At 35.3% G+C, this 72,089-nt stretch overlaps 2 protein-coding genes, 2 long non-coding RNA genes and 1 pseudogene across 4 annotated transcripts; 1 reads left to right on the top strand and 4 right to left on the bottom strand.

Annotated features, from left to right (window-relative positions):
• Position 1: 1 nt before the first annotated feature.
• LOC121203231 (uncharacterized) lies at positions 2-655 on the bottom strand. The gene is made up of 2 exons (XR_005929873.1): positions 396-655; positions 2-300 (listed from the first exon to the last, which is right to left on the bottom strand). It is a non-coding gene; the product is annotated as an uncharacterized lncRNA (long non-coding RNA).
• A 3-nt stretch (positions 656-658) lies between these two features.
• LOC107956238 (dynamin-related protein 5A-like) lies at positions 659-6,221 on the bottom strand (annotated as a pseudogene).
• A 2,956-nt stretch (positions 6,222-9,177) lies between these two features.
• LOC121231812 (uncharacterized) lies at positions 9,178-10,435 on the bottom strand. Its single transcript, XM_041116570.1, has 2 exons — positions 9,811-10,435; positions 9,178-9,603 (listed from the first exon to the last, which is right to left on the bottom strand). The coding sequence occupies exons 1-2, from the start codon at positions 10,433-10,435 to the stop codon at positions 9,278-9,280; spliced, it is 951 nt and encodes a 316-aa protein (XP_040972504.1). The 3' UTR covers positions 9,178-9,277.
• Positions 9,178-11,191, bottom strand: LOC121231813 (uncharacterized). The gene is made up of 2 exons (XM_041116571.1): positions 11,056-11,191; positions 9,178-10,975 (listed from the first exon to the last, which is right to left on the bottom strand). The coding sequence occupies exons 1-2, from the start codon at positions 11,077-11,079 to the stop codon at positions 10,487-10,489; spliced, it is 513 nt and encodes a 170-aa protein (XP_040972505.1). The 5' UTR covers positions 11,080-11,191; the 3' UTR covers positions 9,178-10,486.
• A 43,019-nt stretch (positions 11,192-54,210) lies between these two features.
• LOC121231811 (uncharacterized) lies at positions 54,211-56,257 on the top strand. Its single transcript, XR_005929872.1, has 2 exons — positions 54,211-55,413; positions 55,502-56,257. It is a non-coding gene; the product is annotated as an uncharacterized lncRNA (long non-coding RNA).
• Positions 56,258-72,089: the final 15,832 nt, after the last annotated feature.

Below are 72,089 nucleotides of genomic sequence, written 5' to 3'. Positions count from 1 at the left end.
ATAAGCGATAAAGTGGCAAAACATTTGCATATTATACAGCTTTAAAGAAACTCAGAATACACAACAAATGATGTTTGCATTCTAAATTATGGTAAAAAATATATTGCTTTAACGAAAATACAACAAAACAGATCCCAATACCATGCCCCATAGATCTAAATTTACCCACTCTTACTTCGACCAAGCGACCGTATCGATTTCAGCTTGTGCACTCCTTTATAATTCCAGTCTCTTCGCAAGAGCGGATCGGCGTTCCATGATTGTTGGATCCTCATTCAGTAATGCCGATAATCGTTTTTGCTACAAAAGAAATTTCTCAGAAATCATTCACTGATCATCTATTTCACCAAAATAAGTAACAGACGGTAAGTTGGTTAAGAGAGGACATTTCTCACCTCCAGTTTACCCAATTCCGTGTAGAAAAAGTCAAGCAAGCTTCTTTTAGCTTCACGGACTTGACAATAAACAATGGACTTTGGAATCGAGTGGCGCAAAGTAGCGCAGACCATATTTACGTAAGACAAAACTGTACTTCCTGCTCATACATTGTTAGAAACCCATTATCAGAAATAAAATACATTGAATAATAGTATCCTTCGATTAAGTTTCAAACAATTGAGATCCATCATCAACTTTTTGTGTATATGAACCTACTAATTCTCCTCGGGTAGGAGTCATTGTATCGGTCAAATATTGATTGTGTAGCACTGCCACCCTTATCCACATCTTGAGGAAGCTTTCGGAAGAACTCAACTGTAAGGTAACAACATTCCATATCGACCAGTTGAAGTGTTGCTTTTTTGCTCTGATCCCTCATTCTTTCAAGAGACTCGATCGCAGCATTTCCCACCTCTACTCTGAGTGCAGGATATTGCTTTAACTCCTGAAAACCAAACCATGTTGACTCTTATAAACCTTGAAGAATACTAAACTCAATGTCAAGAGATAGAAAAATAACAGGCAAAATTTCTTTGGTACATGAACAATATAAGCAAAGATGGGAACATACCGGAGTTTCACTCATAGCCTTGTGAACCAGATCCTTCAGAATGGAATGAGTCTGAAAAATGTAACAAATGAAATCAATCTAATTTGAAGCATCAGTCTATGACCAACATGATCCCTAGTAAACCGAGACCTTAATAGCAGTTAAAAATTATCAACATTTTTTATGTAAGACAGCTAAATAGTAAAGGATAGCAAGAATCTTGATACTTGAAAGAAAAAAAATGTTTTTTAAGAATCACAACTGAACTGATGCTGAAAGAAAAAGAAAACTAGATAATCTTGGCATGCCAAATTGAATATGACAGATATAGCATTTTTTCTAAAATTTACTTTCATACCGCATCAACAGCAGCCTCAGCTGGACCTCTGATAGTAACTAAAGTAGATTCAATCAAACGACAGTATCCTTGTTCGGGAGCTATTAAATGTGGTTGATAGCCATCAGCTTCCATCAGCTTCAGTAATGAGCTTCCTAATATTCTCCATTAATAGTTGCCTGTCAAATTGCAACCTTTTCAAAGCAGTAGGAAGTTGGTTGTTGAAAACATTGTAAACCTTATCACCACCAGTACGCCTGTGAACAATATTGAAAGTCAAGACAAAATCTCTAACAAAATTAGCAAAATTGAATGATGTTAAAGATAGGTGTATTAAGGAAGGTAAAACAAGACGTGATACATACACCCCATCCAAATGTTCTCTGAAATTTTGATAAAAAAGACAGCAAATCTCCATAATTGTGCACAACTTCCCCTGTATAAGCATCTCAATCATCAGTAATTCCTAAAGAGCTGATAACTAATAATCAACTGCAAGTGGAATAGCCAAAGAATTCCAAAATCCACACACAAGAGCACACTTACACCCGCATCAGCTGCAATAGGATTTCCAAGGCGACTCAATTCGGTTTCAAGTTCAGCAATTGTTTTATTAATAAGGGACTGAATGCCAGGGATTTTAGACTTGATAACAGTTTCCAAATGCTGAGACATTAACCAGTATGACAAAGTTAATACAACTTAAGAAAAGATAGTATTAAACCCAGTATCATCTTGTCCTTTACAAGAAAGTATAGGATAAAAAGTACAAAAAAAAGGAAAAAAAAGAAATAAACGCCCTATAGATTACCTTTAAAAGCATCTTAGCAAGATGCTCAGAACCCATTCTATGAGCAAGATGCCTATATTCAGGCGTAGTAGAAAAATACTCACGCTCTCTACGTCGAGCAGCAATCATATCAACATTCTTGTTAATATTTGCTTGTGAGCGATTCACGACACCAACCCAAGGGAATTTCAGCCGATAAGATTTGCCTTCCAATATGTAAGTCAAAGGAAACATGAATCAGAACATGATAACGCCTAAGATGAATTGGAACACTGGAGATTTGCTTGGTTCGGCCAGTTTATCTATCCGTCTCATCTTGAATCTCCTTCCTGATGGCAAAGGGGAACAGAAGAGGCAAAGGGTAAAACAGGGAGGGTAAAGTGAAGCAGCACCTAAACTGAGCAAAAGGGACGGATTAGAAATCGGTGGATTTCACCGATTAGGGCAGTAATGGATTACACCCGTAATAGCATTACCATGAACCAAACAACGGAATAAAGGGCGCTTAAGTGGGGCCCATCGATCATGGTGTAAGATCTCAGAGTAGGCACAATAAGATTAGAGGAGGTTAATTTAATTTGGTTCTCTTTTATTTTCGTTGCCCCTTCCTAATAATATTTCTTTTCCTTAATTGTGTCGTGTCCTATCTCATAATAAAAATCTTAAATATTTTTAACATCCAAATATAAATATATATTTTTATTATCTATTAAATAAATAAATGTTTATTATTGTTACACCATGTAAGCTAGCCTAACGAAGCAAGAATAACAAGAAATGCTAAATGAAAAGATAATACCGAAATACTGAATTGTTTGTTTATTGAATTTTCCTTAGTCTTTTGTACACATGTAGATAGAGTTTATATCCTGTTAATGAATGACTAATTCCATTAACCTCTGCTAAACAACTCTGCTAACCAACTTGCTAACTCTGTTACTAACAACTAACAGTTTACCTATAACATTCTCCTATCTTCCCAAAAGGTAAGACTCGAAGTGAAGAACGAAATCGAGTAAACAAAGAGACAGACAATGGTTTGGTAAAAATGTTAGCAACTTGATCACAAGCTGGTACCTCACCAACAACAAGCGAACCATCAACGACCTTTTTATGTATAAAGAACAAATCAAGTTCTACATGTTTGAACTTAGAGTGGAGAACCGGATTGGCAGCAACGACAACGACACTAGAATTGTCACACCAAATAGTGGGGAATCAACAGATTGAATCCGTAACTCTGTGAGCAGTGAAACTATCCACATAATATCACTAGTGGTGGCAGCAAGACTTGATACTCCGCTTCTGCTGTTGATTGAGACACAACGTGTTGTTTTTCAAACTCCATGATATGGGTGTATCACCAAAATAGACACAAAACCCTGTCGTAGATTGACAATCGTCAAAATCCAATCCCCAATTCGCATCAGTATAGCCAACAAGAGACAACTGATCGGATGGGAAAACAACTAATCCATAATCAATAGTTCCGCATAAATATCGCAAAATTTGTTTCAAAGCCACCAAATGAATTGAAGTCGGTGCATTCATAAATTGACACACCCGATTCACCGCATATGCAATATCTGACCGAGTTAGAACAATGTACTGAAGAGCACCCGCGAAACTCCGATACTCTGTAGGATCAGTAAGGTGCTCGCCCTCATCTTTAGACAATGTAGATGAACTGACCATTGGAGTATGAACACTCTTTGCATTGGTCAGGGAACTCTTATCAAGAAGATCTTTGATGTACTTATGCTGACATAAGTGTAAACTTCCAGTGGCAGATTTAGTGACTTTAATACCCAAGAAGTAGTGAAGATCCCCCATGTCCTTTAGGGAGAACTCACTATGTAACAGCTGAACAAAACTATTTATACTGTCAGTCACACTCATTGTAACAATAATGTCATCCACATAAACCAAAACATAGAGTATGGATTCAACCGTGATATGAACAAACAAGGATGCATCAGACTTGGACGTGAGAAATACAATAGAAACAAGAAACTCCTTTAGCTTAGTAAACTAGGCCCGTGGAGCTTGACTCAGCCCATACAAAGCTTTTGTTAGATGACACACCAACTGTTCCCATTTGGATCGGTCTGAACATAACCTAGGGGTTGCTGCATGAAGGCTTCACTAGTGAGATAACCATTTAAAAAGGCATTATTAACATCTACCTGACAAAGTTGCCACCCATGAGAAACAACAATCGTTAATATGGTTCAAATTGTCGCAGGTTTGACCACTGGCTAAACGTCTCCTTAAAATCACATCCAGGAACCTGGAAGCACCCTTTCGCCACAAATATAGCCTCTCGTCGAGCAATTGTACCATCAGGGTTTTTTTATCTGAAAGAGCCACTTGCACCTTATCACTTTCAGACCACGGGGTAGAGGAACAAGTTTCCAGGTGGAATTAGCTATGAGCGCATCAAACTTTGCTTGAACAGCACACTTCCATTCTTAATCAGCTAATGCCTCATCAACTGTACGTGGTTCATAATCATGAATCTCAGCCGTAAGAACCTTGGGTTTAAAGATCCCAGCCTTAGACCTAGTTACCATATGATTAGTGTTACCTGTCGAAACAGGTGGAGAAACCGAGGGATCTGAAGTAGGTCCCTGAGCATAACAACAACCGCTATCTGAAGTACTCAAGAGACGAGGAGATGTCTCGAACTGACCCCTAAGAGATGTCTCTAGTGGACAGAGGAGTTGTGAGCACCTGACGGTGAAGGAACAGAAGTAGAGCAAGGCTGAGATGGTACATTATTGACTGTTCCCACCCTTGTAACATCAAAATACTGAGCACTAGTCGTAACCAGAGGAACATATGTGGAAACTATTGGGCTATTATCGACGGACACACCAGGAGGCGAAGCGAACAAAAATCGTCGTTAATCAAAAACAACATGTCAAGACACAATGACCTTACCATCTGGTGTCAGGCAGTAATACTCTTTATGTTGGGAGTTGTATCCCAAAAACGTGCACGACTGAGAGCGAAAATCCAATTTATGATGTGTAAACAGACGAAATACGGAAAGCAGTAGCATCCAAAAACTCGCAAGTGATCATATGTAGGTTCATGATTATGAAGAACTTGACAAGGAGACTGCCCTTTCAAGACTTAAGTAGGTAGCCGATTGATAAGATGGACGGTAGTACAGAAGGCATACCCCCGGTAATCTATAGGTAGGTTAACTTGAGCCAAAAGAGTGAGACCAGTCTCAACAACGTGTCTGTGTTTTCTCTCAGCTACTAAAGAGCTGATAACTAATAATCAACTGCAAGTGGAATAGCCAAAGAATTCCAAAATCCACACACAAGAGCACACTTACACCCGCATCAGCTGCAATAGGATTTCCAAGGCGACTCAATTCGGTTTCAAGTTCAGCAATTGTTTTATTAATAAGGGACTGAATGCCAGGGATTTTAGACTTGATAACAGTTTCCAAATGCTGAGACATTAACCAGTATGACAAAGTTAATACAACTTAAGAAAAGATAGTATTAAACCCAGTATCATCTTGTCCTTTACAAGAAAGTATAGGATAAAAAGTACAAAAAAAAGGAAAAAAAAGAAATAAACGCCCTATAGATTACCTTTAAAAGCATCTTAGCAAGATGCTCAGAACCCATTCTATGAGCAAGATGCCTATATTCAGGCGTAGTAGAAAAATACTCACGCTCTCTACGTCGAGCAGCAATCATATCAACATTCTTGTTAATATTTGCTTGTGAGCGATTCACGACACCAACCCAAGGGAATTTCAGCCGATAAGATTTGCCTTCCAATATGTAAGTCAAAGGAAACATGAATCAGAACATGATAACGCCTAAGATGAATTGGAACACTGGAGATTTGCTTGGTTCGGCCAGTTTCTCTATCCGTCTCATCTTGAATCTCCTTCCTGATGGCAAAGGGGAACAGAAGAGGCAAAGGGTAAAACAGGGAGGGTAAAGTGAAGCAGCACCTAAACTGAGCAAAAGGGACGGATTAGAAATCGGTGGATTTCACCGATTAGGGCAGTAATGGATTACACCCGTAATAGCATTACCATGAACCAAACAACGGAATAAAGGGCGCTTAAGTGGGGCCCATCGATCATGGTGTAAGATCTCAGAGTAGGCACAATAAGATTAGAGGAGGTTAATTTAATTTGGTTCTCTTTTATTTTCGTTGCCCCTTCCTAATAATATTTCTTTTCCTTAATTGTGTCGTGTCCTATCTCATAATAAAAATCTTAAATATTTTTAACATCCAAATATAAATATATATTTTTATTATCTATTAAATAAATAAATGTTTATTATTGTTACACCATGTAAGCGAGCCTAACGAAGCAAGAATAACAAGAAATGCTAAATGAAAAGATAATACCGAAATACTGAATTGTTTGTTTATTGAATTTTCCTTAGTCTTTTGTACACATGTAGATAGAGTTTATATCCTGTTAATGAATGACTAATTCCATTAACCTCTGCTAAACAACTCTGCTAACCAACTTGCTAACTCTGTTACTAACAACTAACAGTTTACCTATAACATTCTCCTATCTTCCCAAAAGGTAAGACTCGAAGTGAAGAACGAAATCGAGTAAACAAAGAGACAGACAATGGTTTGGTAAAAATGTTAGCAACTTGATCACAAGCTGGTACCTCACCAACAACAAGCGAACCATCAACGACCTTTTTATGTATAAAGAACAAATCAAGTTCTACATGTTTGAACTTAGAGTGGAGAACCGGATTGGCAGCAACGACAACGACACTAGAATTGTCACACCAAATAGTGGGGAATCAACAGATTGAATCCGTAACTCTGTGAGCAGTGAAACTATCCACATAATATCACTAGTGGTGGCAGCAAGACTTTGATACTCCGCTTCTGCTGTTGATTGAGACACAACGTGTTGTTTTTCAAACTCCATGATATGGGTGTATCACCAAAATAGACACAAAACCCTGTCGTAGATTGACAATCGTCAAAATCCAATCCCCAATTCGCATCAGTATAGCCAACAAGAGACAACTGATCGGATGGGAAAACAACTAATCCATAATCAATAGTTCCGCATAAATATCGCAAAATTTGTTTCAAAGCCACCAAATGAATTGAAGTCGGTGCATTCATAAATTGACACACCCGATTCACCGCATATGCAATATCTGACCGAGTTAGAACAATGTACTGAAGAGCACCCGCGAAACTCCGATACTCTGTAGGATCAGTAAGGTGCTCGCCCTCATCTTTAGACAATGTAGATGAACTGACCATTGGAGTATGAACACTCTTTGCATTGGTCAGGGAACTCTTATCAAGAAGATCTTTGATGTACTTATGCTGACATAAGTGTAAACTTCCAGTGGCAGATTTAGTGACTTTAATACCCAAGAAGTAGTGAAGATCCCCCATGTCCTTTAGGGAGAACTCACTATGTAACAGCTGAACAAAACTATTTATACTGTCAGTCACACTCATTGTAACAATAATGTCATCCACATAAACCAAAACATAGAGTATGGATTCAACCGTGATATGAACAAACAAGGATGCATCAGACTTGGACGTGAGAAATACAATAGAAACAAGAAACTCCTTTAGCTTAGTAAACTAGGCCCGTGGAGCTTGACTCAGCCCATACAAAGCTTTTGTTAGATGACACACCAACTGTTCCCCATTTGGATCGGTCTGAACATAACCTAGGGGTTGCTGCATGAAGGCTTCACTAGTGAGATAACCATTTAAAAAGGCATTATTAACATCTACCTGACAAAGTTGCCACCCATGAGAAACAACAATCGTTAATATGGTTCAAATTGTCGCAGGTTTGACCACTGGCTAAACGTCTCCTTAAAATCACATCCAGGAACCTGGAAGCACCCTTTCGCCACAAATATAGCCTCTCGTCGAGCAATTGTACCATCAGGGTTTTTTTTATCTGAAAGAGCCACTTGCACCTTATCACTTTCAGACCACGGGGTAGAGGAACAAGTTTCCAGGTGGAATTAGCTATGAGCGCATCAAACTTTGCTTGAACAGCACACTTCCATTCTTAATCAGCTAATGCCTCATCAACTGTACGTGGTTCATAATCATGAATCTCAGCCGTAAGAACCTTGGGTTTAAAGATCCCAGCCTTAGACCTAGTTACCATATGATTAGTGTTACCTGTCGAAACAGGTGGAGAAACCGAGGGATCTGAAGTAGGTCCCTGAGCATAACAACAACCGCTATCTGAAGTACTCAAGAGACGAGGAGATGTCTCGAACTGACCCCTAAGAGATGTCTCTAGTGGACAGAGGAGTTGTGAGCACCTGACGGTGAAGGAACAGAAGTAGAGCAAGGCTGAGATGGTACATTATTGACTGTTCCCACCCTTGTAACATCAAAATACTGAGCACTAGTCGTAACCAGAGGAACATATGTGGAAACTATTGGGCTATTATCGACGGACACACCAGGAGGCGAAGCGAACAAAAATCGTCGTTAATCAAAAACAACATGTCAAGACACAATGACCTTACCATCTGGTGTCAGGCAGTAATACTCTTTATGTTGGGAGTTGTATCCCAAAAACGTGCACGACTGAGAGCGAAAATCCAATTTATGATGTGTAAACAGACGAAATACGGAAAGCAGTAGCATCCAAAAACTCGCAAGTGATCATATGTAGGTTCATGATTATGAAGAACTTGACAAGGAGACTGCCCTTTCAAGACTTAAGTAGGTAGCCGATTGATAAGATGGACGGTAGTACAGAAGGCATACCCCCGGTAATCTATAGGTAGGTTAACTTGAGCCAAAAGAGTGAGACCAGTCTCAACAACGTGTCTGTGTTTTCTCTCAGCTACGCTGTTCTGTTCTGATGTGTATGGGCATGACAAGCGATGAACTATTCCAGAAATTATTCAAAACCATCGTGAATTAACGATACTCACCACCCCAATCACTCTAAAACCGTTTAACCCCTTTACCAAACTGTGTTTAAATCATTTTTTAAAATTGAAGAAAGCACTCCACAGCTTGAGACTTTTGTCGAATGAGATATATCCAAGTAAACTGACTATACATGTCGATGAATGAAATATAGTACAAATGTCCTCCACAGGAAATTAAGGTTGGTCCCCACAAATCAGAGACAACCAATTCAAAAAAAAATTGTATAGTCAGTAGTAGAACAAGAAAAAAGTAGTTTATGAGACTTCCCTCTTTGACAGACGGTACAGATATTATCAAGGTACAATTTATTAGAAACAATATTAAATTTATCAATCACATTTTTAACAATTGAAGCAGATAGATGCCCGAGCCTACGGTGCCATAAGGTAAACATATCATCACCATCACATGGGGACGGAAGACTGGTGGTAAGAGCAGACGGATCACTACTAGACGAGTCAAAGGATGCTTTTGAAAAATAGTATAGGCCATCACGAGTGTGGCCCCTCAGCAAAGGTTCCAGCGTCAGGATGTCTTTAACCATACAATACGACAGATGAAATTCAAAAAACACATTATTATCCTTAGCAAACTTAAACACCGACATCAAATTCTTCCAGATAGTAGGTACGCACAACACATTAGATAGGTGAAGCACTTTACTGTTTGTATGTAAATTTGAATTCCCAACATATGATATATTTGTAGGTGTTCCATCACCCATAAGAAGAGAAGAGTTACCTGAATAAGGTGTGGAGTCACACAGAGTAGTGTTGTCGCGATAGACATGGTGTGAGGCCCCGGAATCAAGACACCAAGACGTGGTCCTTACAGGTAAAGGAACATAAGAGTCTTCATTAGAAAAATCAGACCCATAAGGATTTGTATTAACGTTGGATCCAGATGTGTTCAGAAAATCCGAGGCATTAAAATCAAGAATTCTAGGCAAGCCAACATACAGTGAAGCATCAACATCATGAATCCGTGCCCTAGGTTTAGTCTGCCACGGCCCACAACGGCGTTGAATAGAGTCAGGGGCATCAGGCCAAACCAGATTAGCACTCGGCCTAACAAGATTAGAATTTGGTGCATTATGTTGCCCAGCACTTGGATTTACACTATTTGGCCTATTATAAGACCCAAATTCACATCCACCATTTTGTGGCCTAGATGCTCCATAACACCCAAAATCAAATGGCCCAATATCATGCCCAACATCATGTGGCCCATTATGAGTATGCATAGGAGCCATTACATGTAGCCCACGTGTAGAACCATTTTGCCCACCTGTACCATTATTAGCAGTAACAGAAAAAGGGTTAAACACTCTTGCTGAATTATAGAACGGCACATGTGGTGCCCTCATCTCAAAGCCATAAGGACAGGCCACTAGAGGGACTTCCGAAGGACCAACACTTCACCGATGAACCCCGAGCACAGTCGAACCACCACGAGCACTACGAGCGGCCCACCATCCTTGCTCTCCACCCGGGGCATTGCGTGAGCCGTGACCATCATCACCCGATGGCACCATGACTGGCGCTGTGTTCGGAGCCGAATCACCTCCGTAGTCACGACCAAAACGGTAGTAACACCGCTGGGTGAGGTGCCCAAACCTGCCATAGATCTGGCACTGAATGCGGTTACAAAATCCTTTACCACGGCCGCCAGATGACGAACGACCACCATGACTAGGAGCCACCATCGTTAGGGACGGATCGGACTCCACGAGATTGGCCTGAAGGGGAAGTTCTTGAACAGCACGAGTGAGACGCGTCTCATACTCCAACAGTACATCGACCATCCGTTGAAACGGTAAGGTTTCAGTTGAGAATGATGCGAGTGTGAGTACGACATCTAACTCGGGAGGTAGGCCTGCAAGAACAACTTCGAATTTCTCTGTGTCCTAGATCCGAGAACCAGAGGCTTCGATCAAGGCACAAATATTTTGAATCTTGGAAACATATATAGAAACAGAGAGTGTACCTTTCTTGATGGAGTAGAGATCATGCCTAATGCGTGACAATTTCGAGCAGAAGACGACTACAAAGAGCGGAGTGGCCGTGTTCCAAACATCACAGGCCGTGCACCTATCTGTGAACGAGGGCAACAGAGAAGGAGATATAGTTGAGAGGAGCCACGATATGAGCAACTAATCTTGTTGAAAAAATGTCGAAGCCTCTGGATTGGACACGAGAGAGCCCTCTGGTGTCATTACAAATCGAGGTGGAGCGGACAGCGTGCCTTCCAGGAAGCCATTAAGCTCATAGCCTTCGATGATGAGCGGATATGCTGTGCCATTGAACAAAATTTCCAGGAACTAGCTTATCAGTGTCATGACGAGGGAAGGATTGGACTAGCCGAGCGCCAGTGAAAGAAGGACATCCGTGTTTGATAGAGGCTGAACCGGGGGAGGCATAGCGGCCATACAAGCAACCAGAAGTCAAGTCTCCAGAATCACGGCGACTGATACCATGTAAGCTACCCTAACGAAGCAAGAATAACAAGAAATGTTAAATGAAAAGATAATACTGAAATATTGAATTGTTTGTTTATTGAATTTTCCTTAGTCTTTTGTACACATGTAGATAGAGTTTATATATTGTTAATGAATGACTAAATCCATTAACCTCGGCTAACCAACTCTACTAACCAACTTGCTAACCATGTACCAACTCTGTTACTAACAACTAACAGTCTACCTATACTTTAACACACCACCTAAGTAGGCAAAAATCCAAGGAGAAAGGATTGTATCACTCTATACAATATTAAATCCAATTAAAAATCCTAATAGAAAAAAATCTAATTTATCATTCTCCTATTAGAAAGGAATAAGAATAAGGTGGAATCAAAATTTCATATAGTTATTTCTCAAATTCAAGATAATCAATTGGTAATAAGAAAAGGATTGTATGAAATAGTAACGGCACGTCATTTGTATCTATTTTTTAATAATTTAATGTCATATCAGTATTTTATCCTGAATTTAAACATTTTCATCCTAAAAAAATTAAATCCAAATAAAAATATTAAAATTTACGATTAAATTATTAATGTGATATTAAACTATTGAAAATAAATAATATCTCTATTTTATATAATCAAATCTGATCAATAATAAGGTCTAAAACCTTAACAAATACAAATGTACAAGACAATTAAAGCAATGTGGCTTGGACATAGGGCAAGAAATATGCATTTGTTGTAATGGTAAAGGATTAAGGTACGCTCATGTGCAACAATTGGTTCTCACTAAGACTTAAAACACAGCTCCAATGTAAAGGGAAAAAGGAACCCCACGCTAAATTAAGACTCATATTTCTTTGTTCTCTTTGTCTTCCTTACTATCAAGAAAAGTTTATCGAACCAACCACTAACTTAAGCATCGGAGCACAAAATCTACCTCCCCACAGTTCACTTTTTATTTTGCAAGTTACGCCATCCTTAGCCCATATTTTCGTCAGCCCAACACCATCCTAGTACGACTGAAACAATTGGCACTGTCTGTCAAAATCCTACAACGGAAAGCCATGTAAAACACGATTTTCCAAAGCATGAATGTACCAATTTCACCCTTGCTCAATATCAAAACCTCCTGTACACCCTCCAAATACTTGTCGCAATGTTTTATGGTGTGGCGATGACATCCTATGAGAAATTTTACCGATGTGAAACCTAACATGTGTCAATTGACTTTGAAGTACACTCCATCCCCTTGCATACTGCAATGTAACCGAGGCCAAACTTTTAGTCACCCTACAATCTGTTGGAAATTTAGTTACGAAAAATGATTTTAAGCGTAATGGAATTTCAAAATATTTTGTAAAACTTTGAACCTCTATTGTGTTATCCATGGGATCTAGTTTCCTTAGTGTAGATTTTCATCGTAATGTACATGTAATTTTTTAAAAAGATTGGTTTAATAAAATTCCATTTCACATTAATTGTTGGAAAAATTGTTTGTATGGAAACTTTGAGGCATATTCACAATAGGTAAAGGTGGAAAGTTGAATCATAAAATTATGGTTTCATATTTTACTTCATGAGACCTTTACAATGGTATATCATATGCTCAAAATGATTGAGTGATGAATGAGAAATTAATGTTCAAAGTAAGCTAATTGAAAATATTGTTGAGGAAAAGTAAAGGATTAAATCCCACATTGGTTAGATACCAAGTGTGAGATGTGTTTATATATGTGAACTTTCTTAATAAATAATTATAACTTTGCCTTGTGTACCTAATAGGGTTGAGGTGCACCCGATGTGGCCAATGCAAAATGTATGCATTTGCAGATAAATTTTTTTAATTAATTTAATGGCAGATTTTGTAGATATTTTTCCAAAATTCCAACATTCTCCATGCCTATAAAAAGCCATAATTTTTGAAGGGTTTTACACAAAAAAATACTGTCTTCAGGAAATTGTGTTTCACAGGCCTCATTATTTCATAAAATCTCGATTCTCCTTTATTTCAACTGTTTATTATGGTTTTATTTTATTTTCGTATTTGATAAATTATTTATAAATCATTTTATTTATATTTTACTTCATACTTATTTATTTATAATTAATTTATTTTGTTCGCTAACGTGTTTTGTCTAACATTAATATTGTTTGTTTTTGTTATCAACGATTTTTGCTTGCAAAGAAAAATGAACAAAATATTGGTTCACTGATTACCTAATATTTAAGTAATAATAAGTTGCATTATGTGGTCCGATCATAATACGATAAAACAACTTATATTAGTAGGTAATCTAAATGGCTCATAGTCTAACCAAAATTAAGAAAATCGATTGAAAGACTAAGATGTCATCTACAGAGTCCAAATGGGAGATACCTTATCTTAAATATTGGAATGGATGACTCTCAAAGAATAGAGACATAGATGTGATTATTTGGATTAACAATACATTGAATAGGTTCCAAGTAGAATAAATCCTATATTTTTTTTGTCGATTTATTCACTTGTAGCATTCATAGTGTGGCTTATCTCATTTTTGAGTAAGTGATAGACTATTTGTGCATGTCTCGTAGACTTTGACGCATTGAAAGCTTGAGTTCAATTAGTAGTAGACCTGAAAGCTAGTACGTTGGGTATAAAACTTCTACATAACATAGCTTCACTTACAAAAGTGAAATTCATAGCCCAACAAAAGGGTAAATAATACCCTCATTGGCATTACATGATAGATGGAAAGGTAACGTCGCCACAAGCCATTTGTTTAAGATGGATGATTTAATTATTATGTGTTAGTAATTGACATTTTCATGAAGAAAAATGTAATGGTTACTATGAGATAGAATAGGATCTTGTTTAAGATTCAAGATAAGTATAACACACATATGACAAGGTCATTAGACGAGCACTTGATAAATAGTTTTTGTAATGGTATATAATAGGGAGAACTCAATCATGGTACTTTGGAGGAATTACTCCATGACTAAATAATGTTGTAACTAAAAAATGAAAAGTTGAAACTTGATTAAAAATTATTTGAGCCCTAATTATATATATCCAATTGGTCTCTCCCCTAGATTGGTACAACATTAACAATCTGCAATTGAATTAATGAGATAAAAATATGAAAAAAAATGAATTAGAGAAATAGATAGCACATATTAATATCAGCAGCGAATGTGTTTTCTCGCAATAAAAAAGTGATGACTTAGATATTAAATTAATTTATTAAAATTATCATTTAATTATCTGTAAGTAAATAATTGAAATCCGAAGTTGAAATTAAATTAGTTAGTCATCGAACTATTATTGAACAAGATGATTAAATTTATTTACTCATAGATTCTAGTAAAGTAAATTTGTCATGACCTTAACAAAATTAGAATTGGTTTGAATAAATAATTTAATTAGAAAATTAATAAAAATTATTTTAAATAAATAAAATTTTGGGAAATATAAAATTGTTTATTGTATTGGATACTTTATGTAACACCACTAACCCGTATTTGTCGCTGGAATGGGGTTACGAGGTATTACCAGACGAGACACAAATTCTGAACAATCATATGCATTCACTTGCTCAAACTTTTAAACCATTCAAATGTTAACATAAATTACTAATTTAAATTCTTTACAAGTCATAACATAACAATTTAAACATATATTCAAAGAACACCAAATAATCTATTCATCAAAATACATACAAAATTTCACAAATCATTTCCATAGGGAAAGTCGAAGTTCACATACAAATAATTTCAGTGATATTCTTATTTGACCGAATAATAAGCTTAAAAATCAAACTTACGTTCATCATTAAATGACTAACCTCTACACTACTCAAACATCAATTTTTTTTACCAAGTTAAACATATATGCATCACATAAAACTCATATAATCCTTTTGTTTTATCAATGCCCTAACCACTATTCATTTGGTCATTTTTCAATACATTAGCCGAATGAAATCATACTTAAAACATAGCTTTATTCCATGCTTGAATTTTCATCATTTTCAACTTATCACTTTAAACGCATAACCTTTCATAGAAACAAATCAGTATACATACATATATAAATATATCAACCATAATTTACACATTAAGTCAAACATATTACAAATATATTTCAACTAATGTATACTTATTAAATCAATACAAAACCGAATACCAAAACTTCAAATCATAGTCATTTACCAATTACATCCCATTTATATATCATGCATATAACTCAACACAAATATTCAACCACAATTTCACATCATACTAAATATACCATACACATATACTTCGACATATCTTATCACCATTAGCAAATATATTTGCCATAATTCACATATTAGGTCTAAGCATAAACGAATACACATAAGTAATATTACATATAATCAACCAAAACAATTATATAACATATTCATTACTTGCCATTTAGCAACCGAACATAATAAGCCAATATTGATTCAAATATATATCCATCATTTTATCTCAATACTAAGCCAAAATTTACTATCATTCACCATCCCAATTATACCACATTTCATACTTCCAAAATGAACTAACTATTAAACCAATTATACCATATACTTACCATTTTCATTGTCGAATTATTTAACTAAACATCACAAACATATAGACCAAGGAACATACTTACCAAAATATAACTATCTCATATCAAATTGTTAAATTATCAATTAACCTAATAAGCAAGAAGAACCATATAACCTAATACCACGCATATATACACCATGAAATACACTTCCACATTGAATTTAAGTCATAGCCACAAACACACAAACTTTAACATTATAATCAAGCCATTTTTGCATGGCTCTCAATATATACATACTTCAAAATCATCATAATAACTAAACTAGCCTATACATGCCATAGGTTTGAATTTAAACTAATCTCAGGTTTGAATTTAAACTAATCTCCAAAATCTATAAAATAGAGGCAAACATAAACACATACAGTAAGCTATCATAGCTTAGTAAGTCATAAGAAATTAAACAACTCAATGACATAATCAACTCATTTAAACCAAACCAAATTATACTATCATAGTCACATTTATTCTCAAGCTTACAATTTCATGTATAACATATACTTTCACATATAAACTTTATCATGGTCAAATGTACATATATATATATATATATTAAAAAGGTATCATTCGATTTCAAAACCAAAATATCATTATATAACCAAGTACAGTTACACTCATATACATACACTCATGAATCAAAATATAACATCACATACATATTCATAGCATATAGCTGAATATACTACACAAATGCACATATGTTTACATTAGTAACTTGTATAATTTACATCACATATCAAATAGCCAACTTACCTTATTTTCAAATAGGTAATCAACTAACTCATGCCTGATCGTTTTAGCTCGTTTTGCACATTCGATCACAACTTATCATTGCCCATTGAACCACTCAGAATTGAATAGGATACTCGAATAATCACACATATCGTATAATGCCAACGTCTCAGACGTGGTCTTACATGTAATCACATATCGATGCCACTGTCCCAGACAGGGTCTTACTCGCACACATATAATGGAATCACATATCGATGCCAATGTATTAAATGTGGTCTTACTCTCACACATATATCGGAATCACATATCGATGCCAATGTATTAAACGTGGTCTTATTTTCACACATATATCGAAATCACATACCGATACCAATGTATTAAACGTGGTCTTACTCGCACACATATATCGATGCCATGGTCTTACTCACACATCACATATCGGAATCATACGTCATGACATATGTATCCTAGCTATTCTTAAGGTTCATACGAGGCTTTCAGGCATCATAACTCAATCGAAATGAATTTGAAAATATAGCTCCCTAGTATATACACATTCGGCTAACAACATATATACTCCACATAATTAATTTCAGCATAATAAGCTCGTATTTATTTAAAATAAACAACATCCATTTGCTTATAAACTTACCTAGGACAACAAAAATTGGAACAGGACGACTAATCGACAACTTTGGTTTTCCCCCGATCCAAATCCGATTTCTTTTGTTCTTGATCTAAACATATTCAAATTAAACTCATTCAAACATATTTTAACTCAATTTAGTCTAAAAACACATAAATGGGAAAATTACCATTTTACCCTAACATATTACACTTTTTACAATTTAGTCCAAATTGCACAAAACACAAAACATGCAAAATTTGAGTACACCATGCTTGGGCCGAATCTTCCTTATGTTCATACAAGTCCATAAATTTCCTTTATTTTACATTTTAGTCCTTCAATTTATTATTTTTGTAATTTAGTCCTAATTACTCAAAATCATCAAAAATTTTCAATACAAAACATGTTAACCCAAAACATATCTTTCATATTTCATCAGCTAACATCACAAAGTGCAATTATTCATCAATGGCATAACACAAAATATTCATCAAAATCAGAAATTCAAGCGTGGGCTTTGTACATTACACTGCAACGATCTCAAAAACGTAAAAATCATCAAAAATCGAGCTAGTTACATACCTTAATCAAGCTTAGCTTTCGTCAAACCCTTGACAACCTTTTTCTTTCTCTTTTATTTTGATGTTTCGGTCATGGAAAGAAAATATGAACAAATGGTTTTCTATTTTATGTTTTTTTAATACATATTATTACATAATTCACAAATTTAACCTTTATAATGGTTGTCCACAACCGTCCGTCACTTAATATTATGGTCGAATTGCAACTTAAATAGCTCAATTTAAAAAGACAACAACTATTTGGCCTTTTCATTTTTAACCATCAAATTTTCATTTTACGCGATTAAGACCGTTTTATTTAATCGACACTCAAACGAAAAAATTAAATCACAAAAATTTCACAGATATTAATTCACATATAATAAACACAGAAAATAATTTTTAAATGTTTTTCTGACTCAGATTCGTGGTCCCAAAATCAGGCTGTTACACTTTATATGGGTTAGTTAAAAGTTCAAATAACATATAATTGTACCCAATACATGAGACAAACACAGTGGCTCATCTGACATAGCATAGGTGGCAACCCTAGCTCCAAAGTAAAGGGTGTCACCGGCCATAGCCTTTCCCATAAGGGGTAGGTGTATTTTCTATTAAAATATTATTAATTTTATTTCTCTTTGTTCAAGGAAGACTCTTGTTATTGTTAAATACATTCTTACTTTAATATAGTTTGTTTTTCGATTTTTAGCCCATAGAGAGATATTGATAATCCTTATTGGAAAATTAATAGAACGCTTTTATTGTGTTTATTGATTCGTGAATTAGAGCCCACACCTTAAGTAAGTTGAGTTTGAGAATAGTAGTGAAGATCATTGACCGCCTCTCGACGTGTGAATGTCGAGAGTGTAAATACTGCAACTAAATATATGAATTAGGTGGTATCCACAAGTATACAGGTCAGGTTGTAATATAAATTGTTACAACATAAGACGAAAGTGTTTTGAGGATCGTACCCAGGGGAGGTTTGATTAAACTAGTAATTAACTTCTACACTAACAAGTCTAAATAGTACTAAAGTGAAATCATAGTACGAAGCATCAAAGCTAGAAATATATGGGAAAATAACATGCGAACTAATAAAACAGAAGAAACAATCAGAAATCACTCAATTATGCAACCTGAAGACTAAGTCGTTTTAGTGTTCATGATTATCTACCGATTTAAGATTTTGATTAATTAGCTAGTAATTAACCAAGTTATTACCTTTCGGCCTCTAACTAAATTAACTAGTTGGCAAGAACTACTTATCTTTCGACCTCATAGTTCAAACCAGGACAAGCTGAGAGATGCATGGTAGACTTATCCTTCTGGCCTATCTACCTAATTAACTTCCTAAGGTCTTCAATTCTAAGGTTTAATTTCACTCAATCCAATCCAACTAATTCTAAAAAAACCCTAAAATGTTCATTAATCAATCCCACATCCACTAGATAATATTCCTAGGGTTTTAGTTACCCATGGATCTAGATGCAAAAATCTCCAATTTGACTTCAGACATTCACATAAACATCAAAGAAAAAAAGAGAGAAGAGAGAATTTTGGATATGAAGATGTTAATTATGCACAAAAACATAAAATCCCGTGACAGATGTTGAGCAATCGATGATTGGATGCAAGAAACACGAACAATTGAATAATAAACTAAAACTAAAACTAAAATTGAAAATAATTTAAGTCTGAAAAGTAAGAACCCTAAAAATAAAACCTTGATCTAAAAACTAAACCAAAAATTAAGGAAAGAGGTCCCTCATTAGGTCTTGAGCAATAATATTTATAGCAGTCATGTTAGAAGACCCATTTAAACCTAATACAAGGGATTGATCATAATTGATTGAAGTTGTATGGGCAAAAACAACTTTGATAATTTAAGTTGCCTCGTCGTAGTGTGTTGCGACATCCTCAAGTCAATGCTGCAACATTGAAGGCAATATACTCTTTTTGCGTCTTTAGGTTGGGTGACGCAACATTGTGTGGTTAGTGTTGTGACATCTAAGGTAGAATGGTCCTTTAAGTCCAGTGGAGTGGGTGTTGCGACATCTAGACTTGGTATTGCAACGTCAAAGGTTGTCCACTAACTCTTCAACCTGAATTGATGTCCTGCACACTTAATCAGCATGTTAATCTTTCCTTAGGTTCATATTGGCCTAAAAGGTCATAAAACACTCAAAATTGCTTGTTTTATTAACTTTAACTAAAACCATACTAAAACGAAAAATGAATTAAAACTATGCTAAAGTGCATAGAAACAAGCTCATTTAGTGTGAAAAAGAACCTAATTTGCCACAATGAATTGTCGCAGATGAAACTCTCCCACACTTGACTTGTTGATTGTCCTCAAGCAAGCAAACATACGCATACAAAATCACAAACAAAGACAATAAAAAAACGAACCTTGAGTATGTATTATACAAGTAGTTAATTCGAAGTGAACCCTCACTTAGAAGACGTGAGCTTAAGGATAATGGAGAAGACTACTCGGTCGAAACGTTCATCCTAGACAAATTGAAAAGGTCCAATTTTGATTAAGTATTTATTACTTTAGATAACACAACCAAATTCTTACTTTTGGAAAAAAATTAAAACTCTGATTTTTCCCTTAAACTTATTTTCCTTTGCTTTTCCAAACACGATTTTCCAATAGTCATTGCACAAGTACTTATCAGGTAGCTTTTGTAATGGTATGTATGTAACACCCCTAACCCCATTCCGTCGACAGATACGGGTTATGATGCATTACCTGACAGAACACAACTTCTGAACATTCACATATACACATATGTTATATTCACAAAACTAAAACATAAATCTGTTTAAACACTAAGCACATAATTTAAATCATAATACAAATATAAATGAAAACTCAAAGTCATATATAATATGCTTTTAAATACATACAAAATTCATGTATTATTATACCTCAGAAAATTTCATCATTTAATATCTCAATGATATACATGTACTTAATAACCAAACATATCATATAATAAAATTTATTTACTAATGACATATGCGACATTGGCTTTTGAAAACATAGTCTATTATACTTTTTCCACATATCATTTTATTAACTTCACATGAATGAATACTAAACCAAACTAAAACATTACATGTTGCAAAACAAGCAAACATACAAACAACCTTAAGGCCATTACCATTTGACCGAATATAAATTTATAAATCAAACAACTCAAGCATCAAATTTTGACTAGGACAAACATACTTACATACTATTTATTTAATACGCACAAGATCATCAATTACATATACATATTCAGCTAACTCACTATCACTATATTTATTTTCTTAAAAAAAATCATTTAAAAGCCTAAATTATATAATATATGTTACATTCATTTCTTGCTCAATGTATCAATTAAAATTAATCCACTTTATAACATTTCACATATATATTTATTTACCAAATTATTAAACTAAACTTCTTTCCAAAAGAGATTTAATCATGCTGAACATATTTAAATCACTTTCATACCATATATCCGATTTATATTGTACAATATATTCAACTCAAATAATTACATCACAAAACCTAAATGACCATTCCTTAGTCAACAGTACACCTTATAGATTACCTAATTAACTAACCACATATCAATACCATGTCATTAAACAACTACCAACACAACACATAAAGACCTAATTCAATCTCAATTGTCGAATCTCAAACAACTTATATCCATTACCTAAATTTAATATCATAGCTAAATACATTCATCAAACACATATATCTTTAACATTTTTATCAAAATAAACTCATCCATGATCAAACATACTAAACCTCAAATATTAATAAACCATATCAACTTCACTTTCTCTATATGCCATAATCGAATTTACCTTAATACCAATTCACATAAGAAAACCTTAACAAAGCATATCAAACAAGATTCACATATATATACCTATATATATAAGCCATAGCCGAAACACCAAAACCAAGCATATCCATCATTTGATCAAAGCATAAAATCCAAGCTTAACAAAATAATAAGCCATTTTTGCATGGCTCATATTTACATACCCCAAAATCAAATATATAAACTAGCCTATACATGCCATAGGTTCAAGTTCAAACTTATAAAAGTAATGAAACAATCGATAGTGTGATAGACTTCTCTGACGATCCCCGAGCCCATAACTAGCTTCCACAATTTATAAAACATAGAGCAAACACACATAATAAGCTTTCACAACTTAGTAAGTCATAAGCAATTAATACATTCAGTCACATTAATAATTCAATTTAGCTAAACTAAAATAAACCATCATAAATTCATATACATTTCCAAACTTATAATTTCATATCTTAAGACATATAATTTTGCATAAGTTTTCCTTTGGCTGAATACTCATTTGAACATTAGCATGTTTAACCTTCATTTTCTATATCACAAATACATTATTTGGCCGAATGTATACATTCACATATGCATACACATAGTTCATATTAACATATAACTTTTATATCATCAATTCAAACATCCAACTTACTATATTTTCATAACTTAGTACGTATACATACCTGAGCATTTTAACTTGATTTTACATTTGGTCTTAACTTATCATTGCCAGTTGAACCATTCAGAATTAAATAGGATACTCAAATAGTCGCACATATCGTACATTGCCAACGTCCAGATGTGGTCTTACATGTAATCACATATTGATGCCACTGTCCCAGACAGGGTCTTACACGTAATCACATAATGATGCCAAAATCCCAGACGTGGTATTACACAAATACACATATCGGAATCCTATGTAATGACATATGTATCCTAACTATTCCTAAGGTTTGTACGAGGCTTTCAGACGTCGTATCTCGGTCGAATCAAACTTGTACACATTGCTCCCATGTATATAACCATTCGACCATCATATATATGTGCTCATAAAATTCAATTCAGCATTTTAAATTCACATATATTCAAAATTAACAGCATTTATTTGCATATAAACTTACCTCAGACAACGATAATTGGAACAGGATGATTATTCGACAACTTTGGTTTTCCCCCGATCCAAATCTAATTTCTTTGGTTCTTAATCTAAACATATTCAAATTAAAATCATTCAAACATAATTTCATTCAATTTAGTCCGAAAACACATAAATGGATAAATTACCATTTTGCCCTTGGCATTTCACACTTTTTACAATTTAGTCCAAATTGCACAAAACACAAAACATGCAAAATTTGAGTACACCATACTTAGGCTGAATCTTCCTTATGCTCATACAAGTCCATACATTTCATTTATTTCACATTTTAGTACCCCAATTTATTATTTTTGCAATTTAGCCCTAATTACTCAAATTCATCAAAAATTCCAATACAAAACATATCTTTCATAATTCATCAACTAACATCACAAGCTCAATTATTCATCAATGGAATAACTCAAAATATTCATTAAAATAAAAAATTAAAGCATTGGTTTTGTACATTACACTGCAACGATCTTAAAAACGTAAAAATTATCAAAAACAAAACTAGTTTCATACTTTAATCAAGCTAGTCTTTGGCCCAACCCTTAAAAACTTTATTTCTCTTCTTTCTTTGATGTTTCGGTCATGAGAAGAAAGACGAACAAAATGGCTTTTAAATTTTATGTTTTATTTAATACATATTATTACATATTTTACTAATTTAACCTTTGATATTTAATAACTAAAACTTATGTATTACGGCCACAACCGCCCATCACTAATTCATATGGTAATATTGCAACTCAAATACCTTATGCAATAAAGACAACAACAATTCAGCCCTTACAAATTAAACCATAAATTTTATATTTTACGCGATTAAGCCCTTTTATTAAATCGGGCACTCAAACGACAAAATTAAAACACGAAAATTTCACGGATATTAATTCACACATAATAAACACAGAAAATAATTTTTAAAAATTTTTCTGACTCGGGTTCGTGGTCTCGAAATCACCATTCTGAATAAGGTCTAAATCGGGCTGTTACAATGTAATTATAGAGAAATCAGTCACGATACTATAGTGGAATGACTTTGTGACTAGATGAGTTTATAATTAATAGGCGAAAAGGTAAAACTTAATTATAAGTCATTTGAACCCTAATTATATACGTCCAATTGATCCCTCTATTAGCTCATTGAAACAAAAATAATGAATCGTATAAAGAATTAAATGAACAGAAATGAATGGAAATATAAAATTAGATAAGTGGGTCACATTCAAAAATGAATGTATTTGCCCTCTAAGTATAGAGATGACTTGAAAATTAATTTAAGTTTTTTGAATTATTGTTTAATTAGATAATTGAAGTTCGGAAATAGAATTAAATTAATAAATCATTGGGAATTCGTTCAATATGTAAACTAAATATATTTTTCGTAGATTCTTTTATGGCAAAGTTGTCATGACTTTAGTGGTATTAGAATTGGGTTGATGAAATTATTTAATTGGAAATTTAACTTATATGATTAAATTAATTTATGAATAATATTTATTTTGGGAATTCAAAAACATGTATTGAGTTGGATTAAATTATAAAGTGTTGGGTTAAAAGTCCAGAAAACACATATAATTAGACCCAATACAGGAAAGACTCAAACTCCCCTCATATGTAATATGAGGTGGCAGCATCCCTATTGTATTTAACTAGGGAGTGCTACCCCCCTCTTCTAGTTAAACTAGAATACTAGTTTTTCTATTAAATAAATATTATTTGTGTTATAATAATTCAACTAAGATTCTCCTATCTCTCCCTATAAATATATAGGGCACTGGTAGAGCTACTTACAATAGTTCGTACAAGTTTTTAAAATTGTTATTCTGTTAGAAAATAGTGAGAATTTATTTTTTAAGTATAAATTCTATTTTCTTGGAAGAACTATTTTGTCAATTTCTATTAATAGGGAATTACTTTCCTACTAAAAGTAATAAATCGTTTCATGTTTTGTGTTTGGCTCATGATTGTTTGAACCTACACTCGAAGCAATTTATGACAAGGTCATTAGACGAGCACTTATTTGGTGGCTTTCGTAATTGTATGTAATTAGGGAGAGTTCAGTAATGATACTATAGTTGAATAATAGAAAAAACTAGAACTTAATTATAAATCATTGAGTCATAATTATATATGTCAAATCGATCCTTTTGCTAGCTTGTTGAAACTAGAAATGAATTACATGCATAATTAAATGAATTGAAATGAATGAAAATGATGCAATCAGAGAAATGAGTCGCATTCACAAATGAATGCATTTTCTCACTAAGTATAGAAATGAATTGAGAATAAATTTAAGGATTTCAAATTATTATTTAATTAATTATAATTAGATAATTGAAGTTTGAAAATGAAATTAAATTAATTAATCATTTTGAATCCATTGAATAAGAAAATTAAATATATTTCCTAATAGATTATTTTAGGAAAAAATTGTTATGACTTTAACTATAACCTCCCCAATCTGGCCTAGACACTAGACCCAAGCCAAAGAGATCACATTAACCACCTAAGTGGCTTGATCATTTTCAAATCAACTTTTTTATTCTAAACCTATTTTATTCAAGTGAGTCTTTTAACAAGATTATCAAGAATGTAGCAGCGACAATTTATTAACATACCCTCAAAATAAATAAACATGCTTCATATTAGGCATATGCATAAATAATATCTATACTGAAGTTCATCTATAAAACCCTAATAATATTTATAAAAAATAGTTTATCTAATTATAAGATTTCCTAATAACCCATATTATATATCCTAAATGAACAACTTTGTAAAACCTATATCCCAAATCATGGAATCCATAAATAATAACAACAATAATTACAAGGATGGAAATAATAATAATATCATTCTTTAGTTAAGTCCACAACAAGCTGAGACCCTCCGTGCGTCGAGTCCGCGTCCTAGTCTGTTGGATTATCTGAAAAGATGGAAAATAAAGGAGTGAGCTTAATAGGCTCAGTGGGAAACCCTTTACAATAAATCAAATCAATATTCGAACATGCATGTCAATCATAATAATTATGTTTACAAAAAAATCCTAACAATAAGGTAATTCAGTGTACACTACTCTAGATCAACAGAACAATCAATATTCAAATGAATTCAATGGAATAACACAATTATTGAGTCATAGTATCATTCACGTTGCACACTTATCAGTTCGGATGGTTCGTCATGAATTTTTCCAAGGGGAATGCATAGTATGTTCATGCAACAATTGTATAATTTATCACATGGCATCCGTAAGTCCTACCCTCGACCACTAAAACACCAATTAGAGAGTTCCCCAGACCCCCTTCTACCTTTTCACACCACTTATACATATAGGTGCAGACAAGCTGACATATGGTTAAGGTTCCCCAACCCCTTGTAGATAAAAGTTATCAGAAAAAGTCATGGTTACTCTGTACAAAAAGTCGTAGTTGGAATCTGCTAATTTGTAAATACACAGAGGACAAACATATATGCAGTATAAATTATCGCATCTTCCATCTTTCATAATTCCTCCCATGCATATGAAAAATAAGCAGGTTCTATAGTTCAATCATTCAGTGATAGATCAATATTTCATCTTATAGCAAAAACATATTGATGAGCGAAACATTTACTTGGCATATATATCATTTAGTATATACATATAAAGTCATTCACAGATTTAAATGGTTATTCTTAAGCAATCATATTCCATTGATAATAATGATATCATTCACGAATTTATCTTTGTGAAAAAAAATAAAATAAAATAAAATAAAGAACACCTAGATTTTTTACCTGGAAACCCTTTCGAGAAAAAAACCACAGGCAGAGGAGAAGAAAATTCACTATGTCAAATTCGAATAAAATTACAAGAGGAATAGACTATGTCTATTTATAGGCTTGTAAAGCCATATTCTAGTAAGACTGAAACACATTATTCTAATCAATATCAAATAGATAGAATTTAACAAGGTTTAAAAAACCTTATTCTAAAATAAAATAAAAGAAGTGTAATTCTATATGGATTCTTATTTTATTTTATTTTACCACTGTATTTTATTTAAATAAGGATTCGGGTCACTTAATTCTAACAATCTCCACCTTGACACGAATTCTCAATAGAACAAGTTCTTCATCGTGAGCTCTCAACGAACAAGTTCTCCACCTCTTCCATAAAACCCCTTAAGGGTTTAACTTCAACAATGAACACCAACCAAGTCTAAGCAATGCTTAAACTTGGTTATAGGAAGTGACTTAGTCATCATATCTGCAGGATTTTCATGAGTACTACTTTTGTTCACAACAATATCACCACGAGCAATAATATCACGAATAAAATGATATCGAACATCAATGTGTTTTGTTCTCTCATGAAACATTTGATCTTTTGTAAGAAAGATGACACTCTGACTGTCACAAAATACTTTGCTGATTTGAAGGTCTTCATTGAGTTCACTAAAGAGTCCCTTCAACCAAATAGCTTCTTTACAAGCCTCAGTAATCACCATGTACTCAACTTCAGTGGTAGACAAAGCGATTGTAGATTGCAAAGTGTCTTTCCAACTGATTGCACAACCTCCGATTGTAAAGACATAGCCTGTGAGAGATCTTCTTCTACCAAGGTCTCCAGCAAAATCAGCATCAACATACCCAATGACTCCATCTCTAGTTCTTCCAAACTATAAGCAAACATCAGTAGTACCTCGTAAGTATCTTAAAATCCACTGAATTGCTTTCTAATGTTCTTTATTGAGATTCGCCATATATCTGCTAACTGCACTAATTGCATATGATAAATTTGGACGTGAACAAACCATAGCATACATGAGAGATCCCACTACACTAGAGTATGGAACATGTGACATGTACTCAATCTCATTATCTGATTGTGGAGACAAAGCCGATGAAAGTCTGAAATGGGCTGCTAAAGGAGTACTAACAGGCTTAGCACTCTGCATATTGAACCTGCAAAAAACTTTCTAAATGTATCCCTTCTGACATAGGTACAATTTACTTGCTTTTCTATCTCTGAGAATCTCCATACCAAGTATCTTCTTTGCTAGTTCCAAATCTTTCATCTCAAATTCTTCACTTATTGGGTTTTGACCTTTCTTATCTCTCATTTATCTTTTGCTGCTATCAACATGTCATCAACATAAAGAAGTAGATACACAAAAGAACCATCACTTTTTTTCTTAAAGTAAACACATCTGTCAAAACTACTTTTTTTGAAATCATGAGAAGTCATAAAGGAATCAAACCTCTTGTACCACTGCCTTGGTGACTGTTTCAAACCGTAAAGGGACTTTTTTAGCAAGCAAACATAGTCCTCTTTTTCTGAGACTGTAAAACCCTCTGGTTGTTGCATGTAAATATCCTCTTCAAGTTCTCCATGCAAAAATACAGTTTTTATGTCTAACTGCTCAAGCTCCAAATCATGCATGGCCACAATACCAAGCAAAGCTCGAATCGAACCATGCTTAACAACTGGGGAGAACACATTTGTGAAGTCCACTCCTGGAATTTGACTGTAACCCTTTGCAACAAGCCTTGCTTTATATCTGGGTTTTTCAACTCCTATAGTCTCTTCTTTCTTTTTAAACACTCATTTACAATGAACAACCTTTTTACCTTCAGAAAGTTTCATAAGATCCCATGTTCTATTTTTGTGGAGTGATTCCATCTCCTCTTGCATAGCAAACATCCACTTTTCTGAGTCTTCACAGCTAACCGCCTCAGAATAATTAGATGGCTCTTAATTCGCATCTATATCTTCAGCCACATTTAAAGCATACGCAACTAGATCAGCCTCGGCATATTTCTTTAGAGGTTTAATTTCTCTTCTAGTTCTGTTTTTGGCGATAGAATATTGTGGTGAAGAAGCAACTCTATTCTCAATTTTTGTACTGGCTTGAGAAGTTGACTCTATATTAATCTGATGCTCCACCTGCTTTTGATTTTCTTTATTGGAAGAGTCTTTAAGAGATAAGTTAGGTAGCCTAACAGTTTCATCAAAAACAACATCTCTGCTAATCACAACTTTTCTATTTTCAAGACACCATAACATATACTCCAACTTTATAATTAAGAAAAACGCATTTAATGGATCTTGGTTCCAATTTTCCATTATCAACATGAGCATACGCAGGACACCCAAAGATCTTTAAATCAGAATAATTAGCAGGAATACCAGACCATACCTCTTGTGGAGTCTTTTTCTCAATGGCAACGGATGGAGATCGGTTGATCAAAAAACATGCAGTAGAGGCTGCTTCTTCCCAAAATGACTTTAGTAAGTTGGCATTTGGCAACATACATCAAACTTTCTCCATGATCGTTCTGTTCATTTATTCTGCAACGCCATTTTGCTGTGGAGTATGACGAACTGTCAAGTGTCTCACAATCCCTTCTGACTTGCACAATCTATTAAACTCATCAGAACAGAACTCTAAGCCATTGTCTGTACGAAGGTATTTTATCTGTTTTCCCGTCTGTTTTTCAATCATAATTTTCCAAGACTTAAATGCGAAAAACACATCGCTTTTCTGCTTCAGAAAGAACGCCCAAAATTTTCTGGAAAAATCATCAATAAAGGTTAGCATATAATTAGCTCCACCTCTCGAAGGCACTCTGGATGGCCCCCACAGATCAGAATGAATATACTCCAACGTCTCCTTCGTGTTATAGATTCCTCTGGTGAATCGAACTCTCTTTTTCTTCCCAAAAACACATGCTCACAAAAATTCAGTTTGCAAATTCCTTGCCCATCAAGAAGTCCTCTTTTGCTCAATTCTGTCATGCCATTCTCACTCATATGCCCTAAGCGCATATGAGAAAGTTTAGTAATATCATCATCTGACAAGGAAGAGGAAGCGACAGTTGCATCACTAGTAACAGTATAACCCTGCAAAACATATAACTTGGCAATCTTTCTCTGCCCTTTCATCACAATAAGGGACCCTTTGGAAATCTTTAAAACCCCACTTTCAACTGTGTATCTGTACCCTTTTAAATCAAGAGTACTCAACGAAATTAAATTTCTTTTCAATTTTGGAACATGTCGTACGTCGCTAAGTGATCTGACAACTCCATCAAACATCTTAACTTTAATTGTTCCAACACCTGCGATTTTACACGAAGCATTATTTCTCATCAAAACAACACCTTCAGACACTATTTCGTAAGTTGTAAACCAATCATGATTGGGACTTATGTGGAAAGTGTGACCTGAATCAAGTATCCACTCCTCGCTTACTTTAGAATCATTGACATAATTGACTAGAAGTTCACTATCGCTGTAGTCTTCTACAACATCAGCTTCACCGAAATTTTCTGGTTGTTTTCCCTTTTGATTCGCAGCCTCCCTTTTAATCTTATTCTGTAGCTTGTAGCATTCAGATTTAATGTACCCTTTCTTCTTGCAGAAGTTGCAAGTTTTACCTCTGTTTGAAGACTTTGATCTACCCTTAGATTTACCGCGAGGATTCCGTTCCTGTGTCCTTCCACGATCATCATCAGCATTTCGATCTTGTCTCCCACGAACAATGAGACCCTCTCCTTAAAAGTCGAGTTTAACCGCAAGATGCTTCATCTTATCACACGAGGTCAAAGAATCATAAACCTTATCAACTATGAGAGACTCGCGGCTATATAAAATCGTGTCTCCAAAGGTTGAATAAGATGGGGGCAACGAATAAAGTAGAATCAACCCTAGATCTTCCTTATCATACTGAACCTCTATGACCTCCAAGTTTGAGAGAATTTCTTTAAACACTGTTAAGTGTTCGTGTACAGACGCACCTTCCTCCAAACGATGAGGATAAAGACGTTGCTTCATATGCAACTTACTTGTTAGAGTTTTCAACATACATAATTGTTCTAGCCTCTTCCATAATGCAGTGGCAGCATTCTCTTTCATCACATCCTGCAAAATTTCGTTGGACAAATACAGATGTAATTGTGTTAACGCCTTTCGATCCTTACGCTTCTTTTATTCATATGTTAATGTCGAAGACATCTTATCTATCCCTAGCAAGGCATCCTCCAGATCCATCTGCGCAAGAACTGCTTGCATCTTAATCTGCCACAACGCAAATCTGGTGTTGCGATCCAACAGCGGAATTTCATACTTTAAAGACGCCATTACCGTGATCGAGATGAATAATCGGGAAGCTTTGGTACTAATTTGTGAAAAAAAATAAAAATAAAAATAAAATAAAATAAAGAACACATAGATTTTTACGTGGAAACCTTTTCGGGAAAAAACCACGGGCAGAGGAGAAGAAAATTCACTATGTCGAATTCGAATAAAAATACTAGAGGAATAGACTATGCCTATTTATAGGCTTGTAAAGCCATATTCTAGTAAGACTGAAACACCTTATTCTAATCAATATCAAATTGATAGAATTTAATAAGGTTTTAAAAACCTTATTCTAAAATAAAATAAAAGAAGTGTAATTCTATATGAATTCTTCTTTTATTTTATTTTACCACTGTATTTGATTTAAATAAGGATTCGGGTCACTTAATTCTAACAATATCCTTAATCATAAACATATAAATCATAAAATCATTCACTATAGCCAAACAGGTTTTTAGCTGCGTTTGGACTAAAAACGCCCAAAAGGTATACATTAGTGACGCTAATCGAAAAATGCCGCAAAAGATTAGAGCTATACGGCATTTATGAGAAAAACGCCACAAAAGGTCAAACAGTAGCGGCATTTGCAAAAGGTCAAGCAGTAGCGGCGTTAAAAGGTTAAGCAGTAGCGGGGTCAAGCAGTAGCGACGTTTATGAGAAAAACACCGCAAAAGGTCAAATTGTAGCGGCGTTGATAAAAATGCCGCAAAGAATCATTTTGTTTTAATTATAACGGTGCCGTTTTATTGGCTTTTTTAGTGGTGTTTTTGGTAAAACACCGCAATAAGTTAGGCTTTAGCGGCGCTAGGGGTAAAAACACCGCAAAAGGTTATTTTGTTTTAGACAAAACGACATCGTTTTGCTCTCCTCAATTTTATCCCAACCCATATACCCGAAAAACCTTAATTTTTTCCACCTAAATTTTTTCCCCCAAAGCCTAAATTTTCCCCAAATCAAAATCCCAACCCATCCCTTCATTGCCGGACCCGATCATTTGTTGCCTCGCCGTCGACCTAACCATTTGCTGCGTCACTGTCGCACTCCTCTGCCGCAACCAATCAGTAAGTTTTTTCCCTTATACTTGTTTCGATTCTTCTTCCATCTATCAATGGATTCAGTTTGGCGAAAGCAAAAATCAAGTTTCCCTTCTTTCCCTTATACTTTTCGAGTTTAATGGTTTTATTAGATTGGTAATGAAGTTTTCAAGTAATCAAAATCATCTTTCCATCGTTCGAACCGATTTCAAAATGAATTTGGGTAGATTTCGAATTGGGCAGCAAGTTTTGAGCTTTTTTTCCTGCTCCTTAATATATTGGTTCATTTTTAATTGGTGTGATGAATTCAGTTTTTGAAGCAAAAGTACGGTGACCTTCGACGAGTGATCAAGCAGACCTCGGTTTGTGATTTCTATGTTTCAAGTTACTTTATACCTTAGTTAAAATTACTAGCATTTTGCTAACGCTTCTTGTTAGACTTATGTAATGCTGTCATTTCATGCTTTCGTGCTTCCGGTAACCGGAGTTTTGACAAAATTCAATTATCCTGTGCGTTGCCTAATATAATAAATGTAGAGATGTAGGAGCTGAAATTTAAATTGGGGATTTGGCTAAACCAAATCATATTAACGTAAAAGGTACATAATTGCTGTAAATTTAAATTGGGGATTTGGCTAAACCAAATCATATTAACGTAATAGCTAATTTATATTAGCCAAAAAGAAAAATGATTTAATTAATCAAATCAAGTCACTTCCTACAGTAAATGATTTAATAACCCCTTCAATGAATCTGTGTCTACATACAATTTCAACTTTAGCTGCTGGTTTATTTGCATTATTTGCGTTATTCGCATTAGACCTTTCGATGCTAAAATTTACCATTAAAAACAGCAAAACCATGTATAGCATACATTATTTATTTCCTTGATCACTCTTTGCAAAACAATCCAGGCCAGACATTCCTCATTCATCCATGCAAATCACACATCTCAGTCCCTCACCCGCCAGCATCAACTCAAATGCCTTGTTGATCTCTGAGAAGGGCACAGTGTGTGTGATGAATTTTTCCAGCTGAAGTTCTTGCAACATTAAAGATATTGTTTAGGTAAAATTTTACTCTCCCTTGTTAATATGTTTACTAAAATATTACTGTTAAATTTATAAACATATTTGTAAACAATAATTTAATTTGGTAAGGTTTTATAACATATTTGTAATTTTATAAATATTTTGCTAGTACTTCTGTACTTAATTTGATCAATTTTAGTTTATGTATTCTTTGAATTGGTCAATTTTAGCTCCAGTAATTTCTAAAATTTGAAACTTTAGTCTTGACCAAATGATAGTAGTTAAATCTATTTGGAGTTTTATTTTGCTATTAGTCTTGTATTATGCGTAAAGTTATAAATTTAATTGCTGAATTTTCTTTCAAATATTGGATCATTTTACTTACTTTAGTTTTGCCATCCAGTTTTCTGCCATCTAGTTTTCTGTTATGTGTCATCCAGTTTGCTTAGCTTCAATCCACATTATCTCAGGTAAGACAATTTCCAGTTTTTGCATGATTTGGCATTTCATGAAATTATAAATATTTTAATCAATGTCGATTAATACTCTCCAAAAACATGCAAAAGTTTTGGTATGACAGAGCAATAATGTTTTGGTATAGTAGGTAAAATTTGAAGTTTATGGTTGAATCTCACCGCTTGTAATTGCAATAGGAGGATTCTCCTCCCACTTTATGTATAGGTTTCTGTTTTTTTTAGATTAATCCGGTTTTTATCAAGTTCTTCATTCCCTGTGTATTATGATGATTAGATTCTACAATTCTAATTTACATTGTTATGATTTAAGTTCTTATTTCATTTAAGTAACTTCATTATAATATCTTATTTTATTGATATCTTTATATTTAATCTAATTTTTATTATTTATTTTAGTTTTCATTTAAGGAGAGGTATTACGTACTTCCAAACTCTTATAATTATTTTAGTTTATAGTATTTACTATATACGTAATTGTTAGAATTAAGTGACTCAAATCTTTATTTAAATAAAATACAGTGGTAAAATAAAATAAAAGTAAAATCTATATAGAACTACACTTCTTTTATTTTATTTTAGAATAGTGTTTTTCTAAACCTTATTAAACTCCATCTATTTTATATTGATTAAAATAAGGTGTTTCAATCTTACTATACTCCTATTAGAATATGGCTTTACAAGCTTATAAATAGACATAGTCTATTCCTGTTGTAATTATTCGAATTTGACATAGTGAATTTTCTTCTTCTCTGCCCATGGTGTTTTCTCGAAAGGGTTTTCACGTAAAATATGTATATTTTTTATTTTATTTTATTTTCACAAATTGGTATCAGAGCTTCTGGGTTATTTATCTCGGTCATGGTAATGACGTCTTTGAAGTATGAAAATTCGCTGTTGGATCGCAACACCAGATTTGCATTGTAGCAGATTAAGATGCAAGCAGTTCTTGCGCTGATAGATCTGGAGGATGCCCTACTAGGGATAGATAAGATGGCTTCGACATTAATAGATGAAGAGAAGAAGCGTAAGGATCGAAAGGCGTTAACACAATTACATCTGAATTTGTCTAACGAAATTTTACAGGATGTGATGAAGGAGAAGACCGTCGCTGCATTATGGAAGAGGCTAGAACAATATGTATGTTGAAATCTCTAATAAGCAAGTTGCATATGAAGCGGCGTCTTTATGCTCATCGTTTGGAGGAAGGTGCGTCTGTACACGAACACTTAACAGTGTTTAAAGAAATTCTCTCAAACTTTGAGGCCATGGAGGTTCAGTATGATAAGGAAGATCTAGGGTTGTTTCTACTTTGTTCATTGCCCCCGTCTTATTCAATCTTTAGAGACATGATTTTATATAGCCGCAAGTCTCTCACAGTTGATGAGGTTTATAATTCTTTGACCTCGTATGATAAGCTGAAGCATCTGTGGTTAAACCCAACTCTCAGGGAGAAGGTTTCATTGTTCGTGAGAGATAAGATTGGAATGCTGATGATGATCTTGGAAGGACATAGGGACAGAATCTTCACGGTAAATCTAAGGGTAGATAAAAATCTTCAAACAGAAGCAAAACTTGTAACTTTTGCAAGAAGAAAGGGCACATTAAATCTGAGTGCTATAAGCTACAGAACAAGATTAAAAGGGAGGCTGCGAATCAAAAAGGAAAACAACCAGAAAATTCTGATTAAGCTGATGTTGTAGATGACTACAGCAATGGTGAACTTCTAGTCACTTCTATCAACAATTCTAAAGTGAGCGAGGAATGGATACTTAATTTAGGCTACACCTTCCACATGAGTCTCTATCAGGATTGGTTTAAACTTATGAAATAGTGTCTGAATGTGTTGTTTTGATGGGAAATAATGTTTGGTGTAAAACCACAGGTGTTAGAACAATTGAAGTTAACATGTTTGATGGAGTTGTCAAAACACTTAGTGATGTACGACATGTTCCAGAATTGAAGAGAAATTTAATTTCGTTGAGTACTCTTGATTAAAAAGGGTAAAAATACATAGCTGAAAGTAGGGTTTTAAAGATTTCCAAAGGTTCCCTTGTTGTGATGAAAGGGCAAAGAAAGACTGTCAAGTTATATGTTTTACAGGGTTTTACTGTTACTGGTGATGCAACTGTTGTTTTATCTTCCTTGTCAGATGATGATATTACTAAAATTTGGCATACGCGCCTAAGGCATATAAGTGAGAATGGCATGGTAGAATTAAGCAAAAGAGGACTTCTTGATGAGTAAGGAATTTGCAAACTGAAGTTCTGTGAGCACTCTATTTTTAGAAAGAAAAAGAGAGTTCGATTCACCAGAGGAATCCATAACATGAAAGGAATGTTAGAGTATATTCATTCTAATTTGTGGGGGCCATCCAGAGTGCCTTCAAGAGGTGGAGCTAATTATATGCTAACTTTTATTGATGATTTTTCCAGAAAAGTTTGGGGGTTCTTCCTGAAGCAGAAAAATGATATGTTTTCCGCATTTAAATCTTGGAAAATTATGATTGAAAAAAAGACTGGAAAACAAATGAAATACATCTGCACAGATAATGGTTTAGAGTTCTGTTCTGATGAGTTTAAAAGACTGTGCAAGTCAGAAAGGATCATGAAACACTTGACAATTCGTCATACTCCATAGCAAAATGGCATTGCAGAACGAATGAACACAACGATCATGGAGAAGGTTTGATTTATATTGTCAAATGCCAACTTACCAAAGTCATTTATGGAGAAGGTTCGATGCATGTTGTCAAATGCCAACTTACCAAAGTTATTTTGGGCAAAAGCAGCCTCTACTGCATGTTTTTTTATCAACCGATCTCCATCTGTTGCCATTGAGAAAAAGACTCCACAAAAGGTATGGTCTGATAATCTTGCTAATTATTCTGATTTAAAGATCTTTGGGTGTCCTACGTATGCTCATGTTGAAATGGAAAATTGGAACCAAAATCCATTAAATGTGTTTTTCTTGGTTATAAAGATGGTGTACAAGGGTATAAGTTATGGTGTCTTGAAAATAGAAAAGTTGTGATTAGCAGAGATGTTATTTTTGATGAAACTTCTATGCTACCTAACTTATCTATTAAAGACTCTTCCAAGAAAGAAAATCAAAAGTAGATGTAGCATCAGATTAATACAAAGTCGACTCCTTAAGCCAGTACAAAAATTGAGAATAGAGTTGCTTCTTCACCACAATACTTTATCGCTAAAAACATACTAGAAGAGAAATTAAACCTCCAAAGAAGTATGCCGAGGCTGATCTAGTTGCTTATGCTTTAAATGTGGCTAAAGATATAGATGCAAACCAAGAGCCATCTAATTATTCTGAGGCGTTAGCTGTGAAGACTTAGAAAATTGGATGTTTTCTAAGCAAGAGGAGATGAAATCACTCCACAAAAATAGAACATGGGATCTTGTGAAACTTCCTAAAGGTAAAAATGTTATTCGTTGTAAATGGGTGTTTAAAAAGAAAGAAGGGACTCTAGGAGTTAAATAACCCAGATATAAAGCAAGTGTCGTTGCAAAGGGTTAGAGTCAAATTCCAGGAGTGGGCTTCACAGATGTGTTTTCGCCAATTGTGAAGCATAGTTCAATTCGAGCTTTGCTTGGTATTGTGGCCATGCATGATTTGGAGCTTGAGCAGTTAGCTGTAAAAACTACATTTTTGCATGGATAACTTGAGGAGGATATTTACATGCAACAACCAGAGGGTTTTACAGTCTCAGAAAAAGAGGACTATGTTTGCTTGCTGAAAAAGTCCCTTTATGGTTTGAAGCAGTCATAAAGATAGTGGTACAAGAGGTTTGATTCCTTTATGACTTCTCATGATTTCAAAAGAAGTAGTTTTGACAGTTATGTTTACTTTAAGAAAAATCAGTGATAGTTCTTTTGTGTATCTACTTCTTTATGTTGATGACATGTTGATAGCTGCAAAAGATAAAAGGGAGATAAGAAAGGTCGAAGCCCAACTAAGTGAAGAATTTGAGATGAAAGATTTGGGACCAGCAAAGAATATACTTGGTATGAGGATTCTCAGAGATAGAAAAACAAGTAAATTGTACCTAAGTCAGAAGGGGTACATTGACAAAGCTCTTTGCAGGTTCAATGTGTAACACCCCGTACCCGAGACCGTTGCCGGAGTCGAACACGAGGTATTTACGGACTTATTTCATTGACTTACACAGTTTAATTTTTTTTTGAGACAAGCTGGCTAACTGCATCACAGTCACTTTAAAAATCATATCTCGAGTTCCGAAGCTTGAAAACTGATTCTGTAAATTTTCCCTGAAACTAGACTCATATATCCATCTACAAATTTTTTTCTAGAATTCTTAATGGGGCCAATTAGTACAGTTTATTAGTTAAAGTCTCCCCTATTTCAGGGTTCGACTGCTCTGACCTTCATGCATTACGACTTATATATCTCCATGTACAGGGCTTCAATACTTATGCCGTTTGTTTCTAACGAAACTAGACTCAAAAAGGAATCTATAAATATATGGCATGACCTCTAATTATCTCTGGTTAATTTATGGTGAATTTCCAAAGTCAGATCAGGGGATCCAGAAATCGATCTGGCCCTGTTCCACGAAAACTTAAATATCTCTTAAAATACGATGCATATAATCGTTTCGTTTCTTCCATATGAAAGTAGATTCATCAAGGTTAGATTACATAATTTATTCACTATTTAATTTCATTCCTACTATTTTTAGTGATTTTTCAAATTTACATCACTGCTGCTGTCAGCATCTGCCTTTAAGGTAGACTTTACCTATTTCATAGTTTCCATGATTCAACTAGCCCTTTAGCATATATAGCACAAAATATGATCATGATTAACCATTCCAATGGCCAATCATTTCCAAGCATATCCACACCTCTCAATAACCATATACATACAAAATGATTATAACACTATGCTCAAAATATATAAGCCATTTTCGCATGGCTATCCAAATATATACAACACCAAAGTACTTGACTAATAACACAAGGGCAGTCTTATACATGCCATTAGCAGAGTTCAACTAAAAGAGTACCAAAAGGGCTTTGATATGTGGATGAATTTGACTTTGACAATCCCGAGTCCGATAGCTGACGAACCAAAATCTATAAAACAGAGAATCAAAGAAACGGAATAAGCATTTAATGCTTAGTAAGTTTTGAGCAATGAAATTAGGCACAATTGAAGTATAGCATTCATATGACTAAACGGATAATTTCATATACACACATTCTCGAAATCATACCTACTTCACATTACCAACCCTTATACTCATACATAAGAGATCAACTTAACCAAAAGCCGGAAGCTCATTAATCGACTGAGCGAATACTATTTAAAAGGAATCAACTAATCCAATGCATATACGAAACATACCTCATCGTTGGGATTTTACGAGCATATTAATTGAAATTATTACAGCAAGATCGCTCATTCCCAAACCAAGTACCTTCGGGATTTAACCGGATATAGCTACTCGCTCAAATGCCTTCGGGACTTAGCCCGGATATAGTAGTTCGCACAAATGCCTTCGGGACTTAGCCCGGATATAGTAACTCGCACAAATGCCTTCGGACTTAGCCCGGAATTAGTAACTCGAGCAAATGCCTTCGGGACTTAGCCCGGAATTAGTCACTAGCACAAATGCCTTCGGGACTTAGCCCGGAATTAGTCACTAGCACAAATGCCTTCGGGACTTAGCCCCATTATCATCCGAATATTCATGCACATATCAGTAAATCATGACACATCTTTATTTCATTTTCATAGCTAGAATTCAAACATAAGTCAATTATTAAGCATTCCCATTTTCGGCTCAATAGCCACATACAAACAGCATGATTTGGTTTGCTTTATGACATGATCTCTATGCACATACGGCTACCCATCATACGTATAGTCTAATTAACTCAACATATAATTCAAGTAGAATCATTATATCACCGTATATTTGTTATGGTTATACGTCATGACTTAATCAAATCGTAAACTAAGTTTCATTACTCGAAAACTTACCTCGGATGTTGTCGAACGATTTCGACGGCTATTCGATCACTTTTTCCTTCCCTTTATCAGATTTAGTTCCCCTTTGCTCTTGAGCTTAATTTAACAAATAAATTGATTTAATCATTTGAACATCAAAAAGAGAAACTCAAGGTACTTAACCCATATATACATTAGACATTAGAGTCACATATATATGAAATCATGAATCAACTCAACATATTAGCCCACACTCTCTTTTAGGCGATTATCTAAGCCAAGATAAAAGCATCAATATGCTTGCCTCTAACCGAATACATGCAACACCAATCTACCTCATGTGGCCGAATATGCATGTCTATGTTGAGGCCGATTATATGCTTAATACTTCCTACAAATATGGTTACTTGTATTGACTACATACCATTTTGTTTCAAGTTCAAAACTCGGCTAATACACATATATACACTAGTAATCAAGTACTAACATTTGCACTTCACCTTACTACCAATTCTCATCTACTTCCTACCATGGCCGAATGCATCAAGACACCATACCATTTCAATTTTGGTCATGGGTTAAACAAAGAACTTAATGTCTAACTCAAAAATGCTAAAAAGAAAATCCAATAGTCATCAATCACCATCACATGTATCATTACAAAGCTTCACACTTAGCATGCAAATGACATCAACACAAGTCCACCTTAGTCGAAACTTAACTCATCTTCATGCCTCATCACCACAACATCAAACACCAACCAAGAAGACAACACCCATGGCCGAATATCATCTCCATCTCATAGCAAAGATTTAAACCATGGGCTAGGTAGAACTCAAGCTAACAACTAAAAAAATGCATGAATCTCATGGAACAACATCAACATACCTTAGTCTAGTGAACCACCATAGCCGATTTTCTCCAAGCTCTTTCCCTTCTTTTTCTTTCTTCTATTCGGCCAAGTTGAACAACATGAGAACTTTTTCTTCATCATTTTCCTTTTCATTATTTTATTACCATGCTCCTTATTTTATCATTCCTCCCATGAAACACTAACATAACATGTTTATAATACCTTTTTACCCATAGCATGGCCGGCCACCATCCCAAGTTTTGGGTATTTTGACATGCAAGGACAACATTTTCTAGCATGCATCAATAGGCCACTTTAACATTTGCCTAGCACATTTCTAAATTTTCTCACACAAGTCCTATTTAGAAAATTTCACTTACAATTAACAAAATTCAAACATGAAAATTTTACACATGCCTATATACATAAAATAAGCATCAAATATAATGGTTAATTATTTTTATGACTCGGTCTTGTGGTCCCGAAACCACTTTCCGACTAGGGTCAATTTAGGGCTGTCACAACTCTCCCTCACTTAAGAAATTTTCGTCTCCGAAAATCTTACCGGTAAATAGGTTTGGGTATCGTTCTTTCATAGAGTTCTCAGTCTCCCAAGTAGCTTCTTCCATCCCGTGTTTGAGCCATAACACTTTTACTAAAGGAACCTTTTTATTTCGTAACTCTTTCACTTCACGAGCCAGGATACGAATCGGTTCTTCTTCATAACTCATATCGGGTTGAATTTCAACCTCTGATGGATTAATTATGTGCGATGGATCAGATCTATAACGTCGAAGCATCGAAACATGAAAGACGTCGTGAATCTTTTCAAGTTCAGGGGGCAAAATCAATCTATACGCAACTGGACCGACTCGTTCGGATATTTCATATGGCCTGATGAACCTCGGACTCAATTTGCCCTTACGCCCAAATCTGAGTATCTTTTTCCAAGGTGAAACTTTAAGAAACACTTTATCTCCCACCTAATACTCAATGTCCTTTCGTTTCAAATCCGCGTACGACTTCTGACGATCTGATGCTGCCTTCAGACTTTCACGAATTATTTTTACTTTCTGCTCAGCATCTTTAATCAAATCAACTCCGAAAATTTTACTTTCACCGAGCTCGGTCCAAAACAATGGTGTACGGCATTTTCAACCGTACAAAGCCTCATAAGGCGCCATCTTAATGCTTGACTGAAAACTATTGTTGTAAGCGAACTCAATCAAAGGTAGATACCGTTCCCATAAACCACTAAACTCGAGGATGCAGCATCTCAACATATCCTCGAGTATCTGAATTATCCGCTCGGACTGACCATCGGTTTGGGGATGAAAAGCGGTGCTAAAATGCAACTTGGTACCCAAAGCTTCTTGCAATTTCTTCCAAAATCGCGAGGTGAATCTCGGATCTCTATTCGACACAATAGAAATGGGTACCCCGTGTAATCTCACAATCTGAGAAACATACAATTCAGCTAGTTTATCCAGTGAATAATCCGTACTTACGGGAATAAAATGAGCCGACTTAGTCAGTCTATCAACAACAACCCAAATCGCATCTTTCTTACTTGTCGACAATGGCAACCCAGACACAAAATCCATCGTGACTCGATCCCATTTCCATTCAGGTATCATGATCGGCTGGAGTAAACCCGTAGGCACTTGATGTTCCGCTTTCAGTTGTTGGCATATTAAACACTTCGAAACAAAATCGGAAATGTTTCGTCTCATACCATGCCACCAAAACTGACGTCTCAGATCGTTGTACATTTTCGTGCTCCCCGGGTGAATTGACATTCGACTACTATGAGCTTCGTTCAGAATCATCGAAATAAGTTCTGAATTTCTTGGAACACACAAACGACTTCTGAACCTCAAACGATCGTCGTCATCAATTTGAAACTCTGATTCCCTATCCGAAACACATTCAGCCCGTTTTGCAACCAATTTATCATCGACTTTCTGAGCTTCACGAATTTGATGAATCAACAATGGTCTAGCCTTTAATTCTGCTACTAACACATTGTCGGATAGAACAGACAAGTGTACATTCATCGCTCGTAAAGCAAACAGTGATTTACAACTCAAAGCATCCGCAACCACATTAGCCTTTCCCGGGTGATAGTCAATGACAAGTTCATAATCTTTTAACAACTCAAGCCAACGTCTTTGTCGCAGATTCAAGTCACTTTGAGTCATCAAATATTTGAGACTTTTGTGATCCGAATATACATGGCACTTCTCACCAAATAAGTAATGTCACCATATTTTCAAAGCGAATACGATGGCAGCCAGTTCGAGATCATGGGTTGGATAATTTTTCTCATGTGGCTTCAGTTGCCTCGACACATAAGCTACAACTCGACCTTCTTGCATCAATACACAACCCAACCCAAGTAAGGATGCATCACTGTAAATGACGAACTCCTTGCCTGATTCGGGCTGCACTAGTACTGGAGCTTCCGTCAAATGAGTTTTCAATTGATCGAAACTTTTTTGACACTTTTCTGTCCATTCAAACTTAACATCTTTCTGAAGTAGTTTCGTCATTGGTGTGGCTATCATCAAGAAACCTTTTACAAATCGTCGGTAGTAACCGGCAAGTCCCAAAAAGCTCCGAACCTCAGTAATATTTCTCGGAGGCTTTCAGTTAAGTATGGCTGAAATTTTGCTCGGATCAACTCGAATACCCGATGCGGATACCACATGACCCAAGAAGCTCACCTCTCTTAACCAGAACTCACACTTACTGAACTTAGCATATAACTGCTTATCTCGTAAAATCTGCAACACTAATCTCAGGTGCTCAGCATGCTCGGTTTCATCTCTTGAGTAGACCAAGATGTCATCAATAAACACAACTACAAACCGGTCCAGATACTGTCTGAAGACCCGATTCATCAGATCCATAAATACCGCAGGGGCATTAGTGAGCCCAAACGGCATCACTAAGAACTCACGATGACCGTATCTCGTTCTGAAAGCTGTTTTGGGTATATCCGAATCTCGAATTCGCAACTGATAATAACTCGATCTCAAATCTATCTTTGAAAACACTGAGGCTCCCTTTAGTTGATCAAACAAATCGTCAATGCGCGGTATCGGATATTTATTCTTTATTGTCACCTTATTCAGCTGACGATAGTCGATGCACAACCTCATGGTTCCGTCCTTCTTTTTCACAAACAATACTAGTGCACCCCAAGGTGAGAAACTTGGTCGAGCGAAACCTCTATCCGTCAACTCTTGCAACTGAGCTTTCAATTTCTTTAATTCTGTTGGTGCCATATGATACGGAGCTATCGAAATCGGTGTAGTCCTAGGTACAAGCTCAATACCAAACTCTACCTCCCGAACAGGTGGTAAACCCGGTAATTCTTCGGGAAAAATGTCCAGATATTCACAAACCACCGGCACAGATTCAGGCTTCTTTTCTAACTCTTTGTCATCAAGTACATACGCAAGGTATGCTTCGCACCCCTTTCTTACATATTTCTGAGCCAACATCGATGATATTACAGCTGGCGACCCATTCAAGTCAGTAGACTCAACTCGAATCACCTCATTATTTGCACACCTCAAATCGATAGTTTTTCTTTTGCAATTCACAACTGCATCGTGAACGGTTAGCCAATCCATACCGAGGATAACATCAAATTCATCAAATGGTAAAAGCATCAAATTGGCCGGAAAGCAGGAACCTCTGATTTCTAAGGGACATTTCTTACACACTTTGTCGACAAGCACATAACGACCCAAGGGATTTGACACCCGAATTACGAACTTAGTAGACTCAACAGGTAAAGTCTTACTGGTTGCTAAGGTTTCACATATATAAGAATGAGTAGAACCAGGGTTAATCAAAGCAAGCAAATTAGTATCAAAGAGAGTGAAAGTACCGGTAATAACATCAGGCGAAGAAGCATCCTCGCGTGCACGTATAGCATAAGCTCTAGCAGGCGCACGAGCCTCAGATCTGGTTGTAGCATCTTTAGATCCTCTCTGACCGCCACTAGCATTGCCCGTGTTTCTAAACGGTCTACCCCGAGTAGTAGTTGCACCTGGTTTCCCACTCTGATTTACATTTTGTTCAGACAGTCTCGGGCAATCCTTGATAAAATGGTCAGCTGATCCGCATTTATAACAGGAGCGGTCATGGAATCTACAACTCCCTGAATGCCATTTACCACAATACTAGCACTCCGTTCTGTCTCGACGATCATTTCCAACACTGGCGACCGAAGTGACTCGTGTACTCACAGGGGGTCGGTCACGATCTCGTCTAGAAAAACCCGAAGTGTCTCTAGATCGGCCTAAGTCATCTCTAAATTTCTTCGATGACTGTTGGAAGGGCTTTCCCGAAGATCTCTTACGAAACTCCTTTGCTCCCATATCAGCTTTCCTTTTCTCCTTACTGAGCTCCTCGGCTTTGCAAGCTCGCTCGACAAGTACCACAAATTTGCAGATTTCTAAAATGCCAACATACAGCTTTATATCATCATTCAGTCCATCTTCGAAACGTTTACACATCACAGCTTCTGAAGAAATGCATTCTCGTGCGTATCGGCTAAGCCTTACAAATTTTCGTTCATAGTCGGTAACTGACATGGAACCTTGTTTAAGTTCAAGAAATTCCTTCCGTTTTTGGTCAATGAATCTCTGACTGATATACTTCTTTCGAAACTCGGTTTGGAAAAACTCCCAAGTTACTTGCTCTCTGGGCACAACAGAAATCAACGTATTCCACCAATAGTAGGCAGAATCACGTAGCAAGGAGATAGTACACCTTAAGCATTCATCGGGTGTGCAAGATAGTTCATCAAGTACCCGAATAGTGTTATCCAACCAAAATTCAGCTTGCTCGGCGTCGTCGCTGTCCGTAGCTTTAAATTCAGTAGCCCCGTGTTTTGGATTCTGTCAACTGGGGGCTTATTTGACCTTATTTGGTCAGTGACCGGAGGCATTGCAGGTGCGGGGGTTGTATTAGTCGGGAATGGGGGTTGTGGAATAGCCGTATTAGTTCGAATGTATTGGTTGAACCAATCATTCATCACACTATAAAAAGCTTGTCTAGCTTCATCGTTCGGATTACTAGCAATAGGTTGAGAGTCCGCCGGCGCTGTCCCTTGCGCGGGAGCAGGCGCTACACTCTCAAGATCATCAGCTACCGCTCGGTTGGGATCGGGATCCATTACTATAAATAAACACATTTTCAATTGTCAGAAATCACCACACTATCAAATAATCGCAAAATGGCATGTATAGCTAGACCCAAACGTATTACGGTAGTCCTAGAATCGACTAAACCGTAGCTCTGATACCAATAAAATTGTAACACCCCGTACCCGAGACCGTTTCCAGAGTCGAACACGGGGTATTTACAGACTTATTTCATTGACTTACACAGTTCATTTTTTTTTCAGACAAGTTGCCTAACTACATCACAGTCACTTTAAAAATCATATCTCGAGTTCCAAAGCTCGAAAACTGATTTCGTAAATTTTTCCTGAAACTAGACTCATATATCCATCTACAAATTTTTTTCTAGAATTTTTAATCAGGCCAATTAGCACAGTTTATTAGTTAAAGTCTCCCCTGTTTCTGGGTTCGACTACTCTGACCTTCATGCATTACGACTTATATATATCCCTGTACAGGGCTTCAATACTTATGCCGTTTGTTTCTAACGAAACTAGACTAAAAAATGAATCTATACATATATGGCATGACCTATAATTATCTATGGTTAATTTATGGTGAATTTCCAAAGTCAGATCAGGGGATCCAGAAATCGCTCTGGCCCTGTTCCATGAAAACTTAAATATCTCTTAAAATACGACTCATATGATTGTTTCGTTTCTTCCATATGAAATTAGATTCATCAAGGTTCGATTACATAATTTATTCACTATTTAATTCCATTCCTACTATTTTTAGTGATTTTTAAAATTTACATCACTGCTGCTGTCAGCATCTACCTTTAAGGTAGACTTTACCTATTTCATAGTTTCCATGATTCAACTAGCCCTTTAGCATATATAGCACAAAATATGATCATGATTAACCATTCCAATGGCCAATCATTTCCAAGCATATCCACACCTCTCAATAACCATATACATACAAAATAATTATAACACTATGCTCAAAATATATAAGCCATTTTCGCATGGCTATCCAAATGTATACAACACCAAAGTACTTGACTAATAACACAAGGGCAGTCCTATACATGCCATTAGCAGAGTTCAACTAAAAGAGTACCAAAAGGGCTTTGATAGTGTGGACGATTCGACTTTGACAATCCCGAGTCTGATAGCTGACGAACCAAAATCTATAAAACAGAGAATCAAAGAAACGGAATAAGCATTTAATGCTTAGTAAGTTTTGAGCAATGAAATTAGGCACAATTGAAGTATAGCATTCATATGACTAAACGGATAATTTCATATACAGACATTCTCGAAATCATACCTACTTCACATTACCAACCCTTATACTCATACATAAGAGATCAACTTAACCAAAAGCCGGAAGCTCATTAATCGACTGAGCGAATACTATTTAAAAGGAATCAACTAATCCAATGCATATACGAAACATACCTCATCGTTGGGATTTTACGAGCATATTAATTGAAATTATTACAGCAAGATCGCTCATTCCCAAACCAAGTACCTTCGGGATTTAACCGGATATAGCTACTCGCTCAAATGCCTTCGGGACTTAGCCCGGATATAGTAGTTCGCACAAATGCCTTCGGGACTTAGCCCGGATATAGTAACTCGCACAAATGCCTTCGGGACTTAGCCCGGAATTAGTAACTCTCACAAATGCCTTCGGGACTTAGCCCGGAATTAGTAACTCGCGCAAATGCCTTAGGGACTTAGCCCGGAATTAGTCACTAGCACAAATGCCTTCGGGACTTAGCCCGGAATTAGTCACTAGCACAAATGCCCTCGGGACTTAGCCCCGTTATCATCCGAATATTCATGCACATATCAATAAATCATGACACATCTTTATTTCATTTTCATAACTAGAATTCAAACATAAGTCAATTATTAAGCATTCCCATTTTCGGCTCAATAGCCACATACAAACAGCATGATTTGGTTTGCTTTATGACATGATCTCTATGCACATACGGCTACCCATCATACGTATAGACTAATTAACTCAACATATAATTCAAGTAGAATCATTATATCACCGTATATTTGTTATGGTTATACCTCAAGACTTAATCAAATCGTAAACTAAGTTTCATTACTCGAAAACTTACCTCAGATGTTGTCGAACGATTTCGACGGCTATTCTATCACTTTTTCCTTCCCTTTATCGGATTTAGTTCCCCTTTGCTCTTGAGCTTAATTTAACAAATAAATTGATTTAATCATTTGAACATCAAAAAGAGAAACTCAAGGTACTTAACCCATATATACATTAGACATTAGAGTCACATATATATGAAATCATGAATCAACTCAACATATTAGCCCACACTCTCTTTTAGGCGATTATCTAAGCCAAGATAAAAGCATCAATATGCTTGCCTCTAACCGAATACATGCAACACCAATCTACCTCATGTGGCCGAATATGCATGTCTATGTTGAGGCCGATTATATGCTTAATACTTCCTACAAATATGGTTACTTGTATTGACTACATACCATTTTGTTTCAAGTTCAAAACTCAGCTAATACACATATATACACTAGTAATCAAGTACTAACATTTGCACTTCACCTTACTACCAATTATCATCTACTTCCTACCATGGCCGAATGCATCAAGACACCATACCATTTCAATTTTGGTCATGGGTTAAACAAAGAACTTAATGTCTAACTCAAAAATGCTAAAAAGAAAATCCAAGAGTCATCAATCACCATCACATGTATCATTACAAAGCTTCACACTTAGCATGCAAATGACATCAACACAAGTCCACCTTAGCCGAAACTTAACTCATCTTCATGCCTCATCACCACAACATCAAACACCAACCAAGAAGACAACACCCATGGCCGAATATCATCTCCATCTCATAGCAAAGATTTAAACCATGGGCTAGGTAGAACTCAAGCTAACAATTAAAAACATGCATGAATCTCATGGAACAACATCAACATACCTTAGTCTAGTGAACCACCATAGCCGATTTTCTCCAAGCTCTTTCCCTTCTTTTTCTTTCTTCTATCCAAGTTGAACAACATGAGAACTTTTTCTTCATCATTTTCCTTTTCATTATTTTATTACCATGCTCCTTATTTTATCATTCCTCCCATGAAACACTAACATAACATGTTTATAATACCTTTTTACCCATAGCATGGCCGGCCACCATCCCAAGTTTTAGGTATTTTGACATGCAAGGACAACATTTTCTAGCATGCATCTATAGGCCACTTTAACATTTGCCTAGCACATTTCTAAATTTTCTCACACAAGTCCTATTTAGCAAAATTCACTTACAATTAACAAAATTCAAACATGAAATTTTCACACATGCCTATATACATATAATAAGCATCAAATATAATGGTTAATTATTTTTATGACTCGGTCTTGTAGTCCCGAACCACTTTTCGACTAGGGTCAATTTAGGGCTGTCACACAATGTGCAGAGTGCTAAGCCTGTTAGTACTCCTTTAGCAGCCCATTTTAGACTTTCATCGGCTTTGTCTCCACAATTATTGAGTACATGTCACATTTTCTATACTCTAGTGCAGTGGGATCTCTCATATATGCTATGGTTTGTTCACGTCTAGATTTATCATATGCAGTCAGTGCAGTTAGTAGATACATGGTGAATCTCGGCAAAGAACATTGGAAAACAGTTCAGTGGATTTTAAGATATTTACAAGGTACTACTGATGTTTGCTTACAGTTTGGAAGAACTAGAGATAGAGTCATTAGGTATGTTGATGCTGATTTTGCTAGAAACCTTGATAGAAGAAGATCTCTCACAAGTTATGTCTTTACAATCGGAGGTTGTGCAATCAGTTGAAAAGCCACTTTGCAAACTACAGTCACTTTGTCTACCACTAAAGCTGAGTACATGGCGATTACTGAGGCTTGCAAAGAAGCTATTTGGTTGAAGGGACTCTTTAGTGAACTCAATGAAGACCTTCAAATCAATACAGTATTTTGTGACAGTCAGGGTGCAATCTTCCTTACAAAAGATCAAATGTTTCATAAAAGAACAAAACAAATTGATGTTCGGTATCATTTTATTCGTGATATTATTGCTCGTGGTGATATTGTTGTGAGCAAAATTAGTACTCGTGAAAATCCTACAGATATGATGACTAAGTTACTTCCAATAACACGTTTTAGCATTGCTTAGACTTGGTTGGTGTTCATTGTTGAAGTTAAACCCTTAATGGGTTTTATGAAAGATGTGGAGAACTTGTTCATTGAGAATTCGTGTCAAGGTGGAGATTGTTAGAATTAAGTGACTCGAATCCTTATTTAAGTAAAATACAGTGGTAAAAATAAAATCTAAGTAAAATCCATATAGAACTATACTTCTTTTATTTTATTTTAGAATAAGATTTTTTTTAAACTTTATTAAACTCCATCTATTTTATATTGATTAGAATAAGGTGTTTCAATCTTACTACACTCCTATTAGAATATGGATTTAAAAGCCTATAAATAGACGTAGTCTATTCCTCTTGTAATTATTCGAGTTTGACATAATAAATTTTCTTTTTCCCTGCCCGTGGTTTTTTCGCGAAAGTGTTTCCACGCAAAATCTATGTTTTCTTTATTTTATTTTATTTTCATAGTAATAATAATTTCATAATGTAGGATCGTGAGCGAGTTGGAGCTACAAGTAGGAAAAAACAAAAATTCACGGACACAACTAGGTCGAAAAGTTTTGCTTGTATAGCTGAGGCTGAGGTATTTTGAATTTATTAATTTTCAAATATTAATTACTTTCTATTAAATAATATTTTTACTACTATATTGTAGGAGCTACCATCTGGTCAAAAAGTTAGACGCCTTCAACTTTTTAACATTACACATAGAAAGAAAGATGGATCTCCTATGACTTCTGAAGCTGCAGAAATTATGGTATATTTACTTAATAAAATTTGAATTATTTTAAATATTTATAATGTTTAATTATAATGGTTTAATTCGTTGTTTGTAATGCAAATAATGTTAAGTTATGTTGCATTTGTTTTTATTATATACTTCGTTTCTAACTCTTTGATTGATTTATTAGGAGAAACTAAAGGATAAAAAGGCGGAGTATGAAGCGATTGCTTCGAGTGATAGTTCTGTTAATGTTGACGACATTGATAACCGAATTATTACTGAAGTTTTGGGTCCTAAAAGGTATGGTTGGGTTCTATTTCAAGGATATTTTGTTAAACCAACCCAATATTTTGGATCTAGCTTGCAGCAATACATGCCTTCGAGGAGTCAGGCTCAAGCTGAAGTTCAGAGATTAAGAGATCAGATAGCTCAAATGCAACCGAGCACAGTTGAGCAAATTGCTCAACTTAAAGTGGAAACAGCATCGAGAGAAGCAGAGGTTCAAAGAAAATATAAAGAACTCTAGCAATAACTTAAAGCGGAAGCAGCAGCAAGGGAAGCAGAGGCAGTAGTGAGGGAAGCAGAGCAAAGTAGAAAATACGACGCACTCCAGCTACAGCTTCAGAATATGATGAAGATGTTTCAGCAGTCGCATAATCCGCCATCTTAGACGTTTGTTTTCTTATTGTAAGAATATTTTAACTTTATAACTTTTAACATTATTGTAAGAATATTTTGTTATTTATTTATTAATTTAGATCATATATCTTTCGTTGGATTTTTGAAGTATCATTTAGATTTGCTGTTTTTTGTTGGATTTGATGTTACAGGAAAGGTTGTACATGAATGAAAATAGGATATTAGAAATCTGCTAAAGCTAGTGGCGTTTTTTTCACAAATGCCGCTAAAGAACAATACTTTTAGCTGTGCTTTTATAAAAAAATGCCACTAAAGAACATGACCTTTAGCGGCGTTTTCAATAAAAGCGCCGCTAAAGCTCACATTCTATAACGACTTTTTTAGTAAAAGCGCTGTTAAAGGTCATGTTCTATAGCGGCGTTTGTGAGAAAAACACTTGTTTTGCTGTAGTGATTCATCCATATATTTATCTATTCTATCCTAACCCGGGACCTAATTGCATAATCTAGTTCTCTAAATGCCATTAAAAACCTAACCAGGGACTGAATTACATAAAATAAGTAAAGATTAGGCAAAACTATAAATTTTAGGTTTCAAAGGCCATACAGCTGTGTGTCCAGCCTGTGTGCATGGCCTCAGACCGTGTGCGAAGCGAAGAGGAGCGAAGAGGTGCAGGTGCAAGAGCCACACCGCCATGTGTCCAGGCTGTGTGTGAGTCTTCAGTCCATGTATGATGGATCCATGCGACCGTGTGTTCAACTATGTATGAAGCGCGAATGCAAAGGGAAAAATAGGGGACACAACCTTTTGCACCTGAGCAGTTTTGAATTTTGACTCGATTTTTCGCAAAGTCACCCACATTACTTTCCTAGGACCTAAAGCAACCACCCCACGTTAAAGCTCGACCCAAACACGTACAAGGGTCTTTCAATTGACCAAACGCGATGATTATTGATGGGTTTTCAAGATTTGAGGGGGTTCAACGAAAGCAATAAAGATTCAATAACAGGTTGATTAATCTGTTATAGCTTATTGTTACCTAAAATTGAAAAGTCCTAATTGGCAGGGAATGAAATACTTACTGATTTTGATAGGAATTTTGATGAGTTAATGGTGCAAGATCCAAGGATTTTGATGAAGACAATGGATTAGGGCTTGATTGTAAAGATTCAAGAATTCAAAGAAATTCCCTGTAGCAAGGTTTTGAGAATAAGATTGTAACAAAGTATTTTCTTAAGATTGTGTGAAGATGAGAGTAGAGGTAGGGTTTTCATTTGTTAAAATAACAAATAAGAATTCTAATTGAATTAGGAAAAGACTTTAAAGAATTGTGTTGAGTAGAAAAATTTGGGGTCAAATGGCAATTAGCCCATTTGTAAAGAAATGCATTAATGTAATATGACAAACGTGGTTTGGGTCTTTTGGAAGTGTAGGTGGAAAAAATAAAAATTAAAAAGCTATCCATAATGCTTGATCCTTAATTTAATTTGAAATTAATTTAGTTGACTAAATTAATAGTATAAATAATATTTATTTTAAGAAATAGAAAAATAAATGTTGAGTTAGATTAAATTATAAAATGTTGGGTTAAAAGTTTAGAAATTATATATAATTAGACCCAATGTAGAAGAGATTCAAATCCCTTCATATAAGATGAGAGGGATGACAACCTTTGTAGTTTTTACTAGGGTGTGTCGTTCACCCCTACTTTAGTTGGACTAGAAGTGTGTTTTCTATTAAATAAGTATTGAGTATGATTAAATTGTAAATTGTTGAGTTAAAATTTTAAAAAATACATATAATTAAACCCAATGCAAAAAAGACTCAAATCCACTTGTACAAGATGAGAGGGGCGACAACCCCACCTCTACTTTAGTTGGAGTAAGAGTGTGTTTTCTATTAAATAAATATTATTTTTGTAAGTCTTTTCAATCAAGATTCTCCTTATAAATGGATGATATTGGTAGAACTAGTAACATAGGTTTCATATATTGTTATTCAATTAGAAAGTAGTTAAAATTTATTTTTTGGGAATTACGATTTTTATCGGTTTCTATTGAGAAAATTACTTTCCTATTGAAAACAATAAATTTGTTTCTTATTTTGTATTTGGTTCATATTTTTTGAACCCACATAATGTTGTTCAAAGTACGAGGATAGTGAAGAAGGTTGTTTAATTGAAAGTTAAGAACAACTGACGATTAAGAAAATTTTTAAACTTCTGTTATTACAATAAATCATTTTTTAACCGGATTTTTCTAACACAATGCATAGGTTTTACCGATACATTGGACAACTATTTCTAGTATTGTTGGTTATACTACTTCACAATTCCTTGAGACAGAAATATTGAGTCTAACCTGTGAGCCTGATTATAATATCAATCCTGAAGAATCAGAGCCAGGGATTTAAATAGCGGTCTAATACTGCTATAGCGGCTACAATATAGCGGTAGTGGAACCGTCCGAAACTGCTACTGCCGATACCGCTATTATATTTTACAATAGGTTGTGTGAATTTTTAAAAAAATTCACGACCGCGATACCCGCAGTGACCGTAATAGCATCCGTTATGTCCGCAACTACGACAAACGCAACGAGACTGAAAACGTGGCTGCGACCGTAATTTAAATACCTGATCAGAGCCTTCACACACCGTTGATATGGATCCGGGTGAGGAGAAATTATTGCTGAAGCAAAAGGCTATATTAGCTAAAAGGAGGGGCAAGAGACTAGCCTGGCAGAAAAGATTGAAGACTCCAGGAGATTGTTTTCTTTGCAAAGAATGTATTGTTTTCTTTGCAAAGAATGTACAAAATGGAGCCCACGGGAATAAATAAAAGGCAATGGGCCTTGAAGAAGAGGCCTACTCTCGGCTTTTATGATGTTAAGGATCAAGCCTTCTCCGAAGAATGGAAGGGAAAAAGAATAGTCGAGAAAACGGCGGGGAAGAAATCGAAACTAATTTTACCAAAACCTACTGGACATGGCAGTGACGTTCGTGCACGGAATGAGGAACTGGCTCCTCTTGCATATTATTCCGAGACACCTCAGCAAGGAAGGACACCCGTACGGATTGGACTGGTAGTCTTCCACAGCCGAAGAACAAGTACCATATAATAACCACTCCCAGAAGAGAGTGAAGAACAAGATGAGGAGACTGAAAGAGTTGTCGAATAGGACTGCTAGAGAAAGGGCTGAGGAAGAATCTCGATAGCAACCAAAAGTGTTGCAGAGGGAGCTTCCAAGACCTAGCAGTACCTCCTTGGAACTAATCAAAGATTCTCTGATGAGGACTGATGGACTGATAAGCATGGAACTTCGTTGCTAGAGGATGAAAATGCCAGGTATCCGCTTGATGAAAAAGCAAGCAAGAGAAAAGTGCCAAATGCTTCATCCCACATAAAAGTTTTTGAAGGAGATGAAATAATAGCGGTTTGTCATGCTTTCACTTGTTATCCTGCCTTTCGTTCCTTCATTTTGGTGTTTGCTATAGAATTGAGTAAACATTGACTGTCTCAGATCCATTAAACCATTTAAAATTACATCCAATAAGTTGTAAAGAGGTTTTTGCTAGCTTCCACCTCATAAATGTTTTGGTGCTTACAAATTTTACAATCTACATCTGTCTTGTGTCACGGCAAGGAAGGTCCTATACTCTAAATTCCACTGAACCCCACAGACTATGAACTTGTAAATTCAGGTCCCTGTCAACCAGATACTGAGATTGTTTTTTTTAAAGGGGGTTTTTCATAATTCATCACTTTAATATCAGAGATGATATTTGAGCATAACTGTTGATGAGGCTTTTGGAAGTTGGGAACTGACCTTAATCTTATTGGTTAGTTGATTCCTTGAAGAAGCGAGAGGCTGAATTACTTCGGGCGGCAATGGGATGCAAGCGAATCTTTTGATGATTTTGTGGAAGCACATAATACTTGCCTAAATGATCTCATGTACTTCCCTACTCCTAATGCTTATGGTCTATCAAGTGTTGCTGACAATACAGAGAAACTTGCAGCCTTGGAGACTGAATTTCAGAATTTGAAAAAGAAGATTGACAATGATCTGAAGGCATGGAGAAGAAGTTCAATCTTCTCACACAGGGTTATCAGGTTTGTGCATTACTTATAATACTTTAGTTATGGAACTTGTTGAAATTCAATTCCTTTTGGTACTGAAAAACAAATTTTGGTTGATCAGAGAAATGCTGCAACTCTTTCGGTCAAGATAGAATCAATGTTTAAGCTGATGGATATTGCAGGAAGAAAACTACAGTGTTTCCAAGAATTACAAAAACAGGAGCAATTGGCTGCGCCACAGAGAGCAATTAGAACGAACCTTGCCAAGTCGTTACGAGAAACTCACGACTGAGCTAGAAAGGATTTAGAATCTCATGAAGATAAACAGTATACAAGCAGAAAAGCAGGTAGAGGCTGCTGTAACAGATCCTGCACCTTCCTCTAGCTCAAAAGTTGATATGAATTCTGCCATGGATATGGAAACGGATGGGAAACACTTGCCATGTACACAATATACAACACCCAACTAAATTTGCAGCATAAACAGTGAACAATTGCAGCTTTAGCAGCGTTTATAAACAACATTTGTAAAAATAAAAATAATAGAATAAAAATAATACTCCCAACACAACTTGCAGCATAAATAAATTGTTGGGATTTATTTTAAGAAAAGAAAACAATTTCCAGCCACGTATGCTTATCCGTTCAATATTTACGAGTTCCAAAAAGCAAATCAAGAAGGCTGCGTTTTTCTGCAGGTGGTGGTTCTCTCGTGTTTTTTGCAGGCGTGATGGGTACTAGAGTGATCTAATTCTCTATTGACTCAATCTTTATCTTTTAGGATTATTTTGTTGAGGTTTTCTGGATTTTAGTAGTTGAGATTTTTACTAAAAACCGATGTTCATCAATTAATAAAGTCATAGCCATTTATTCATCATATTCAAAACTTCTTTATAATATCTAGTGTTTTGTATTATTCAGTTCAATCCTGCCTCTCAACTACCTATTAAACTCAATGATAGTGCCAACTTTCCAATCTGGAAAGAGCAAATGACCATGTTACTTGATGGCCATGGTCTAATGGGTCATCTAACAGGTGCTACATCCCCTCCTCCAACGACAATTTTAACAAATGATGTTAATCAAGAGAACCTTATGTAAAATGGTTTCACCAAGATCGCCTTCTTTAGCAAGCAATTCTTCGTTTATGTAGAAAACACTGTTGCTTCCACTGTTGTCTCTGCCGATTCTTCAAAACAAACATGGATACTTTTGCATACTCTTCAGGCCAACAAAAGCCACACACGGATTTACAGTCTCAAAGATCAACTAACTCGTGTTATAAAAGGATTAACAGGAGTTTTTCAATATTTACTTGAGATAAAAATGATCTCTGATGAACTTGCTATTGTGGGTGCTCCCATTTCATACGAAGAGTTAACGGTTAATATTCTCAGTGGTCTCAATTCTGATTTCAAGGAAGTCTCAGCTTCTATTCGCACATGCGACACCCCGGTTGAGTACGAGGTGTTATTTCAAAAGCTTCTTGACCATGAATAGTTTCTCCAACATGAAGATAAAAGCCACACATACTCTATTACAGGAGCTGTGGCTACAAAAACTACATTAGAAAATCCTCATCAAAACATTCGTTGTGGTCTTCCAAATACATCACAATCACCCTCCAACTAGTGGCGCACTCCCATGGTATAATGACGTCCTCAAAACAACCAATAGTGGCCTTCTAATACTACATGTCGTTCTCCAAATAATTAATGTAGACCATCTTTTCCCTTGCGGTAAGTTTTTCCAACCATTCAATGCAGAGGCGATTCGGGAAGGCCTTTTAAATTTTAATTTAGTAAAGATAAAATTTCATTTTGGCCCTTTTAAAATTATAAAAATTTGATTTAATCCTTTAAAAATTATAAAGATATAGACTATAAAAATTTAAAATTTAATTCGGCTCCCTAAAAAATTGTTCTGGCTTCGCCCCTAATTCAATGTCAACTTTGTGGTCGTATAGCTCGAACTTGTAGCTCTAAATCTCACTCTCATTAGTAAGCTATTGCTAGCTATGCCTCTCAAGCCTATTGTGTTATTTATAATAATAAATCTAAAGCAAGATGCACCTATGATTTGTGCGAGGCGGACTAAAATTGATCTTGGTTTTCAATTGAACAGCCTTCTTCACTATCATCAAACCACAAATTGTCTTAAGTCTCGAGCAACATGAGTCAATCATTAAATGAAAATGATTTATTTACTTGCAGCAAGAAAGTAAATTCTCTCTATAAATCGAACATTTTCTAATATTACTCAAAAATAGAATTCATTTTTTGCAAATAAATTATCATCATTTTTTTTTTTGCAGAATAATGACATATGAAATATGTGTAAATATCTAAACCAATGGTCTCTATTTATAAAGAAAAGTACAAGAGTTGTGCTTCAATAAATCTTAAATAAATAACATTATTTTAATAGAAAACACAATCCTACTCTAATTAGAGTAGAGGGGGGCTGACCGCATGTGTGCGCAAAAAAAAATTATAAAATAATTTTAAAAGTTGTTTTTAACTATAAGTGTACAATGTCAAATTGTAATATAGAAATTTACAATGAAATATGAGAGTATTTTGATGATCGAATCTAATAGATTGTTAAAAATTGATAAATGTTGTTATTAAACCAATAATTTGAAAGCAAATATTAATCTAATTGAATCACAAATTAGCAAGGTAAGCAAAAATCAAATTGAGAGAAAACTAATCCTAAATTTAATATCTACTTCCTATTTATTATTTAAACAATGTAATTTCATTAATCCAAAATCAATTAATTAATTAACTAATGTTAAGCTAATACCATATCCCGATTGAGTTTTTTACTACTCTTACTTAGGAATACCTTCTTGGTCTCTTCCTACTTAATATTTATCACCTGAGCTATTATTTGGTCTCACTTAGGAATACAATTTTCCTCTCGATCTCATTGCTCGACACATTTACCAGAACAATATACGATAAATTCTCCCATCTTTCTCCTTTATCTAGATATTTTACTAGAGGCATCAATTCCATCATTTTTAGTTGTTTGGAAAAATTAAATAAAATATCTAATCGAATAGAAATTAACACTCAATTAAATAATTGATTAATCAATTAATATATACAATATATTCATAAAAGCACATAATTCAAATTCTCATTGTGGTACATACATTCTATCAAATATATGATGAATGAAATATTAAAAAAAAAAGTGGAGAAATTTTCATTGATAAATTCGGGTAATTGCACGACTCTTGAGTAATCTTTAATCACAAAGTTTAATTGTCGAAATAAGAATTCAACACATTAAATAAAAATAAAGATAAAAATAAAAATAAAATTGAAAACTTAATCTAAGAAAATTTCCTAAGAGAAAACTCCAGTCTAATCTCTATTGACCATCCATCTTTAACTCCTTAACTCTGAAATAAAATGTTGTTTATAAAGGAAAGAACTCAAAGACTAAAGTGCCCATTGTGTTACTACCATACTTAGGGCTTAACATTAATAAATGACCTTGAAATGCCCTTAAAACGCAAGTAAACTATCGCAGGAATTGTCGCTACGTCAGTCATCTCCACATCGCGAAGAGCTATTTATTTTGGTCTCCTACTGCGTTTGTCTTCAATGTCGTGACTTCATTGACTTGTGGTCGTGACCTCGGCTGCAGTTTCATCCCTGAAGTGCATCTTCAGCTCCCAATTAGTCTTAGATAATCACACAATCTTATTTAGTTATAAAGTAACATAAAATAGCATAAAATTTACTAAAAAACACACTTTTATTACTTACAAACCCAAAAACACAAATTAACACTAGAATGACTCGATTTTACTTAAAAACATGTTGAAATAAGTGCAATGGAATAACAAATATACATATTAAATTGTGATAGATCATATCCTCCACACTTATATTTTTACTTGTCCTCAAACAAAATTGAGTTTAAACACACCAAACATGCAAAAGACGACCCTTGGACTATGTTAAACACTAAGAAACATGGAAATTGAATATTGAATTTATATCAAACTTATCTCACACACAACTTAAGATTGATATTTTGATAATTTAAATACTCCTAAAGCAAATCTATTCAGTTCATTAAGTTAAAGAACTAACAAACCTAAAGACAACTTGAATGAAAAAATATTCAATTACGTTATCCATCAACATAAATCATATAGATACATAGTAGACACAAAAATGTGAATAAATAACATTCAATAAGTTAATTATAAGCAAGTTAAGAAGATCATATAAAGGAAATGCTTAGGTCACATAAGTCTTCTAAGCTTGTAACGTTCTGAGGCTTAGGGCGAGTGGTTTGAATTCAAAGAAAATATAGCTTAAAATGATTCAAGCACTAGAAATAATAAGGCACCTGAAATTCTTCCTTATTCACCCACAATTTTATCCATTAAGGTCACCTCCTTACTTCTCCTTCCTTATCTCTCCAAAGACGGGGAAGATATGGTTCAATATTGGTGAGCATACAAAGCTCAGCAAGTATTAGTGCATTATAGAAGTGAAATTTTTTCTTTTAAACTCGAAAAATATTTTTTCGTTGAAGCGCATTCTAAAAATTTCACTCTTTTCTCTTACAATGCTTTTGACACTATTCATGTTTTTATCCACTCAATTTGTTTTTAACTCTCACCATGCACCATGCTTTTATTCCCTCCAATATTTTTCATTAAGCACATTAGCAAGAGTTTTATACGCACCATTTTGCACCATCTCTTCAATTTTCATACAAGTTCATTTAGGAACCACCATTATGTCTCTACCTAGCCTTCAATATCCATGGCCTAGCGTCCATTCCTTAGTGCAATTAAAGAACAATGATAGGGAAGGGTTTGAGTTTCAACTCAATTCAAGCTCAAGGTTTCAATAATTAGAGGTTCATCAAGAAAGAGTAAAAGAGGCTCAAACATGGGAAACTAGGGATACGTAGCATATTGGTAAGTTCATTTAAGAACTGACTATTCGAACAATGTCTTAGATCATCCTACATTTCGCAAAACACCATTTCTTTCATGCTTATAATTACACAAATGAATGATAATTAATTCAAGCACTATTCATCTACAAACATCTATATAACTTATTTATCATAAGGCACAAAATCAAACATATTTACAAAAGTAATTACCTCAGTGAACTAACTAATTTACCTTAAAAAGAACCAAATTATCTAACATTAATTAGAATTTACATGCTTGAAAGTGAACAAAACATCATTTATTATTCACAACCAATAATCTCAGTGCCATCATAATCAAGCATCATGCAATTTAAAGACAAACTTTTTAAGTACATATATAATATAAAAGATATATAAGCAAAACAAAGAAAACTAGAAACTATAAATCTAGGTACTCCCCTCTCCCCCCACTCTTAGAATATATATTCTCCTCAATGTAACAGAAATAAAGCATAGGCGAAAACAAGAAGCTCCATTGAAAAGACCAAATACTTGCTATCACACTGGCGACGAGGTCAACGTGTGCTCCAAACAAATGCAAAAGTACCTAAAGAAAAATAAAAGAGTAAAACAAAAATAATGTAAAAGTAAAAATAAAACAACAAAATAAAAACAAACATTATTCATGTTCAAAAATGATAAAATAAAGAAAAATTCATTAAATGTCATTAAAATAATCATCATTGAACTTATCCTTGTTGTCACCGTTCTCTTCATTTGAGATAATCATTTTCTAATCCCTTTGCTTGATGAGGAATGTACTTGTTTTGCAGTTCTTGGAGTGTCGGATGGTTGTAACAGCCCGTTTTTGAGTCATATCAGAACAGTAGTTTCGAGACCACAAATTTGAAGTCAAAATATTTATTTTATTATTTTAATAAGGTTTAAAACATGATAGAATTATTTTGTGAAAGTTTCGTAAAGAAATTTCACTGTTTGAATGCTTAACTCAGTAAAAAGAACTAAATTGCGTAAAATATAAAATGCATGTTCTATTAGTTAAAAGTGTTTAATTGCTATGATTTAGTAAATCGAAGGTCCTTATAATGTTATTAGTCCATGATTAGTGCAAGTGGACAATTATGGCCATCCATTATATGTTTTTACATGTTTATAATAAAGGGTATTCTAGTAAATTAGAAATTAAGTTATAATTTAATTAAAAAAAGCCAAATTCATTTCATTCATCTTTGTTAACAACCGAAAATAGAAAAGAGAATAAGGGTTTGAAGCTTCCATAATTTCGGCACACTCCTAGCTTGATTAAGGTACGGTTTTAGCTCAATTTTTAATGATTTGTACGTTTTTGTAATCGATGCTTCGTATTCTAGCTAGCCTGTACCTTAGATTTTGAAATGGTTAAAGATTTAACATTTTTCCATTGTTGAATGCTTGAGTAATTTGATGGTTGATGATGGATTTTGAATATTTGTTAATAGTTAAACTAGTTTTATAAAGTGATTTTTGACAAAAATGCAAAATAGGGATTAAATTGTAAAAATGTAAAATGTGGTGGTTAAAAGTGTGAAAAAATTGAAAATATGGGCTTCTAGCAACATGTGGTAAATTCGGCTAAGCATGGGTTGTACTAAATTGCATGAATTTGCAATTTTATGTGATAATGACTAAATTGTAAATAATGTGAAAGTTTAGGGGAAAATGTGTAAAATATCCCTAATGTGTATTTTGGACCAAATTGAATAAATAGGTGATTAAATAAGCTAATTTTGATAATATATAGATTAAGAAAAGCCGAGATCGGGTTTAGATCGGGGAAAAGGAAAGATTGACGGATAGCCGATAGTAGTTATCCGAGTGATACGAAGTAAGTTTGTATAATTAGAATCGAACTATTAAATACTTGAAATAATTGTAATGAATGTGTATAATTGAATAGTTGATATATTTGAATTGTGAATGCCTTATCGATATAGTTTATTTGTTACCGAGCCCCGTTTGAACCGTAAGAATTCGTACGATACGAGTGACATGTCACTAGGGTTACCATTTTGGTTGAAATCCTGCATGTGTTGCAGACTCACAGTAGCTCGTATGAGCTTACCGACATATCAGCTCGTAAGAGCTTACTTTTCTCAGCTCGTATGAGCTTACTATTCAGCTCGTCAGAGCTTACCGTTTTAGATTAATAAAGCTTACTGCCCATCAGCTCAAAAGGAGCTTACTGTTCATAGCTTGAAAGAGCAGAAAATGATAAGGAATTGATGGATTATTGATTTATATGTACTATATATCATCCGAGTATCCCTCGATATTTTAATAGGTTCAACGGGCATAAATAATGTTTATATGGATGAGCTACTATATGCAAATGGATTATTGTTTATATGATTGAGAATGAAATGCTACTAATGATGTACACGATATATGAATTTGGTAAAATGCAATATATTGAGTATTGAATTGAAATAGTGGATCATTACATGTACTTATATGGCTAATTTGTTGATTAATGTTTGTGTTTAGGCATTTGGAAATTGAATTGAGTATACCTTATTTATTGTCTTAATTGTATAAATGGTAAGTTTAATTCTGAATTATACGGGCTTACTAAGCTATAAAGCTTACTCCGTTTCTTTTTTTATGTTTTATAGAGGTTCGTTAACTCGCTCGTTTCGGACAAGTCGGAGTTACACATCACACTATCCAATTGCCAATTGGTACTTTTGAACTTGTGGATAATTGTAAATATGGCATGTATAGGCTAGTTATAATGGAGATAGATATGGTTGCTTGAGATGATGGTTTTGGTACATTTTGTGTATAGGTTAAGCCATGTGATTTGGCTAAACTTGATATTATGTTTTGGTAGTTTTGGCAAATGGTTGATGAAATAGAAATATGCAAATGTGTTTTGTTATATGGTAGGTTTATGGATGGAAATTGTATGGAATTTGTAAATTATTTGAATACTATGATGAATTGGTATAATTTGTGTATGAATTGTTATGGAATGGCTGCTTATTGGGTTATGAAATGTTGTCATTTATGCTTGTGTATGCATGTGAAAATAGGGTGGCAAAATGGCTTTGCAAATGGCCTATTTTTGTGCACACTGGTAGGGACATGGGTGTGTGTCTCAACCGTGTGTGACACACGGTGATGTTATATGGCCATGTGTCCCCTGGTGTTGATATTAAAATGAAGTCAGTATGCTCCACATGGTCTCACACACGAGCGTGTGACTGGCCATGTGGTACAAGTCAGTATACCCTCTAAACAGTACACGGCCTAGCACACAGGCGTGTGACTTGGCCGTGTTGTATAAGTCAGTATACCCTACAGGTTTGGCTCGGCCTAGCATATAGCCTTGAATGGCACACGGGCGTGTGTGGCCATTTTGAATGGCATACAGGTTAGACACACCAGCATGTGGTTGGCCGTGTGACCCAAGTCAGTATGTATGCCCTGTTTCCACACGGCCTGTGACACGAGCATGTCTATTGGCCATGTGAGGCACACGGCCTGTTCACACGGGTGTGTGACCCCTGAAATGTTTAAATTTTTCTAAGTTTTCAAAATTTTCATATGTTATCGGTTTAGTCCCAAACTACTTCTAAAGCATGTTTAAGGTTTCGTAGGCCTTATAAAGGGACAAGATATTTTGTAGTATAGTATTTGAGTATGAATGAATGAAAGTATGAGATATGGATATTAAATGAGGTGTTTTGATCAGTAATACTTCGTAACCCTACTCTGGTAATGGATACGAGTTAAGGGTGTTACAAGATGGGTTACGAATGGTGATCCCTTTCTATTTTGGCATTGTATGTGCACCACCACTCGACGTTGAAGTGGACTGTTATGGTGGAATTATAGGATCAACACCAATAGGAGCCTGCCATGATGGACATGCCTCAGGGACATCTCTAAACCATATCTCTCAGCGTAGTGAGTCACTATTGACCCAAGAGTTACCATGCATTGCGTCATATACTCGATGTACGCTTGTATGTTGGGGTCTACACTAAATGGAGCTGTCAGAGATACTTTCTTCTGCTGTAGCCTTAGTGACACAGGTCTCGGCTTCTCCATGGATTCTAAGAGTCCATGATCCCGAGTGTACACCTTATGTACAACCACATTCTAATTTTACTCCTTAACTTAAGTTGAATTTTTATTGAAAAACTATTCGTAGATGGCATCATTGATGATGCCTTTTGGAGGGCAAGTCAACTCATCTAGATCTATCTCCACACCTGCTCGTCTGCATATTTCCTTAATCAAGAGTGGATACGAATTTTCACTTGTATGACCATTGTGCATTGCCTCATGTTGTACTAAATCTAGTCACCCACATTTAACCTTTCCTATTGCAAAATGGCATACAAAAGCAAACCATGATCACGAGTAACTTTCGTGACGTGTTGAGTAAGGAATAATTTAGTGCAAATAAATTACATCCATATTTTGGCAATCAGGAACATTATTGATTGTTTAAAACAGATGGGTTCTCTAGTAACTGACTTTTGAACCCAACTACCTCGACCATCAATTAAGAATTCTATATTCATCATAATCCATCTTATATTCATTCAAAGTATCATAAAAATTGGATTTATAGTGAGGTGTTTTATGAGAAGTCTCAACTACAGCAGGAGAAACATCCATGAGAACATCCCTCATAGAGACTTTTTATTCCTTTTCTTTAGAAAAATTCGCATAGAATTCCTGAACAATTTAGATAACAGCGGGTTGAATGGATTGTGAACAAAATGTTGTCCACCTTAATTTTTTAACCGCTGAGATGATGGAGTTGTAAAATAGTTGTGTGGAAAAATTGAATCCATGCTCCTCTATTAGTGGCTTGTCCAATTTGTTGAAACGCTCGCAGCTTTTTGAAAGACGAATCGTCTCTCCAATGAAGTCGAAGCATCGCGCTTGACTAGCTTGCAAGCCGTCATCCGGTTTCGAGAAGTCATAATTACCAAATATCCGACAATAATAAACAACAATTTACACAATATATGTTCAAGGAAACTAACTACTCAAGTACTTTATATGCTAGTAAAAGTGTAAATGATTATTTAACCATTAGATATTAGACATAGATTAATATTACCATGATTCTATTTCAGTTGATGGTTGCGTGAGAATGTCCTCTGATCAGCAATGGGTGCCCACAAGGAGAAGAATATTGTTGTACTTAGATAACTATGAGAAAATAGAGGAAGAAAAACTACCGATTTTATAAGAAAATTGGAAAATAGTAGAGTACAAATGAATATTTTAAGATTAAAATAAAGGAAAATGAGAGTTGTTGATAGTTTGGAGAGGAAAAACGAAAAGTGGAAGAAGTTAGATGACTTTAGAGGTTGTTTAAATGCGGATGTCAAGACGATAAGGTCTTAAATTTGTAGCATTGTGACGTCGAAGCCCTACTCGTTGTGATGTCGAGTCCAGAATTTAAGTCCTAAGGATGCTACGTCAGAGCTCGTTGTGATCTCAATTAGTGTCATCAAGACCTCAAGGTAGCACATCGCAACGTCAAGACTTACCTCGTTGCGATGTAACTTACTAACTTGGATCTCTTAGTTTTATCTTTATTGCTCTCGTCATGACATCATATCCCATAGCCGGAACTTCACAGCCCCACATCGCGACCTCAATTGTTACCACTTCGTAATGTGACTTATTGACTTAGAGACCTTAGTTTTGTCTCTATTACACTCATCATGACATAGTATCACATAGTCATGACTTTAGGTCTCCACGTCACGACTATATTGTTTCCCACGTCACACGGTGACGTGAAAGAATTGGCTTTAACAAAAACTTGGTGATATCATATCCTTTTTTAGTCTTTATATATATTTGAGTTGAATTTTGAACGGTAGATTAGAGAACCTAAATTTTGGAACCGATTAAATTTGTCTAATTGATTGTTGGAATTATATAATTGGTTAGCATGGCCTATCGTAAACGACCAGCATCCTAGGGAATCAAGGAACGCAATACTTGCATTGAGCCGAGGTAACTTTGTCTCCAATGATGTCGTAACCCAAGCCGATAATTTTGCTTACAAACCACTAATTCTCGAGCTTGGATTTGATTTTTCCATGCAATTATTTCACGACCCGACCATAACCTGGGTCAACCGTTTAAGATGGTCCAAATTTTGTAGACAACCTCTAAAATAGGTTGTTATACCGATAGTGCAGGAATTCTACGTGAATTTCTTGGAGACAAAAGACAATAAAGTATTTGTAAGAGGTATTTTCATCTATGCCTCTTATGCCACAATCAAGGCAATCCATATGACACCTCATTATACCCTGGACTTTTACGAGTGTGAAGTGGATTACAATGAAATCATACATTTTTCAACTGAAGGAAGAGGTACCTGGGTTCAGATGGCAGTGGTCAAATAACCTTTACGGTTTCGAAAATCAAATATGACCCCTAAAGTCAAAATGTGGATGTACTTCATTAGTATCAAACTTTTTCTTGCTCAGCATGTCACAAAAGTTACTCATGATCATGCTCTTTTCTTATACGCTTTTTTGCAAGGTTGGCAAATAAATGTGGGAGACCAAATCCTCTGCAACATGCGGTAATGTGTCGAAGGGCACACACAAGTACTTCTATACCCATATTTGATAATAGAGATGTGTAGGAGGACTGGTGTTTCGATCGATCCCGAGGAATTGACTTTGTCATGCCCCAAAATTTAAATTTTGTTCTTGCAAATGTGTAACACAAATATTTGCCTGCTTGAGTGCTTAAGTGTTCTGGGTGTGTGTGGGAGGGCCCAAGTTCAAGCCATGCTTGGATAAATTTTGGTATTTTTATGAATAAAGCCCTATTTCTGGTCAATAGGCTTTTATTTAATTGATGATAAGCTTATAATAGAATGGGCCTACTGGTCTGGTGATTAAGTGGAGTGTTAATATGCTAGAGGTCTTATGTTCGAATCCCTGCGTGTGCATGAGTGTATATTTTTACTCTGTAAACTGAAGGAGTTTCGGTTTAGCCGAAATTCTGTAGTGGTTGTGAGTAGTAGGGATGTGGGGAGAAAAATAAGGAATTGGAGAGTTATTGAGTTATCTTGTTATTGTTGGTTGTTGTATTCGGCTTTCCCACCTCATTCTTCCAAGTTTCTGACTAATTTTTCCCCTATTCCTCTTCTCTTTTTCTCTGCCATTTCTTTTCCCCACTTGCTACCGATTTTCCATTTGATTTCCCTTTTCTTATTTTATTCCTTTGTTCAATCCATTTCTGACATACTGCGGTTATTTCCTTGTTCGGTAAGTGGTATTTCCCTTAGTTCTGTCATATTTTAATTAAGCAATTAACATGAGGGTTCATTTTTACTCTCGTTTAGGTTTTGTTCGAAGGTTTTAAACGAATATTTCAGTGTGTGGTGACGGTTGGTTATCGTTTCCGTCGTGGTGAGTCTTTCTAATCGTTGTTGGATTAGTTTCTCGAGTTATTCATTTAGGGTTTTGATTGGATGACAAATCAAATAATTAATTAGGTGTTATATTGGTCAAATATAGGTTCTTAAAAGCTTGGGTTATTTTTTACAGCGAATCGACACCAGGTGTGTACCCGAAAATGCAAAAAATAGGGTTTTAAAAAAAGCCAAAAACCCCACTATCAACGCCACACGGGCGTGTGGTCGCCCGTGTGGTAGGCTATGTGCCCTAACACGGGCATGTGTTCGACGAGGCCAGGCCGTGCTCACCAGACATGGCCTTGTAATGGTCAGGTAGGCCGTGTGCGGCACACGGCCAAGGCAAAATTGGGTCATGTGGGCCACAGGGTGTGTGGGCCCACACAGGCATGTGAGATTTTGGGTCACACGGCCAAGGAAAATTTGAGCAATGTGGGCCACACGGGCGTGTGGGGCCTCATGGGCATGTGAGCCCGTTTTACTGAAATGTTTTCTAAGGTTGCACAAATCGCCCAAGTCAACTGTGAACCTACTGTAGGGTCGATAAGCACTACTTGGACCCCTAAAGGCGTGAACTGATTATATGATGTATGTAATGAGCATAATATATATATATATATAAGCATGAGTATTGAATTGCATGTGTAACTGGGAATACTGTGATAGCATGTCATTCTTTGTATGTTGCATTGCATTGGGTTAGGATGATATTGTTGGAGGAAGTGTACTGAAAGGCTCTTGAGCCTAATATACTGGCTGCTCAATTGCAAATTACTATTTTGTGCCGCATTCAGTACTACTTGTAGTGTAGGGATGGGTGGGTGGATTTAATCCCCACATGAAGTGCAGGGTTGGACGGAGATGGTGTGTAGAGGCTGGTTGGCTAGGACTTTGATACTGATTATGTAACACCCCAAACCCGGCCAAGACGTTATGGCCAGATCCGACATGCCACATTGAAGCGTTCAAAACATTTTATATTGTTGATTCAGAAAAACTTACTTAGTGTTTTAAAAGATAATTTCAGTATAGGTTAAAGTGAATGGAAGTTGTGCACCAAGTAGGAAATCGGAAAAGAGGAGGTGAGTACATCGGACTGCTTAAGTACCAAGCTCCCTTCGGATCCAATCCTAGACATGCACACCGCCATTGCCACCCCTTAACGTCATGTATATTTTTAGAAACCGATTTGATTAAGTCCTTTTTAGGAAAAGTGATTAATTTTGGAAAATATCTTCATTGCGGAAGCTTTGCTTGTTGTTATGTTATTTTGAAATCAATTATTGTTTTTGAAAACGCGCCCTAAGGCTATCCAATTCCAACAGTTAATATAAGTAATACCTATCTTAATAAAACATATCAAAACCATCAAAAAAAATTAAGCGGCCTTATTACAACTTAAAACCCAAATCATAAAAATAAAAGAAAAGATGTCCAATTCACCGGAAGAAAACAGGAATTTGCAGAACGTGTGGCCACTCCAAATTCCCTCACAGCTCCAAGCCCACTATGGTTGGGGTTTACCTACGTGGATGAAAAATAAGGGGTGAGTTTGGGAAAACTCAGTGTGTAAAATAACCCAACCATAGTCTAAATCAGCTCAAACCACAGAAACAGAATAAGTTGGCCTTAACCCAGAACAGATTTCAAAATGAAGCCCATAGGCCCATAACAGAACAGAACAGATATTACATGTTTATGCAGAAACCCAACCCAGATTCATCCATAACACCCCCGTACCAGCCTTACGCCATGTAGGGAGACTACTCGACCCATCCATCCGCTATACACCACAGAATTTTGCAGCATGGCTGCCAGATACAGATAATGTGACAGAGTCACCAGATACAGATAATCGTGGCAGAGCCACCAGAACAGAAATATGTAGTAAAGCCACCAGATCAGATAATTGTGGCATAGCCACCAGGACGCTTCCTCTATAATATAACCCATGTCCTCATGCAACAGATATACAATCATGGCATACATCATTCAGAATCAGATCATCATGCTTTTCAGTCAAAAGTAACCCTAGGGGTATAACGGTAATTTTGAACCTAGGGGTATAACAGTAATTTTCCATACATAGGGGTGTTCAAGTAATTTCACTATTCTTAAGGTTTTCATGCATAACATAGCCATTTACGTACGATCAGAAACACTTACCGCGTTTTCTTACCGATTTGGGCCTGTTGGCCCATTACCCCGTTTTTGGCCCATTAAGCCCAAAAACATCGAAATGCACGGAATCGCGCACTATGCAGTCTTATCACTTTAATTTATCATATACATCAAACTATTAATCTCAAAATACCGGCTTTTCGGCTTTTGCTGATCTAGTCTATAAGAGGGTGTTAGTTACACACCTGTTTGCGACGATATGCTGACGAGATCCACACACGAACTGCCTACAATTGGATTACTAACACGTTAATCTAACTATTCAAACACGAACTACATATTAACCCCATACCATATTTGGCCAACCACACCTACAGATCATAGTAAGCTTATAAGAAATCAATAAGCAACTCATTAACAAATTTTTGTCAATATTTACCACAATCAAAATTTCACTGCAAGCTGTCTTCCTGAGCAATAGTCACTAAATCATTTATAACTGGAGCTACGAAACTACAAATCAAGTTCTGTTAATTTTCCCTGAAAATAGACTCATATATCTTCTATCCATAAAATTTTCAGAATTTTTGGTTTAGCCAATCAATACCATATTTTTCTCAAAGTTTCCCATGTTTCACTGTTTGACTAATCTGACCACTCTTCTTTACAAATCAAATTTCTTATTGTACAGAATTCAAAATATGTTCTCGTTTATTTCATTTGAAACTAGACTCATTAATATTTAATTACATAATTTACTCAGCTTCTAACTCATCTCCCACAATTTATGGTGATTTTTCAAAGTCACGTTACTGCTGCTGTCCCAAGCAGATTTATTACCAAATCACTCTTTCACACACCTAACTTGCATGCATGTTATTTAAACATGTATATCACCAATCAATCATCACATATCTATGATTTTTCCTCATCCTAGTGATCGAATATTCAAGGGTTTCCTCCCATATTTGCTCTCTCTCAAATTCGGCTATGAAGAACAAAGAATGAACAAAAACCTTCATTTACTTCCTTTTGTTATTCTTATCACTCAACATTTTATGACACATAAATGATATACTAATATTTGTGCCATACTCATGCCATAATTCCAATAAAAAAATGCCCATAATGCTTATCATGCCCATCATGGAATATTTTCCTAACCCATTATCAATTTTTATCAATTTGTACCATAAATTATTAATATCAAGTGCACATATTGTCTACCACCAACATGATGGCTGGCCACTACTTTTAAAATGGAAGGTTTGACATGCAAATCCTTCTATTTTGCACTCCTATTTATTTGGCCATTACAAATTAGCCTATAGCATTTTCAAACATTTTCACATAGGTCCTATTTCATAATTTCACCCGCTTTTTCTTATGGAACAAAAATTAACTAAAATTGCCGGGTTCTATCTTTAGCTTGGGCCTTCTAGAGGCCCACTAACATAATTAAACCTATGCCAACATTCACAGAATTCCTGAAAATTGGGGCGTTACAGATTACTGCATGACTGCTACTAATATTGTGATGGGCTAAAGCCCTACTGCATATTTGATACTATATTGAGATGGGCTAACACCCAAACCGTTACTGATAATGAAAAGGGGCTTAGGCCCAAACCTGTATTTGACTGTGCATTGTGTTTACTATTGTTTGTTTTCTATGGGATTACACACTATGTTTACGAAAACTCACTACTTTTGTTTAATGTGTACAGGTAATCCCCAAACGTTGATGGATCGGTGCGGCGGAAGACTTGACGGTGACCACGGTTTTGAACTTCTATGATTTTTAGTTTATGATTCATGGGTTCATTTTTATTGGTTAAGTTTTTGGTTGTAATTTGGACTTACAGACTTTTGTTTTGATTTGGTTCTTAGTTTTATTTACTGATGGATTTTTAATTGCTAGTTGTAAGAAAGCTCGGTTTTTAAATTAACAAATGATTTCTCTAAACCCACGATTACTTAAACTACTTTTTCTAAAGCTTCCGCAACGAGTTATGTTTTGAAACAATCGATTAAATGGGTAATAAAAGATAAATAAAGATAATAATACGTAAATGATTTTATTGCAACAACTTAGTTTTCAAACACATTATCATGTGACATCGCCAGATTCGGCCACAACGACTAGCCCGGGTTTGGGGTGTTACAGACTTGCCCACCAAAGGGTGTTCTAAAC

This window comes from Gossypium hirsutum, chromosome A07 (genome assembly GCF_007990345.1).
Source record: "Gossypium hirsutum isolate 1008001.06 chromosome A07, Gossypium_hirsutum_v2.1, whole genome shotgun sequence".
NCBI lineage: Eukaryota > Viridiplantae > Streptophyta > Magnoliopsida > Malvales > Malvaceae > Gossypium > Gossypium hirsutum.
This window is presented reverse-complemented; position numbering and strand designations above follow the sequence as displayed.

Coding starts and splice junctions, on each gene's coding strand:
- LOC121231812 (XM_041116570.1), bottom strand. CDS start 10,435: ATGAGGGCACCACATGTGCCGTTCTATAATTCAGCAAGAGTGTTTAAC. Junction 9,604..9,810: donor TGACTCCACACCTTATTCAG/GTAACTCTTCTC, acceptor GTATGGTTAAAG/ACATCCTGACGCTGGAACCT.
- LOC121231813 (XM_041116571.1), bottom strand. CDS start 11,079: ATGATCTCTACTCCATCAAGAAAG. Junction 10,976..11,055: donor TCTCTACTCCATCAAGAAAG/GTACACTCTCTG, acceptor TCTCGGATCTAG/GACACAGAGAAATTCGAAGT.